The sequence below is a fragment of the Ictalurus furcatus genome, chromosome 19, assembly GCF_023375685.1.
Source record: "Ictalurus furcatus strain D&B chromosome 19, Billie_1.0, whole genome shotgun sequence".
NCBI classification, from domain to species: Eukaryota; Metazoa; Chordata; class Actinopteri; order Siluriformes; family Ictaluridae; genus Ictalurus; species Ictalurus furcatus.
The window spans coordinates 1,099,761-1,171,849 of record NC_071273.1 but is presented as its reverse complement, the minus strand read 5'-3'; the positions used below and the strand labels follow the sequence as shown (position 1 = coordinate 1,171,849).

Sequence of the window (72,089 nt, the reverse complement as noted above, 5' to 3'; positions counted from 1 at the left end):
AGGAATTACCCCCAACCTTTCCTCTGTGCTTGTGTTCCCCGTTTGGCACCTATGACGTCGGTAACCTATCAGCTCGCTGCAACCTCACCCTCCCCTCAGAGGATTTGCATGTCCCCATGCTTCAGTCGTATAACTCCACAACAGACAATTCTAGTTCGCTGCCAGCATACGTTGCTATCCCTGTACCGGACCTGGTGTTTGGCACCCGGGCGATAGCGGATGTGTTCTGGTATTGTGGGGGAAACCGGGTCCGTCAAACATTACCGACCGAATGGCAAGGATGTTGCGCCCCCGTCCGACTTGATGATAAGACGTGTGTCATTGTACTACCTGACCCCCCTGGACCTCCTCCTCCTTCGCGTCCTCGCCCACGCCGTGATACTGCGCTCTGGAGCCAATACCTTAAGGATGCAGACACTATGAATTACACGGACTGGGCAGCTGACACAGTGATCACCCTGAACTGAACTGGGCAGGTGCTCCGGTGAATGTCCCAGAGAAATACAAGGCCATGGGTTCGGTTGGAAGCAGGTTCGCCGCTACTCTTCTCCCGGGAGTGCAGGTCGTACGAAATACTGCTTGGATCAACTATCTGTGGTACAATCAACAGAGATTCATTAACTACACTCTGGGGGCTTTGGGCCTCATCCAGGATCAACTCCATGCCACATCTCTGATGGCGGCCCAGAATCACTTCGCCCTTGACCAAATGAGAGCCCCAGAGGAGGGAGTCTGCACGATGATTGGCCCTGAATGCTGTGCGGCTATTCCTCTTCATACGGGTGAACGGGGTGCCCTCTCCAAGGTGCTCGCCCGTCTTCAGGCCCTACACAAAGAGCATGTAGCCAACTCTGGTCATGGCGACGCGCTGCACCTGCCGTCCTGGCTTTCCTGGATGATGTTGGGCAGCTGGACTGCAACGATTGCTCGCCTTGGCACTGCGGTGCTGGCACTGTTTCTGCTGCTCGCCTTCATCACCTGTTGCATTATACCTTGCACTCACAGATTAGCCGTGTCGGCTGTCACCACGAATAACATTTCTGGCCAATACGTTGTTTTGGGTGAGGCGGTTCCGCCTCAACGGGGGGTGGTCGTGTGCAGACGACAAAGCCAGGGCGAGGAAGCGGAGGCTGTGTACGTCGACATGCACCCGGACGTCCGTGCAGCAGCCGTGAGTGCTGCGACTAATACAACTACTGATGCAGCAGACTCAGAATCCACCACTGGAAAAGACAACGAACTACTGGATGCGGAAGACGCTGTGAAGGAAGAAATACGAGAAAGTTGTGTAGGACGATTACAAGCATATTACGGACATTAAGACAGTGATCGCATACAGTTCCAGTTCCTGCAATACAAGGTAGAGGTCGGAAGAGACCTATCCGAGAAAAGCGGGTACTTCATATCCTGACTGTATTTTGGTATACCAGCCCAGGACAACCGGACTCTAGCGCATTACATTCGGTTTTGCAGTTACCCTGCACGTTTTACTTGCATAGCTCCGGTGGTACTGTGCGAGAACCCAAAGTCGTCCTGGATTTATTGAAAACTACCCCGGACCAAGCTATCGTACAGATTGAACCCACAGAGGAAGGATTGGGTGTGGATGAGGAGGACCAACACCTGTGGGGATACATAACAGTGACGGTACGACAATGGTCCGTACAGAGCCAAAGATTATGAATGGCTGTGTTTGTACATAAGTATCCAAAGAAATGAGTAATCAACTGTAGAGACCCGATTGAGATAAGGAACCACCGGTAGGACTGTCAGACCCTTCCATAAAGTACCAAGCACTACAAAAAGGGAAAAAGCGGCTTCGGAGAAGATCAGAAGAAGACGAGATGAGCCATGCCCTAGGTGTAAGTGCTAGCCTAACCTCTCCCTAAGGGCGGCCCTCAACGGTGCGTAAGGTACCTGGGTTGAAGACCATCAGTATGAAAAAGTACTAAACAACAGAGCATGAGGACGGTGACCAGTGTATTCAGGCACGCATCTGGACATAACTGCTGTCGAGCACTAAGAAAGGCTGGCAGGGTGGGAATTTTTCCTTGATTAGGTTTTTTCGCCCACCCCTGAATACACGGTAGCACAAGAAGAATATTGTATAGGACACTGCCTGAAGGATACAAGGCTGTAGGTCACAAGGACCTGGTCAAGAAAACTAGGGGAGCATGTTTCTCACATTGTATATGCATATAACCCCTGTAATGATAGTAGTTATTCTCCGCAACCTTATATAATCAGCATATGTTTTAGGTGTAGTGGGATAATCAGTATTTAATCAGTGATTACCGAGCATAATAAAACGAGGAAAAACACGGCGAATTATGTATACTTGATAACAGGGCAACGGCGGAGGGGCGTCTTATCACCAATTCTCCAGTTGCCCATTTACTATGAAGCCCCGCACCACATCACTCTAGAGAGTCTCCCTCAGGCACATCAAGACCTATTAAAAACCCATCCCGATAAGCGTAGTGTGGAAATCATAAACGCAAGAGACTCTGACTCTGATAGTGGGGATAGCGACTCAGGGGAGGAGGAGGTGTATGGACAAAGGCAGTATGGCTTTGTAAGACTGACCCTTAGGCAGCTAACCCATGATGGACGAAAGGTGCGCCAAAACCAATTCATACACAGATACCATTTAAATTAGAAGGTGAGGCTTCCCCAAAAGCCTCAGAGGAGGAAATGTTGTAAATAATGTGGTATACGGAATATGGAGAGCAAGAAAAATAACCACAGGACACAGAGGTTAAAGCAGACTACCACATTTATTGGGAATAAGAGGGGCTGGTAGGAGAGTAAGAGGGACTGGCAGGAGAATGAGAGGGAGAAAAAAACTGATGGTAAGGGGTATGCCCTGGAGAGGGAATTGGGCTCAACGGGTCATCAGAATACTCCGAACTGGGGGAATCCATGTTCTCCATTGCCTCGTAGTCATCAGCAAAGTACAGAGAAGGTGTGTGGGCGACAGGACCCGTTTGAGTGGAGGCATCAACCAGAGTAGCAGCTGGGCTGAGTCGATACCGCAAAGGAGGAGGAAAGGTAGACGTTGTAGATGGAGTGCGTAGGACGTCAACCAAAAGAGCAAGGTCTGCAAATAGGTGAGACAGCTATAGTCCCGCATTGTGAGCTGCATACCAAAGAACAGAGATAAGAGGGGCATGAAAAGTAGGCATTAACCCCTGGGATATGTGCACCTGGCTACTAGTAGCCAAAATAACACGCAGCATTAAGTAGTAAATGAGTCACCGAAAAAGGAAGGGAATGAGGCAGAAGCAGGGAGCTATCTATAGGTCTATGGATACACACACATAGAGAAGGTAAGGGAGAAAGATGAGAACAAGACCAGAAAAAGGGGTAATAACACGTGAAAGTTACAGATGTCACAGAGAAATGTCAATAATCTAGAACACTCACCCATATTTAATTCAGTGGGAAAATATCCAAAGACAAGCCAAAAAGCAACAGAGACCCTTTTTGTTCTATGACCGGAAGACAAGTGATGGGCAAAACGGGAAGTACAGTTTTAAAAAACCCAACCCGGGCTGGGTCGATCCTAAGGGGATTGAGAGAGGGCTAAAATAGGAACATAAGGGTTAGGGAAAATAGATAGAACACAATTATAAGGGTTGCTGGGATGGGGCAATGACGAAACATAAGGGTCGTTGAAACTGTACAAATACGGACATAAGGGGAACGGGGAGTAAAAATAGTCAAACCTATTGGTGTTGGGAAATAGAACAAGGGGGCAGAGGCTCATAAGAAAATTGTATAAAAGGGGAGCCCCGCTCCAGGTTAGGTAGATCACTCTTTGGGATATCTCAAACAGTTTTGGATCTCATGTATTGGGCTGAATAAAATTGGACCTTTGCTTTTCCTCACTCACTGATTCTGTGTGATATTTTTGAACCTGAAAAAGGAGACTTGGCTGAAAACAGGGTGAGTATACTTTACTAAAAATCTAACTCATGTTTTACCTGTACTGTGAAGTGGACGGTGAATCGTTCCACAGTTTCACTGGCATAATGTCTGACATCTAAATTTTGTATTAAAGATTTGAGACATCAGATTAAACTACATCTCTCTCGCTGTTTGATCTGTTTGCAGAACAATGTGCAAGGTTCGCCTGTGCGTCATGATGCCCTTCCGCCCCCACAGGTGCCCTTTGAAAGTCTGCAGATAGACTTCACACATATGCCTCGAGTTGGCCCCCACAGGATGTTGTTAGTCATCGTTGATCGTTTCTCTAAATGGGTCGAAGCGTTTCCATGTGCTACTGAGAAGGCAAAAACGGTTGTACGCGTCTTAGCAAAAGAAATCATTTTGCTGGTGAAACTGTCTACACGACCTGGTGTCTGACCTGCTGGCCCTGGATGTTCCTGTTACACCTTTACACATACACATCTAGTTCCTTTTGTATTAGCTCCTATCTACCACGGATCCACAACAATGTTATCTTCTTTTTATATTGTCCTGCATTTCACTAGGACAAAAGAGGGCAATGTGGGAAACTCTCTATTCCCCCAGATATGTATAAGTATGTTTAGGTTATAATTTGATCTCTGTCTCATGAACTTTCCAGACCTGTCTAATGTGTACGTGCCAGTAAACATGTCATCATAGGAACTTCCTATTTTCTGCTAGCAAACATATACCATATATGATCAAAACCTGTTATACTTTCTCATATGGCCTAAGATGTTTTTCATGTATGTGGCCAGACAGTTTAACTGCCACATTATTTCCACACAGCAGTAGGTATATAGTAGTATATAAACCTCTGTTATTCTACAATAAATCAGAAGTCTCTCTGAACTGCTCTGGTTGCCAGTGTGTTCATTTAGACTCTCTCCCGGCCCGTATATGCTCTGAGGCAAACCACATCCGCGCGGTAGCATAGAGAAGAGAAACACTACACTCTTAACAAAGAACAGCTGAAGGCTGACGGAGGAAAGGTGAAGATAAAGCTGTTATTTGCTTTATCCTAACAGGTTGTATATTTCTTATTCTGTAGCCCCCAAATTCAAAGAAGTGCAATTTAAAATTATAAATGAAATATATCCCACTAAAGAATCTCTAAGAGTTAAATTTAAAATGGAAATCTCGAATGTATGTTTATTCCGATATAGAAACAATGGAACATTTGTTTTTTTATTGCAACTCTGTTCAAGGGTTTTGGAGTGATGTGTACAACTGGTTGAAACAAAAGATTCCTATTATACACTCTTTTACTTGGGATGCTGTTAAATTTGGAATAATATTCAATGACAAAAAAAAAAAATCTCTTTTCTGATAAATAATGTAATAATTTTGTCAACATTTTAATTCCTAAATGTAGATGCCTAAAAACACCACCTCAACCAAACATTTTCAAAAAAGAACTCTATGTATGTGACCTGCTGAAAATAATGACTATTCCCCAAGCCAGAAACCTGTTTTCACTGTTAGACAAGATAAAACTCGTAACAAACTCCTACAAATGTTATTTTTTTTTATTTATTTTGTTTATTTTCTACTTTGTTTTGAATTATGCAAATTTGATTGTGTCCTCAGTCTGTTATGTAAAAGAGTTCATGAATAAGTTGCCAATTTTGTTGTAAACACTGAATCAAACGATAAATATAAACACATCTTAACACCATTCTTAATGAGACTAGATACAGTTTTTTTGAGGATGTGGCCACGACGTTTCTGGACCGTTAGCCAAGATTATATATAAAAATAAACGTTACCAAGACGTGGTAAAGTAACAACGATGTCATAAAGTAACATCACACTGACTAACTGGTGACGTCATCAGAACGCGCGGTGTTTGCTGGGAAGTTTTCTGCTTGTTGTATATAGTGTTGTAATTGTTACTTAATTATAAACAAGTTCTCAGAGTTTAAAAATGAAAAGAGAACTCTGACACACGACTAAACTTTACCTCTGAGCCAGTAGCAGCAGGAGACTGCGGAGATTTTCCTAAAGAGCGCCGTCTGGATTTCATTATAAGAGGTGTAAAGAATCAGGACACTGGAAGAAAAATACAGAGATTCATGACTCCAGAATCTCCACTAACCTGTTAACCGAGCAGCTCAGGTGGTAAGTTTAAGATGAACTCACTTTTAGTGATGTCACACAGAAGATCAGAGCTTCCAAGCCCGTGTAGAGAAGGAAGCTCCATGACCAAGCGTGTGTGAGTTTCCTGTAGTGATGTCATCGATGCTTTCAGTTGTGTTCGACTTCATGCGGCACTGCGCAGACCGATTATGGAAGGCCGAAAGGATAAAAATGTCTTTAGATGTTACGTGTAAATACGAGTTACCTTGTTTATACTCTCTTATTTATTTATTTCTTAATGAAATAACTGTAGGGGAATACAAAGTCATACAAAAACACTTGAATCTATAAAACAGTAAAATCTAAATTCTGCATCTCGTATAAAAAAAAAATCAATACATCTAATTACATCAAGTATCCATTTTAACAGCCGAGATGCCTTAACAGCTTTACGATTGTTCTGTATTGACATTAGAGAGTCGTAAAAAATCTTTGTCAGTGGAAAATAGTCTACCATTTGGTACAGTTAACATATACTTTGCTTTATATACTGTATATGATATTTCCCAAATAAAATAAGAATTTTAATTATATTGCTCATTTCCAATAAACCAGTATCACTCTCCATAAACAAACCCATTAGATCAGTTATAGTGAAAAACTTGTAAAACAACTAAACAAGAAACAATGAAATTTGGGACCAGAATAGTTTGGTATAGAAACAACTGAAAAATAAATGTAAGATTGTTTCTGATTCCTCTTTACAAAAACAGCATAATGGGGCAAACCCTTCTTTTAAACTTACTAATAAAATCATTACATGGATAATATCTATTTATTATTTTAAAGTGAGTTTCATTGACTTTATAAGGAATTACATATTTATTTATATCTGACCACAGATTCTGAAAAAAGAAAGGATAATCATGTTTCTACTTCACCATTGCTTATTTCTTTGGTTATGATTTTTCTAATAGAAAAGGTTATTAAATTTTTTATACCTGATTGAAAGGCCCCCAACAGCAAGATCTGGTAGAGAATCAATTACAGGATTATACATCTTTTCATTTTTAAGAAGGTGAAGTTTTTTGGGGAAATACAAGGAATGAGTTTTAAATATTCTTTTGAGGATACATTTATCCCAAAATTATTAACAAAATCAGTGTAATTATATAGGTCACCTGAATGATTTATTAAGTCTGTAACAAAAGTTAAACCTTTGTTAAACCAATTGCTCCAGAAAATTGTCTTGTTTTTGTACAAAATATATTGATTATTCCAAATAACACAGGAGTGGGGAGAAAAATTGTGTTTGTAGACTAATTTCCACGCATCCAAAGCTTGTTTGTGAAAGTTAGACAACGTAATTGGGAGTTTAGTGCATTTAAAATCACAGGTAAGTAAAAAATTAAGACCACCACATTTTTTAGATTGGGGATAAAGAACCATGGGATATTATTCTCATAAAGACAGTGCTTGGTCCAGTTAATTTTAAAGATATTATTAATAGTGTTAAAATTTAAATCATTTAATACTCCTTCTTACGGAAGCCCTAAACGGAAAATGCATTATTACTTTTTTCTGCTGTTTTCTCATGATCTTGACATAACAAAAGTTGTTTTCTCGTGATCTCGACTTAAATTAAGTTGTTTTCTCGTGATCTCGACTTAAATTAAGTTGTTTTCTCGTGATCTCAACATAACAAAAAGCTGTTTTCTAACAATGTCATTTTATCACGAGAACATCTGGGACACATGCACGTTGCTGTCTTCGCCATTGCCATCATAAAGTTTATATTTGCCCACTGCAGAGATGGACTTTATCTCCGCATTAAGAGAGAGGGGTGTCCCAGAAGAGAATCTCACAAAAATGGAGGAAGATAAGGTACGTAATGGCATGACTGTCCTCCTAAAGTATTTGATAATTGAGCACCATGAATTGTTTAAACAATTGTATCCACACAAAAACTTGCTGTCAAAACATCCTTTTGTGTTTATACTACCACATGTTGCTCAAGGCAAAGCATAAAGTTTTAAAGAATACACTCATTTTTAAGAATACAAGAATTTCAAAAGCATAACTAAATCTTTGGCAAAAAGTCATCAGATGTCAATAGGCTTTGGGAAACACCACCATTGAGACAAGTTGAGCTTGGGACAGTGAAAACATTTTGTTGGGATGATATTCACAATGGTGAAAAGTTGGCAGTAATGCTACAGAATCCCATACAGAAAAAACATACATTCCATGAACTGGGTTAAAATAGATGGGACAGAATATAAACATGACCTGATTATATGCAATGAAATTGAGAATGAAATTCCTGTTTTCACTCAGATTCGGAAAATATGTTTCATTTACAACACTCTATTTTATTGTGGACAAATCTTTCATAGAACATTTCTCAGAGCATCACCATGCATTTAAAGTACATAGATGTGACTTGGGTGAACTTGTAAAAGCCAGGAGTTTGAAGAAGTTCTACAGTCCTTTTGATCTACAGAGTCCATAGGTTATCACCCAGCTAATCCAGGCAGCTCGAGAAGGCGACGACAATCTGGCAGTTCTGTGACTCGACCTTGCCAATGCATAGGGGTCAATTCTGCACAAGCTGGTGGAAATCTCACTGATCCTTCCAGACAGGATCAGGGACCTCATTCTGAACTATTACAACTGTTTCAGTTTGAGACTCACCTCTGGATCAACAACATCTGCATTTCATAGGCTGGAGAAAGGAATAATCACTGGGTGTACTCTCTCAGTGATTTTGTTTACCTTAGCCATGAACATGCTAGTTTAGTTTTCAGATGTGGAATGCAGAGACCCACTTACCCGGTCAGGTGTGAGACAGCCCCCCATCAGAGCGTTCATGGATGATCTGACTGTGACCACAACATCCTCACCAGGCTGCATATGGATCCTCCAAGGCCTCGAACACCTCATCAGCTGGGCCCGAATGGGCCAAGTTCCAACCCCTTGTTTTGAGGAAGGGATATGTAACTGACAATTTCTGATTTTTCCTGGGAGGAGACCAAATTCCATCAATCACAGAGAAGCCAGTTAAGAGCCTGGGGAAAGTCTTCAATAGCACATTTTGGGATACAGCCACACTTCATCAAACCGGAAAATAATTGCATGCCTGGATTGCTGCAGTAGACAAGTCAGGGTTGCCAGGAAGTTTATAGCTTGGATTTACCAGCATGGCATCCTGACACAACTCCTCTGGCCACTGCTGGTTTACGACATCCCCCTAACCACCGTCGCGGCCTTTGAGAGGTAGATCAGCCACTCTTTGCGTAGGTGGTTGGACCTCCATTGCAACCTCAGCAGCATAGCCTTGTACGGGAGTAAGAACAAGCTACAACTCCCCTTCAGTAGCCTGTCGGAGGAATTCATGGTTTCCTGGGCAAGAGAGATGCTGCTGTACAGAGAGTCTACTGACATTAAAGTCTCCTCGGCTGGCATAGAGGTGAAGACGGGTACTAAGTGGTTGGCCCAGCAGGCATTCGACCAGGCTGAAGCGCACCTGTGGCATAGTGTGCTGGTTTGGACAGTGGCATCAGGACGTGCAGGGCTTGGCTGGATCCAACGACCTTGATACGACAAGGCCCAGGGAAAGGACAGGTGTTGACTGGTCCAAGAAGAAATCTGAGCAGGGGTGGAGGACAGACACATCAGCAGGATGGTGGGGATAGGACTTCAAGTGCCATGGACTCTATGGGAACAGGCAATGGACCAAAAGATCTCGTAGTCAGAGTTGTGAAGAGCGGACCCACACCGGATCCAGTTCCTTGTCCAATCAGTCTACGATGTCCTCCCCAGCCCAACCAACCTCTTTTCCTGGGGCCTGATAGACACCCCTGCATTCAATTCAATTTTATTTGTATAGTGCTTTTTACAATAGACATTGTTTCAAAGCAGCTTTACAGAAATATCAACATGGTATACAGATATTAAAGGTGTGAATTTATCCCAACTGAGCAAGCCACTGAGTGGCGACGGTGGTGAGGAAAAACTCCCTAAGATGTTTTAAGAGGAAGAAACCTTGAGAGGAACCCAACTCAGAAGGGAACCCATCCTCATCTGGGTAACAACAGATAGTGTGAAAAAGTTCATTATTATTATATTTATATGAAGTCTGTATGGCTTTAGGAGCAGCCGTAGTCCCAGCAGTCTGGAACTAGAGAAGATTCGAGCTCCATCCAGAGGCAGAAAGGATCTGGATCTCTAGTATCTCCATAAATTCGTGTGGGGCTCGGCGAAAGGAGAGAGGGAGAAAAAAGATTATTATGACTGCGAAGTAGTAGAACAGAATCTAGTCAGGGTAGGCTTGAGTAAACAAATACGTTTTAAGCCTAGACTTAAACACTGAGACTGTGTCTGAGTCCCGAACACTAATAGGAAGACTGTTCCATAACTGTGGGGCTCTATAAGCGAAAGCTCTCCCCCCTGCTGTAGCCTTCACTATTCGAGGTACCGTCAAATAGTCTGCATCTTTTGATCTAAGTAGGCGTGGCGGATCATATAAAACCAAAAGGTCGCTTAGATATTGTGGCGCGAGACCATTTAGTGCTTTATAGGTTAATAAAAGTATTTTATAGTTAATGCGAGATTTTACTGGGAGCCAATGCAGTACTGATAATATTGGTGTGATATGGTCGTATCTTCTAGTTCTAGTTAGGACTCTAGCAGCTGCATTCTGGACTAACTGGAGCTTATTTATATTCCTACTGGAACATCCAGACAGTAAGGCATTACAGTAATCTAATCTAGAGGTGACGAATGCATGAACTAGTATTTCCGCATCATGTAGTGACAATATGTTTCTTATCTTAGAAATATTTCTGAGATGAAAGAAAGCTATCCTAGTAATATTATCTACATGAGCATCAAATGATAGGCTGGAGTCAATAATCACTCCAAGGTCTTTAACTGCTGTACATGATGAAACAGAAAGACCATCCAGAGTAACCATGTGATCAGAAAGATTACTTCTAGCTACACGTGGGCCTAATAAATGTATTTCTGTTTTATCAGAATTAAGTAAAAGGAAGTTAGTTAACATCCAGCGTCTAATGTCCTTTACACAATCCTCAACTTTACTAAGCTTCTGTCTGTCCTCTGGCTTCACTGAAACATACAACTGTGTATCATCAGCATAACAGTGGAAGCTAATTCTATGTTTACGAATAATTTGTCCTAGGGGTAGCATATATAAAGTAAAGAGCAGTGGGCCTAAAACAGAACCCTGTGGAACTCCAAAAGTAACCTCAGTACGCATGGAGAAATCACCATTTACATCTACGAACTGATAACGATCGGTCAGATAAGACCTGAGCCAGGAGAGGACTGTTCCCTTAATGCCAACAACATTTTCTAATCTATCAAGGAGAATAGTGTGATCTATAGTATCAAAAGCTGCACTAAGGTCGAGTAACACAAGCAGCGAGACACAACCCTGATCGTAGGTCAGTAGAAGGTCATTTACTACTTTAACTAACACTGTCTCTGTGTATGATGAGGTCTAAATCCTGACTGATACATTTCATGAATGTTATTCCTATCTAAGTACGAGCATAACTGCTTTGCTACAAGCTTTTCTAAAATCTTAGAGATGAAGGGGAGATTTGATATTGGTCTATAGCTGGACAATTGAGACGGGTCAAGATCAGGTTTTTTAATCAAGGGTTTAATAACTGCTAATTTAAGTGATTTAGGTACATAGCCAGTGCTAAGGGAAGAATTGATTATATTTAAAAGTGGTTCAATTACTCCCGGACAAATCTGTTTAAACAAACATGTAGGTACGGGATCTAGTATGCAAGTTGATGAATTGGCTGAAGAGGTTAATGTAGCTAGTTCGGTCTCTCTAAGCGGAGCAAAAGACTCTAAACATTGATCTGATATTGCTACATTGTCATGTAATGGGTTTGTTACAGTACTGTCCGGTTTTAATTTAATGGCCTGTATTTCACGTCTAATATTTTCAACCTTATCAATGAAAAATTTCATGAAATCTTCACTGCTATGTAATGATTGAGTGTTTCTCTCTGTAGTGCATGCCCTCAGTAGTGCATGCCCTCAGTGCCAAAGAAGAGGATCACTGTAGCACATATGAAGTTGCTGCCCTAAAACCCTGGGAGAAGGATGTTATCGGTAGCACCACGACCAGGTGCTAAAGGTTATCGCAGAAGCCATCAGCACAGGGATCTCTCTCAGTAGGAACCTCAGCCAGCACAGTACTTGAATGCATTTGTTAGGGCTGGAGAGGAACCTACCAGGGGAACTTCAGCAACAGCCCGGGACTGGCAGCTAAAGGTCGGCCAGGGAAGGCAGCTCAAATTCCCAGAAACCATCGCCACAACCACGCTTAGGCCTGATAGGGTCCTCCTTTCAGAATCATCAAGGCAGGTGGTCCTATTGGAATTGATTGTGCCCAGGAAGGACTGAATGGAAGAGGCGTTTGAATGGAAGAGGGCCAAGTATTAGGGGTTGGCAGGTGAATGCCATAGCAGGGGATGGAAGACCCACTGCCTCCCTGTCGAGGTTGGCTGCTAAGGGTTTTCTGGCCAAATCACTCTGCAGGTCCCACAAGCTCCTGGGAATCAGGCGACTGCACAATAAGAAAGCCATCAGGAAGCCGCTGAGAAGGCATCTAGATGGGTATGGATCGAAAGGGGTGATCCGCGGACCACACGAGCTACCTAGACACAAGTTGGGGACTGATCAACCCTGGCTGGGTCGTCCAGTTGAGGGTGTATGATCCTGAAAGACCCAAAACACCCGCTGACCCCAGGTTACATCACTGATGATGTGTCTAGGTTGCACCTGCGAGTTGTATGTTAAATATGGGACAGATGATGGGGAATATATTGTACCTTTTTATGCTGGTTTGTTATATTGAAGACATTGTGTTGAAAATAAAAAGTTCAACCTGATACAGCAACTGGTGTGTTGGCTGTGTACACACATTTTAAAGGCATGGATTTTTAGGCATACAGAATGTAGATTACATTTACACTCAATACATTACACCAATCTGGATATGAACACTATTTACTATTTAAAATAACTCCCTTAGTGTTGAGCTATTGACACCTCTAGTGTAGATTCAACCATTGCTTAGTGTAAATGGAGCCAGTGAGGAGTTAAAAAAAAACAAAAAAAAAACAACACAGGTGTTAACAGCGAACACTTACGGTGCTTTTTTTAATTTATCACTATACAAGTATAGAAAAAAACTGTAACACTACTTAAAGTGTGAATGTAACTCTACTTAGTGTGGACCTATATAAACACTGGATAAGTTAATTTTCACACTGTGAGTGTGAATTTAACACTTTAAAATTCGCTGTGCATGTACATAAATTGTGTGGATTTTCACCATACAATGAATTTAACATTCTGCTTCTTTTCTCTCCATTCAAGAGAAAGAATAGTTTGTCATCTTTCTTTAACACAATTACAGCCCATTTTAAGAACAAAGTAAAAGATTTCTGGAAAACAGGTTTAACCAATAATGACTACACAGGAAAATAATATTTCACTCGATGCATATCAACAGAGTATTTGACTTAAATATTTTTAGTATATAAAGTAGTATAATAGTTTTCTATTTTCTGTTTTGTTATATCTAATATCTCGCAGCTTTTTTTTAGGTGTGAAAGGGAAAAACACTGAAAACTTTTGGCTGTGTTGGCCACGCCCCCTCAGCCGGTAGGCGAGGTGGAACAAGCTCAGTTCTCTATTAGGATTGGTTGCAGTGAGCAGCCCAGAACTCAGTTCAATTAAAGTTTAACCCCTTTACTGCTCAGTAGGGTTTCACAGTATACCAGTAATATGGTAGTATCACAAAACTAAAGCTTGAAAACACCACCGATACCACTGTATTTATAACAGTAGTATTGTCAATATGGTAGTACCATAAGTAATGTATGCGTGGCACTTAATACTATTTTCACTAAAACCACACCTCTCACTGGTTTAGCAGAATACACAAAGGTTAGTGACACTTCATTTAACCTAAATTCTTTATCTTAAAAAAAATTACTGTTTGATAGTAAGCAAGCTAATACTCAAATTAGGTGAAACGAGCTAAGTCATGCTAACCGCTGTGTGTAAATACTAAAATTAGCCTTATTTGCTAGTAAGCAGAGATGGAAACTGCCTCCCCTGACCGCATGTCACTGTACACACGCGACATATCTGAAGGCACGTGTTCATCACCCATTGCAAAAGTGATGTTACATAAATTAACCACAAACAATAACAATATAGCCAAATCTTACCTTGTGATAATCTTCGTGTCATTTAATTTGAAAAGCAATCAATTAATCTGAAGGGAAATTGTGGTGTTACACAGCTGTCAGGGTGTTGCTTACTGTCCATTTTCAAGAAGTACAAAGGTTTCCATGTCCTTTTCATGTCCCCCCCCCCCAAGTATTAGCTACCATATGCATATAATATCCATGTTTACCAGGTTAAATACACTCTATGCATGATTACTTCCGTGTTTTGTCTCGGCCAGCTCAGTTACATCCAGTGCTGCACTGGAAGCAGTTTTCACTATTGACACAGGGGTTTTGTTACAGTGGAAGTGTACTTTACCCATCATTGCTTGAGAACTACAGCAAACTACGGCAACTCAAATCGCTCAAAATACACAGCACACTGGCATTTTGCACTAAATGGCAAAAAAGTAATCTTTCCTGAAATTTCTATGAATGTTCTGTTTTCTTGTAATTATATGGTGAACTTTTGGATCAAATGTAATAATCTGAAAATAAGTTTTTTGATTAATGATTTAATTTTGAAATAATAATTTAAGTAAAACCTTGTGTGCTTTATTAGACAATTTTGAATAAATGAACAAGATATCCTGAAGAAGTAATCAGTTTTAATATTTCAAAATTGATTTAGCCTCATACACTGTTGCGAAAAATAGAACAAAGACTTGACTTGGACTCCACCTCAGAGACTTGACTTGGACCTCAGGGACTTGTGAACATGTCTGTTGCTAGTTAACTATCTACAGTCGGAACACAGAAACAAATATATCCAGGAGGAGACAAAGAAAGCTAAATCTAAATATGTTTGATAAGATCTTATTGCGAACAGAATATTTGAATCATTTGAATCAGTGTTATAAAGGTTATAAAGGTCTATTATTCAGCATTAGCAATAGAGATGACAGTAAGCCTAGTGCACACTACATGAATTTAAGCCCAATTTCCCAGTCACTGACTAATTTTGGGACTTGATGACTACACCCCCAAACTCTGTGACTACACCTTGATCTTGGCGGTTAATCTCACAAACATTAGGAAATCTAGCAGAATTTGTAACCTGTCACTAAAAAAGGCTTTCAGTTCAATAGTATGCACAACCCAACATTTTAAAAAGCTAATATGTGTATTCCATGAGTGGTATTGTAGGGTTTGGGGAACAGGAAAACAACATAAAATCATGAATTTTGCTAAAACCCAGAGAGTAAGCAATAAATCCCATGCAACAGAATACTACAGTCCATGACAAATAATATGATATTGTTTAATGCCTGAATGTCTCTTTATCTCCCCTTTAAAAAATGAAAATGAATAACAAATCTTAATTTGAGAAATTCACGTCAAAATCTGATGGATTTATGTTAGAGCACTTGTGTGTCCTTAATGAACTTGAATGTGTATAGCTCCGCCCACAATGTCCGCAGAGGTACAGCTTCTGTCCCGTATGACTCTGCTGGTGGCTGTGGAGGGTCCTCTGGTCACGAAAACTTTTCCCACACTGCGAGCAGTGATACGGCTTCTCTCCTGTGTGAATGCGCTCATGTCGTTGGAGATTACTCTGGCAAGTAAAACTCTTCCCACACTGTCCACAGTGATACGGCTTCTCTCCTGTGTGGATACGCTGGTGTCGTTGGAGACTACTCTGACAAGTAAAACTCTTCCCACACTGGGAGCAGTAATACGGCTTTTCCCCTGTGTGAATGCGCTCATGTCGTTGGAGATCCCTCTGAAATGTAAAACTCTTCCCACACTGTCCACAGTGATACGGCTTCTCTCCTGTGTGAATGCGCAAATGCTGTCGGAGAGTACGCTGGCAAGTAAAACTCTTCCCACACTGTCCACAGTGATAGGGCCTCTCTCCAGTGTGGATACGCTGGTGTTGTTCGAGACTACTCTGACAAGTAAAACTCTTCCCACACTGTGAGCAGTAATACGGCTTTTCCCCTGTGTGAATGCGCTCATGCTGTTGGAGCTGACTCTCACGAGTAAAACTCTTCCCACACTGTCCACAGTAATACGGCTTCTGTCCTGTGTGAATGCGCTCATGTCTTTGGAGATTACTCTGAAAAGTAAAGCTCTTCTCACACTGTCCACAGTAATACGGCTTCTCTCCTGTGTGAATGCGCTCATGTCGCTGGAGATTACATAGTTGGGTAAAACTTTTCCCACACTGAGAGCAGTAATACGGCTTCTGTCCTGTGTGAATGCGCTCATGCTGTTGGAGATTACTCTGAAAAGTAAAGCTCTTCTCACACTGTCCACAGTGATACGGCTTCTCTCCTGTGTGAATGCGCTCATGCTTTTGGAGATTACTCTGACAAGTAAAACTCTTCCCACACTGTCCACAGTAAAATGGCTTCTTCCCTGTGTGAATCCGCTTGTGATCTTTGAGATGATGACTTTTAGTAAAACTCTCCCCACAATCTGAGCAGTGGAACATCTGGAAAAACACAATAAAATTATTCAAGATGCGTATTTTACATTTTGTCCATGTGTTTATGGAATTGTTTTTGGAAACACCTCCTACAATACTGCAATACAGTAATAGATTTTGAGATTTGTAACATTGCGATATCTAACCACTTGTACATGTGTAATAAAACTGTCATTTTAGATTTGTAACATAATTCCATTGATTGCAGCCCAATTTTACTAATACAAAAACCACTGTGACTGATCGTTTTTAAGAGCCAAGATGAACAAATCAGTTGACCGTACACATCATTTCTCATCACTAATCACACAGAAATAGTTAATGTAAATATTTATATGTTTATAAAATTCAGAGATTAGACCTTACTCTGGGCGTCAATGTTTTCTCAAGGTGAAGCACTGCCTGTGTTTAGACTCTGGGAAATCAACATGGAACTTTGTGTTTCCAAATACAATGGTTTAAAGCATTAATATAATCAAAACACTTTCTCTGTTGAAAAAAAAATCTGACTATCAATCAGTTGTGAAGTTATAGCTCATGCCACATGCATGCTTCTTAAAACTCCAGTAATCCCTAGGGACTTGTATACCGATCCCCAGACTTGTTCGATATAATTAATCCGTACAGGAGTTCACAGAGTTTCTTGTAATTGTTATGGCCAAAAGTATTGGCTTTTTTAATCTGCTGGCTCACACATTATTCTTTTGTTTTTGTCTGTGGAAGTAAAACTGACTGGAATAAATGACACCCATTAAGCAGCATTCTTTTCTGGCTCATGAAGAGCTGAAAAAATGGATATTATCCAAAAGTGGCAGAAAGTTTACAGCACTCTGGCTCAGACCACAAACTAACATGAATTATTATTTAGAAACCTAAGTTTATAGCATTAGAATCATATCACACTGGTTTTATTGATGTTTCCGAAACAAAGACGGAAATCTTTTTAATGATTTTTAATGATATTTTTATGAATTGATACAAAACTATAAACATTAGTGTTGAACATGTGCATAAATCTTCTGTTCCACCCCAAACAAACAAAGTCTTCTGAATAAAACACTAATAAGACCCCATTTTTGCCCACATCTATTATGGAATATTTCAATCAATCAAAGTATAATTCACTCATGTATAACCAAAGTATAAGCTGTGAAAGAGTATCAACATGTTATAATCAATAAATTAGTTAATCCATTAAAACATATGCTTAAAGGGTATAACCACATATTAATCAGTATACTGGTACCTGTTTGTGCTGGGAATGTATTTAATCTTTTTGGAATACAATAATTTTTTTTTTTTTAAAAGAGAGCTGGATGTACCACACCACCATTAAAAACAATGTAAGGAGGGAGGCCCAAGTCTTAGAAATAATGGTGGTGCATGCCCGAGGTCTGAATAAATAAAATTTAAAAAAGAGAAAGAAAAAACCCCGCCTGATGAGATCAACATTTAGAATTGTATAAAAGCATGTATCGAGGATAAGCAAGGAAGTTGATCCGCAGACCTGCTCGACTTTGTTGTTTGAATAATAAAGTCTCTCTTTAGACATCGAGACCCTGAGACTCTTAGAGCACTTTTTGCTGAAGAAGATTCCATAAGTGGAGCAAGCATGAGTGTTACACATTGATGCTAATTGTTTCAGAATTTATAACAGAAATTAAATCAGTTCCTTTATTAATAATCTAAAGGCCGAACCCAGCTAACACAGTTACGCTGTGAAGACATAACTGGACCGAACCATATTTGTTGCAACGACGTACCAATTAACATTCCAGCCATGTAACCTTGTGATTCCCATATTCGTGACAATGTTATAGTTGTACGTTGTTGGAACGTGGCGAGCAAGTTCCAATGACCAAACTGGTACGTTGTAAAGTAACAGCACCAGACCATATTAGTCACAGCGACGTACCAAAGAACATTCCAACCACGTAACCTCATGATTCTCATATTCGTCGTGGTGATGTTTCAGCTAGTAACATCACCGTAGTGAGTACGTCCCAACGACCATGGTCGGGAGTCTGATCATTTAATACTTTCAATCTCAACTCACGAATATATGAGCGGCTGCTTACCTGTCTCCCATGACAATTATTCAGCCACTATTCCATCTTTGCTTCGAACATATCTCACTCCTTTGGTTGGGGTGGATATGTGATTCTCGAGCCATTCCTTTATGGACAGCAAGCGAATTTCTTTACTTTAAACCCATATAGGACTGACTTTCATTCCCTGACTTCAAATTCAAATGTTTTAATGTTTTGATGGAAGCAATTAAAACAATACAATTATAATGGTATTTTTTGTGGAATTTCTATGCGACCCATCGTCTAAAAATGTACTCATTAAGACACACCTGTGCCTCAAGTAACATCAAGCAACAATCAGCAACACATTTATTCATCTGATTTTTTCAATTTCCCCCCAAACATACTAAGCTAATACATAACCATTAAGCCAAATAATTATTTTGAAGTCTTACCAACAAATTCATATGCAGAACAAAAAAAAATTACTCTACAAACATAAACCTGTGGATTAATCTCCAGGTGAGATGGAGATCTGGCTAATGCCTGCCTCGTGGTTCTCCAAGCATAGCTCATTCTAATAATAATAATAATAATAATAATAATAATGTGTTTCCCATTAAAACAGACAAAAATATTTAATTGATAAGGACAGCATGCATCTTTTCATTTTAACATAAGAGGGACTCTTTTTGAAACAATTTGGCCTTTCAAGTAGGTGAAAATGATGAAGCTTAATTTACTAAAATAATTATGGACATCTGATTAACAGTAATAGTTAATTAAATAGAGGGGTTTTTTTTATGTAAAATCGTGCCACAAGAAACATTCTTATAAAAATATCTTATATACTACTATAATACTATTCAATAAATGTATTCATTAATTAGTTAATAATAAATGTAAACTTCATAAATATGTTACATCGAGTGGAGTAGAGTGTCTGTGAAAGAACTGCAGTGGACACAAACAGCAACAAATCAACATGTGAATGACTTGCTATACTTAAGTAGGTATTTACAGTTGATATTAATATTTTACCAATTCATATGTATTTGACATTTTAAATTAAATTGCAAAGATAAAATATCACATTTGACTCAATTGTGACGTTTTTGTTCAAGTTTTTCTCCAACTAATTTGTTATAAGACAAAACCACACTTATCCCTTACACATCTGTGAAAATCTATAGATATAATGTTTATTTTATAATTGCTGATCAGATTGGAAATCCACATAGTAAATCATGTTAACTTGATCGACTGCTTCATTTCCCCTTTAAACAAGAGCGTTGGCTTAAAGTCGGCATGCAACGGCTGCTGCGACTGACTCGTACTTCTGTATTGCGACGTATTTACAAAAACTGCAGGGCGGGACTTGCTTTTATCTATCGGTTGATGATTGGATCATAGAAAGTGGCTGGCTATGCTTACAAACACACGTTTTATGACAGGGTGCTGGTGGAGAGGGATCAAACCAGTCCTCGCACCAGCGTACACGTCATTGGAGAAGAGTCACTGCGAGGGGGTGGACATGTTAATGTTTTTATTTAAAGATTATGAAGTACCTTTTTAACATTTATGTGCATGAATAAATCATTTATAATAAACACTGCAACATTCCATAAAGAAATAAGACTTGTTGATTTTGGTGACTATAATCATGTTGCTTGCTTTAAAAAAAACGGGTGAATTACACCGTATAATCATCTTTAACATATTCAAGCCCGACACATGTGCATAAGCTCGTGTGAGCGTCATGGATCGAGTGCAAGAGGCAGTCACAATGTAAAATTAACACTCGACCAGTGCTAAAGTTTATAAATTGTAATAATAGTTTAGTTTATCAGATTAAGTGGCCAATTTAATACTAAATGGGAAGTAAAATCTATCTCAGATTTTACCCCAGGCTACCTCACAACTCTCTCGTTTGTGTGCAAATTAACAAAACAGGGCATTTAATTACAAAATTAAGTTAGACATAACAATACAACACATTCCACACCTAGAGTGACATTAAACATTACATGGGGCTAAATTTATGCATAAAGATAGATTTGTAGCGCTTACCTTTTCAGCGTGCGTCTGTCTGTTGAAAAATGGCGGTTACTGGCAAAATTAGGCGCATGTGCAGTACTCCAAAAATCTGATTCTGCACACTGTTCACAGTTTAAAATTCAAAGAGAAGTCTCGTGCCTTCATTAAAAAATCTCTTTCATTCACAAAAATATAATATCGTGAATAATCACCATTTACTAAGCAAAATGTTTGGTAGTTGTTGTAAATTGCCTTTTGGTGGCAGATATTTGCCATTGATGTGTGACAAATAACATCAAAAGATAATAAAATTCAGACATGGATTCATTTACTTACATACAATGTTTGATACAGTTAGTAAATTTCCAATATTGTATTCAAATGGAACATATCTCTACAAAGATAAAATGACAGTAAGTTATCTGGATACCAGGGTACCACATCTTCACAGGTTCCGGGCAAGATGGCAGACTGAACAGTCAACTTTTTGTGCACTCTTCTTTTGTTCGAGTTAATTCTGACAGTTTAATCTAAATCTCTACCTACTACAAGATCACGCGAGCATATCCAGCACTGAAGGAGCCTTCAAATAAATAAAAATTTGTGTTAGTGAAACGAATCTGACTGACAAAAAAATAAATAAATAAAAATATGGAGAAGCACTGCTACATGATGGAAATCTCTGGGGCCTCAAACAAAAGAAAACATCGTACTGAGTCTAATCCACCTACGCAGTGTAAATCACAAAGTGGAAAAAAGCAAAAAAAAAAAAACCTCCTGAGCTTGAGAGTAAATCCATCTTGACAATCCAAGTACTTGGTGCCAAAGCCGAAGAGCGACACAGTGCTTCTCCATATTTATGTATTTTTTGACAGGTTTTAAAAGAATTATGCGTTGTTTAAACTATAAACAAGTTTGTTTTTTTTTGGAAAATGGATCACAGGAAAGGATAATGATACCTATACACTGCACAGAACTATCTACATATGTGGACTCAGCTGAAAATAATAACTAGATTATTCCCCAAGCCAGAAACCTGTTTCATTATTAGACAAGATTAAACTCATAACAAACCCCTACAAACAATCTCTTAATTTAATTTATTTCTTTTCTACTTTTGTTTTGAATTATGCAAATGTGATTGTGTCCTCAGTCTGTTATATAAGAGTTCATGAATAAGTTGACAATTTTGTTGTAAACACTGAATACAATAAATTATTGTAAACAATAAATAAAAACACGTCTTCACATCGTTCTTAATGAGACTAGTTAGAGAGCTTTTGGAGGACGTGGCCACGACGTTTCTGGACCGTTAGCCAAGATTATATATAAAAATAAACGTTACCAAGACGTGGTAAAGTAACAACGCTGTCATAGAGTAATATCACACTGACGAACAGAGACTAACTGGTGACGTCATCAGAACGCGCGGTGTTTGCGGGGAAGTTTTCTGCTTGTTGTATATAGTGCTGTCATGGTTACTTAATTATAAACAAGTTATCGGAGTTTAAAAATGAAAAGTGAAATCAGACACATGACTAAACTTTACCTCTGAGCCAGTAGCAGCAGGAGTCTGTGGAGATTTTCTTAAAGAGCGCCGTCTGGACTCTGATTTCATTATAAGAGGTGTAAGTGATGCTACACAGAATATCAGAGCTTCCAAGCCCGTGTAGAGAAGGAAGCTCGGAGACCAAATGTGGGTGAGTTTCCTTCGTCTTCTTCTTCTATTGTTTTATGGCGGTTGGCAAACCAGCTTAAGGTGCATTACCGCCACCTACTGGGATGGAGTGTAACGTTCAGCTGGAGATATATATATATATATATATATGTTTTAAACCACCTTCATCATATTAATCAAACCTGTGTCCCGCAAGTATTTAAAGAGAATGCTATACAATCTTACCTTTCTCAATGTACATTGAAAAATGTATTTTCTAATGTTATTGTATCTATTCCGAGATCACTTAATTTTGCCACAAATTGAATTATTTCTATATTGTATGCCTCACACTGCAGTATCACATGCTCAACTGTTTTAGCCATTTCACAATTGATCTGAATCTGAAACAGCCAAGGAGGAATCACAGGTATAACCACCATAGCGCTCATTTTATACAGTCAATTCCTATTTTCTTTGTGCCTTTATCAGCATTCCTTCCAAAACTCCTACAATTTACATACTCATGTTCCCCACACTCCTTTAATAATTAATACATCTCTGCAAATTCCACCTGTATAGCTGAGACGGGAGATGTTCTAAACGCCCCACATCCTATTCTTAGGGCTTGAGACTATATGCCACTTATTTTCTTTAGAATAGATTATGGCTCTGAGCTATACACCATGCTACCATAATCTATTATTATTCTTATCATTGCACAATAAACTCTTTTAAATGACTGTCTAGTTGCACCCCAATCTACCCCTATCAGACATCTTCGTATATTTATTCCATTTTTCTACTACGTTCTTTATATAAGGCGCAAAGGTTAGTTTTGAATCTATCCATACTTCTAGAAACCACATTTCTGGAACTTGCTCCAATGTTTGACCATATTGTTTGAACATAATTTTTGGTGATTTCTTTTTCTTTGAAAAACACATCAATTTTGTTTTTTCTACTGACAATCTGAAGCTCAAATTACTGGCCAATTTTTCTACTTCTTTAACTGCTTTCTGCATACTACTTTCCACCTATGCTGTATTTCTTTCCCTTTTCCACAATGCACCATCGTCCGCATAAAGGGATTTCCCCATTCCTTGTCCAATTCCTGAAAAGATGTCATTTATCATAATGTCAAAAATAACTGGGCTACAAACACTTCCTTGTGGTGTACCACTGTCAATATTATATATCTTAGAATACCTTGTACCAACCCTTACTTTGAAGGTCTTGTCTATTAGAAAATCCATTATCCATTATATAGTTTACCTTTAATTCCCATTTTATCTAATTTGATTAGGAGTCCCTCTTTCTATAGCATACCATATGCTTTTTCCACATCAAAAAACACTCCTACTAAGATTTCTTTATTCACCATTGCAAAAATGCAATAAAATGTCTAACAATGCAGACAGAGTACAGGTAAAACAGGAAATGCTTTTATTTTAGTACATATAGGAAGAGGGAAGGTGAGGGCATGAGGTCGCTCCCCTCATTGGTTGTCAGCTGTGTGTGTTTCTGCCGCCCTGCCTCATAGCCACGTGCTTTTGTGCTTTCCAAAACACTCATGGTGCTGAAGCAGAGCTTACTTCCATCATTAAGACACACCAAATCATTACAATCTAACATTTGTTTTACAGCATTCCCATTTTGATCACTATATTCACTTCCCCACAATGTACTGTACGCTATTAAAGTCCACACTAATGTAAAGTTTCCTTCTCCTCCAATGTTTTTAATTAAGTCCTTATTTAATCTTTTACACAGATTATGAAAATCAATTACCCTTATACTCTGATTTCCAGCTCATACTTCAACCACTACCAATTCAAATTCCTCATTCACACCCACCTCCCAGTATGCTACTCATTGTTTAATAAAAGTTTCTACTCCCCTTCATTTCCTTTAATCCTATCTTTGCGCACTGCCGAATATCCTTGAACCACAAAGTTTAAATATGATTTTAACCAAGATTCTTGTACACATATTATATGAGGTTTAGTCTTGAAATTATCTATATATTTTAAATTCTTGCCCATTTGATATTAAGCTTCTTCTATTCCAGTGCAAGATTATCATCACCATTATGAGCCTCCATGTGCAGTCTGGGTATTAGTAACTTGCATTTTAAATTTTTTCAATTTTCTGATCAACTGTTATTCCATCTACCTTCAAATACTTATCTGCTGCTCGTATGATTATTTTTATTTTTTCTGTTCTACACACTTTAGGCCGAGCAGTTCACTTCCGCAATAAAAGTAATGAATGCCAACTTATCTGCCATAATATTATTTTCATTTGCCTTTTCTTGGTACAGACATTCGTTTCTCATCCTCGAGACTGCATCTATCTTCTCTACTTCTTTCTGTCACCTGAAATCTTTTGATTGCTTCAATTTAGGTTAATCCTTCTGTTATCTTAAGAATTTGTACCTTAGCAGCATTGTTCCTTACTTGACATCCTCCGTATCCCATGCTATATTCTCCCCCACAGTTACAGCATTTTGGCTTGGTACCTTCCTCACACTTTCCATATTCATGGTCCCCATCCCCCCACCTTGCACATCTTTGTTTTCTTCTACATTCTGTTGCCACATGACCATACTTCTGCTACTTGAAACATCTCAGTGGGGGTGGGATATATGGTCGAACTGTGTAACTCATAACTCCTAAAAATCTGGCATTTTTTGTTCATCAAAATGTAACATCACTGATAGGCTACCCATCTTCTCCTTGTTTCGAGTATATTTCAGTCTGTTTGCATCCATCACTTTTGCTCCTGACAAGCTTTTCTTAATTGTATCAACAGAAACATCAATAGGTATTCCTGTGATTACTCCTCTCATCCATTTCTATTCTTCCATAACATTACATGTTAATTTTGTCCTAATAATAGGATCATTTTACCATTTCGCAACATCTTAGCACTTCAATGTTTCCAGTGGTTTCTTTCAATGTTTTTGTCCATTTTAAAGGATGCACATTATTTACTCCTTCTGACATAAACTTCACTAAAACCTTAAAATACTCTTTCCTTCTTATAGACTGGATATCATCTTTCGCACTTTCTGTACCTGATGTTTGACTCCAATCTTTCCTTCTTTTGCAGTTTTCAACTAAAGTCCACTTGCTAGTTTAGTTTCCTCCATTTTCCCCGTCAGCTAAGTGTTCCTCTATATTTGAGTCACTTCTGGCCTCTGTGTCATTTCAGGCCATCATGGCTTCAGTCACAACCCAGTGATGCCAACCGCCATCGTGTTGGTTTCCTGTAATAATGTCATAAATTATGACGTGAAGCTTTCAGCTGTGTTCAATTTCCGCTCTGTCCCATATGACACTCTCTGCTCTTGTGGACCTCCTCTGAGTCCACAGTTTGGAGACGTCAGCTAATGCAGACCTATGGGGCATAAAAGGGGTGAGTCCAATCTCATAATTTATATAATAGTCTAACTAAAAGGAAGTAAAGGTTGAAATTGACCCAAGCAGAACAAAAAGGGAAACTTGAGTCATTTCATGCACATGAGTGTATCATTATATGATGTTTGTTCTTTTATATCAGTAAAGCCAACTACTTTTAACCTTTCTCTTGTCTCCTGTGAATGGTGACACACATCCCCATCTCCTTATCGAACTTCGACAATCTGGTCCACTGTGTAGCAGTTTATAACCTGCAGGACCTCAGCTGCACATTGCTGCAGCATTACTGGTTAGCAAACTATTCATCTGAAATCTCAAGCAGTGATACACACTATCACAACTGCAGTGCAGGAGAGAAAAGCACACAACCAGAGTTTTAAATCCCTGTCCAGTTATAATCACTATCAGTGTTATTTGTGCAGTATTAGATTTCACAATTCCTTGTAGGTCTGTTTAATGTTTTTTTCTATTAAATTTTTTTTCACCCTTTTTACTGTTTAGCACAGTAAAAAATAATCAAACTGAAAGTGACGTTTTTGACAGAAATATTCCAGTGGCATCCCTAAAATATACTAAACTGTTAGTATAAACGTATTTAATGATAGTTAAGTTGAACACATTGAGAGATTTTATTTCACATTCATAATGAACTAAATTAAAATCTCCATTTCCTGTGACAAAAAGTCAATCATTCACCTGTCGATCATTCACCGGTTGATCATTTACACGTCAATAATTCACCTGTCAGTCATTCTGGACTCACATGATTGGCTCATCATGTTTTTATTAGGTAAAATTCTCGGCCAACCTTGGCTGGAGCTTCACAACCCCCAGGTCTCTTGGACGGACAAGCAGGTTACCCAATGGTCCCCGTACTGTCTGAGCAACTGCCTAAATGGCCCCTGTGGCCACCACAACAGTGGAGAGGCCCATGTCTCATGTTCTAGTCCTGGTCCCTCCCAAATATCGTGACCACATCGAGGTGTTCAGCAAGGAAAGATCAAGCGGTTTACCACCACACCGACCCTACGACTATACATAGACCTCCTACCTGGAGCCAATCCACATCGGGGTCATGTGTACCCTCTCTCCCAAGCTGAACACCGAGCCATGGAAGAATACATTCAAGAGGCCCTCCAAACAAGGGTACATTCGACCCACCACGTCCCCTGGCATGAACCAATAACCCTGAACCCATTTAACTGAAGCGATCAACCGGCTGAATGAAAGTTTAATTCCATCACACCAGGTTATTAGTCAGAGCCCTATTCAGAGTCCAAATTACAACATAACACACACACACACCAGTGACAACATACAACATATTTTCTGAATTAAATCAATGTCTGTTAGAGTTACGAAATAACCTAAATGAACATGGTCATTTAGTACAATTAAACCCTAATGCAGTCAACCAGTTGAATGAGAATTTAAGATCATCAGACCAGAGCAATACTCAAAATGAAAATCCCAGCAGAAAATTCCAGTCAAACTGTATCAAGCACGCTGGTGACGTCGTACTACATATTTTTCGAATTAAATCAATGTCTGTTAGAGTTACAAAATAACTTAAATGAATAAAGACAATCTATGCAGATACATCTTTGTTTAATAGATGCAATGAATCAACTCAGTGAAAAATATGGCATTATCTCCCAATCACAATATCGTCTCAACTCCAGAAAATGCTCAGGAACCTAGACCGTTATCTTCTCATGATATGTTATACAAACTTAATCAAAGTCTTATGAGGATAAATGACAGTCTGGTCCACTTAATCGAACCCCCTGCCAATATTCCACAAAATTTGGGAAACGATAATGAGTGCAACCATCCAATTGAAAACATGGAATCGCCTGATATCCAAGATGAGCAAGATGGTGATGGGTTAGATCTTAATATCCAAGATGAGCAAGATGGGGATGGGTTAGATCCTAATATACAAGATGAGCAAGCTGGGCCGGCTGTGGCTCAGCTGCTAGAGTGAGTTGTCCTCTAATCGTAGGGTTGGCGGTTCGATTCCCAGCCTGCATGACTCCACATGCCGAGGTGTCCTTGGGCAAGACACTGAACCCCAAGTTGCTCCCGATGGCAAGTTAGTGCCTTGCATGGCAGTTCTGCTACCATGGGTGAATGAGACACAGTGACAGCTTTGCAGATTTTTATAATTATGTTTTAGAGATTTTAAACAGTGTGATTGAAATCACTAACAATTTAATTTCTGCTGAGGCTGTCATCACCGTTCATCAAAGGTTCATCAAATCGGAGGTGATACAATCAATGTTTCAATAGGAAAACATATATTCAAATCAGAAACCATACAGTAGAAAATGAAGCATCTATAAATTTTTCACAACAGAGGCAACATGTGTTTTGCCTTGTGCGTTACCCAACTTTTGAATCGTGAAAAAAAAACGATTTTGAAACTAAACAAATCGCTAGACAATTACAACACGATGTGGGATTATCTGTAAACACCGCAGTCAGCTTTGCTGAAGTATCAAGATTTGAGAGACATTTGAATTGTAAAATCGTAATCGTACACTGTTCTGCCAGCAAAGCCGGATACTCTTTTTTTCAAACTAGCAAGATTCCCCATGAAAAAACGATTTACTTTTAAACGTAAGGTACACGTGCGCACTGATTCCAAATGCATAATCTGTGGCCAAAAACTCGATGAGGATATTGAGCATAGGTGTTTTATATAGCCGACATGAAAGAACACGCCAATGAGAATGATGTGTTTTATGATTTCGAGACTAGATAGGACACAGGAACTCATGTAGCTAATTTCTTATGCTGTATTGATTTTGAGGGAAAGGAGTGGGTGGCTGAAGGGGATGATTGCGTCAGTGCATTCTTAAAGAAGTTTCGTTGTAATACATACAACGGTTATACATTTATCGTGCATAATACAAGAGGGTTCGATTCATACCTTTTGTTAAACCATTTAGTGAAAGAAGGAATCATGCCCGAAATCATAGTGCAAGGTGAAAATTTTGTGTTTCATTGATGCAGCGTTTTGCCAGTCCTACATTGATAGCCTATCGTTCTTACGCATTAAGTTGGGCAGAATCCCGAAAGCCATGGGGTTTTCGGAAAGCAAGAAAGGCTATTTTCCCCATTTCTGGAACACCGTTGAACATCAGGATTGCGTAGGACCGTATCCTGACCCTAAGTTTTACGGTGTAGATGGCATGATGCCTAAGGATAGAGAAGAATTCTTTAAGTAGTACAAAATGGTTTCTGAAAAGTCTTTGATTTCAAGATAGAGATGGCCGAATACTGTGTGAACGACATAGCCATTTTGAGAAAGGGCTGTTTAGCTTTCAGAGTTGAAATTCTGAAAAGTACAAAGGTCGATCCTTTCAAATGCATAACAATCACATCTGTATGCATGAAAATCTTTAGAACCAAGTTCCTGCGTAAAGACATACTGGCTCAAATTTAGCCTATTACCCGAAGACACTTAAAAATTTAACATAGAAGCCAATACTCACATATTCAAAACCAGTTGGAGATAGAAAAATCAGACACCAGCCGTGAGTGAGAAGAAGCAAGGTTCCAGGTTTATTGGTTCCACCACACACGAGATCCACACCGATGAGAATTCTCAGACGTGATCTGACACCCGGAGCTGAAGCTCCCTTATTTATACAGTTTTCTACACCCAAACCAAAAGAGCTTTCCCATAATACCAATATGTTTAGAACGAGCTTTACCATAACACCATTATGTTTAGAAAGAGCCGTCCCATAATACCATTATGTTTTAGAACAAGCCTTCCCATAATACCAATATGTACGCGACTCAACATTTCGGAGAGACCTTGGAATCACGGCGTCCGCTGTTCCCATAGACTGTTATCTCGCGGCCCTCGCTATTCCCATAGACGGTTATCACACAGGTGCAACATGGCTCAACTACCCTTATAAACGGCCTGTCTTGGTTCTCTCTTAAAAATTAAGGCCTTCATCTGTGTCACTCCTGACTTTTTCTCGTGAGAAAAGGATCCTCCACACCTTCAAGTACATTATGAATAAGTTTCTTTCTCATTTTTCTGTATTTCTGTTTTATAATGCTTTTTCCTTTCATATTTGCTCTACATTTCTGTTTTATATCTGGTTATACTGCTTGCAAGTATTTTACCCCCTTTTCTGTACTCCATACTTCATAATACCCTTATAATATCCTTATAATCCTTATATCATCCTTATAATATTCTAATACTCCTTTTATTATCTTTATAATGTTCTGCTTTCCTTCTGTATGTGTGTACGTGGCGGCCTAGGCCTCTGTGTGTGTGTGTGTTTCTCAGCCTGCACTCCTCAGCTCCTATATTTCCCTATGAATAAATCATAATGTTAATCTTAAAGTGTGAATCCAATTCATCAATATCCGCCTAATACCGTTTATTCGCTTCTGTGTGTCCGAGGTGCCAGTCACTTTTCCTTAGCTCCTTTACTGGAGGGGCTGGATTTGGATCTGAACACTCGCTGTCAGCTCGCGCATCTCACTGCTGACATCACTATGCTACTCGACGTTCTGCTCACTCCCTCTGGAAATGCGGGGTTCCCCTCACCTCTCAGATACAGAATCCACCCCGTGAATGTGTGCATTGATGCCTCTACGCAGACAGACCCTCTGCCTGACCCTCCCTCCAGCTATCAGACTGAGGATGATGTGACCTTCTCTGACCCGGGCTCTGACCATTCTCCCCTTTTATCAGCTGTACTCTCCTCAGTACACCTCGGCTGGCTATTCCACGTCCCCAGGACGCACCCCATTTTATCAACCGTTTTCTCCCTACCGTTCCCCCCAGGATTATGATCCCACCAGTCCTGTGAAACCTCAATAAACTTACATACTAATCATACTTGGTCTCCCTCATATTTATTTCATGTATTTTTTATTCCCCCCTGTGAGGCTATAAAGCCTCATAAACTATGTCAATTAAGCAGGTATCTGTGGAGAAACTGGTTCTGCCGCACCCCATGGCCGTCCCCCGCTAGCTGTCGGAGGATTACCCTAACAAAGCCATAATTCCTGCGATCATCTGCGTCATCAAATGGGTCCCTTACAGTAACCACTTCCACGCTACACTGATCAGGATAGGAGCTGAGGAGGGTTTGTAGACCCGGTGGGAGTCGCTCCAGTGTTGTGCACCCAGGGGCCTCAAAGTCGATTGGCAGCTGGAGAAAGGGCCTTAGGGCCCCCCTACGTCCACTTTGCGCCGGACCCATGTAGATGTACCTAGCCATAACCTTTCACTTCCTCTCGAGTAATGCGCAAATATATATATATATATATATATATATATAGTTTCGAATCTAACTACCTCGATTATGCGTTTGTTTAACTGATCAAACCCTATTTACTTATTACTACTACTGCCGCCGTTAGTCTAATTATGAGTAAGTATGAGTGGGCACTACGAGTAACTACTTGATTGGATCTACACGTCCCTATCTTTCTCAACTGGGCCTGTCAGCCCTCAGTTTTGTATTTGTGAGGACCTGCAGGGTGTTGCTTCCCCCAAAGAAAAAAACAACCTTCGCATTCAGGGGTGGGCGAAACAACCTCCTATGAGGAAAAATTCCCACCCTGCCAGCACTATGTGCTTGACCGCACCATTATACTTTTCCATGCCTGATTATGTCACACTTTGTTGCACATCACATGTCATATCACAAACATTTTATAACAACCCAAATTGACAGTCTCTGTTTCTAGTATTCAGTCCATCTTACACCCCTTGGCATTTCTCTCTGAGTGCTGGTTGTCTTCGGCCCAAGCACTACGTACTGTAGAGGACCACCGTTGGGGAGAGGTTAGGCTAGAACTTACACCCAGGGTATGGCTCATCACATCTTCTTCTCACTCCTAAGTGTTCAGTAGGTGACAGTAGAAGGTCACAGTATAACGTCCCTGGAGGGCAGACCCCCCGTTGTCCTGCAACACAGATGAACACATACAAAACACAAATACAGGTCCCGTTTTTCTCGGATAGGCCCAGTAGGTCACTACTTTGTACAAACAGGACCGCTCCCCTTGCTCCCCTCACAGGACTTCGCTGTCCTCGTCAAGGCTCATATCCTCGTAATTCCGTCCCTCGCTGCTCACTGTCTCCCATCTTATGGTCTCGCTTGCAGGCTCAGGCTCCCGGAACCGGTGGAACACCACCCCCCGTTGAGGCGGTAATGCCTCACCCATAACAATGTACTGGCCAGAAAAGGTATTAGAGGTGATGGAGGACACCACCATCCGTCGTGCGCAGGGGATCACACAGCAGACCACAAGACCCAAAAGGAGAAGGAGGGCGAGCAGGGACACACCCAAGCGGGTCAGGGCAGCAGTCCAATCACCAGAAAGAAACCAGGAGAGCTACGGCAGAAGGCGGATGCCAGACCCAAAACCGGAGTTAGCCGCTTGCTCCACTCGGAGGGCCTGCAGTCGACCCAGGACCTTGGAGAGAGCTCCCTCGGCACCAGTGTGCAAAGGGATCGCAGCACAGCACTCGTGACCAATCATTGCACAGACGCCCTCCTCAGGGGCACGCATCTGGTCCAGGGCAAAACGGTTCTGAGCGGCCATAAGCGAGGTGGCATGCAGCTGACCAAGGACCAGCCCGAAAGCACTCACCGAGTAGTTAATGAAGCGTTGCTCATTGTACCACATGTAATTAATCCAAGCTACATTGCGGTTGATCTGCACGGCCGGGAGCAAAATAGACGCCACACCGCTGCTGACGAGCGGGAACGCCAATGGGGGTGCCCCCAAAGTCAAGATGGATGGTCTCATCAGCGGCCCAGTCAGAATAGCTCGTCGCACCGGCGTCACAGACATACTGAGTCCACAGGGCCATGTTGCAGCATGAACGGGATTGGCCGGACGAAGGTTGGTCAGCCACCAGCAAAACACGGGTCTTACCGTCCAACCTAACCGGGGCGCAGCACCCCTGCCACTCTGCAGGCAAAGTCTGGCGTACACGCTGGCCCCCACAGAACCAGAACACATCAGCAAGGGGAACAGTACCAGCACTAAGATCAGGGAGGGGAATCGTCACACTCACAGAGCCGGCAGTGCATGGAGATGAATCACAGACAGAGAGGGTATCAATGTGCAGATCGTCAGCGAGCAGGGAGACATTACATCGGGCAGACAAGTTCCCCATGGGATACACGCCAAAAGAGGAACAGAGGCAAATGGGAAAGAACAAGGGCAGAGACGGTTGAACGAGGACAAAAGTCGACACTTGAGTGGAAACAGGGCGAAACAGGCATGAGGAGCTTACATTGTACATCCACAATGGGCCAAAGTCAGCAGAAAGGGCCCCAAAAAGGCATACAGTAGGACACAAAAAATCAACAGAATAGGGGACGGTGAGGCATTCCGTGAGGTTCCCCATGGGCAGCATAAAATGGGGAGTAGGGCTACAATCATGACAAACGAGACACATCCGTGCCAGATACATGTTACTCTGCTCCTCCGCAACAGAGGTTTTATCGGTGGAGACCGAATAGCGTTGCAATTTCATCAAACTATGTGCGACGGGGGTAGACACCAAAGGGGCAATAAGGAGGGGGCGGAGAGCACGGGATGCGAACGGTGAACCTGCACTATCATGGTAAGAACATGACATAGCCAAGCAGAGGAACTGTAGCCACAGGGGGCCAATTGTGGGCGGCTCAAAAGAGCACAAACTTGTCCGTGCCATACCAGTAATCCTAAGATGTCCCACGCGAATCTCCGCTGAGCGAGCTCGGGAGAAAGTGAATGAGGCCAAATGGGGGCTTCCGCCAATCAGAGACTCCTCATGGGTGAGTCTAAGGAAAGCTAACGCGCACATCGAGCTACGCGAACCCACATCTAAGCCAGGGGCAGACCAGGACTGAGCACGCCTAATATGGGAATAGGGGGCTGTGCGGGAAGTAGCAACCAAACGTGGGCAGAGCGTGCTGCAAGAATCCAGGGTATCACTGAATGTATGAATAGTCCTCCCGAACATCGGGTCGTAGAAAAAGAAAAAGAACGCTATTAGCCCTGTTGCAAAAATCCCAGCCCAGGCAGCTCCAATCACCCTACCCCCATACGTGCTACTACTCGGCGGAACCCGTGCCATCGGTCCCCTCCGGAACCGGTGAAGGGGGAGTGTGCAAGGATTCGTATGGAGACTGAAGCTCAGGAGGTAAGCTCAAATGTGCCTCAAGGTACTGTAGCGTATCAAAGTCAATTGTGCCCAGAGGCAAGGCGACGGGGTCGTCAGGGTCATGAAAGAGAGGGGCAAGTGTGGACAGAATATCCTCAGTTGGGGGTACACGTTCCTGCAAGCCGGCAGCTACATCACCCGTCACTTCTAATGGGGGCGAGAGTGCAGGGTCAATATCAGATTTAGGAGTGGAGTGAAGTGGAGAGCCGGTTGAGCTACTGACATCAGAGTGAGACAGTCTACCCAGTTTCTCAATGGCCCGCCGCTTAGTCTGGGCTCGAGTGCCGTGGGCAGGGCTCAGGGACGCATCTGAATCACTGTCACTATCGGTTGACACCACTGCCTCAGTAGGACCCGAGGGCTGCCTTGTACTGACTAGGCCAGAGGTCGAAGGTTGTTCATCGGTTGTGTCTCGCCGTAGCGGTCCCTTACCTGGTCCGGCGCAGCTGCAGTGGTTTAAGTGATACCAGTAATCCCTCCCCTCAACTTTCACAGCCGTGGGGGTTGCAGCGACCACGGTGAAGGGTCCTTCTCGGCGTCCCACAAGGGGGCCCTTCCTCTTGAAGATGCGGATATACACTTGGTCCCCGGGTGCCACTAGACGCACGTCCTCCCGTACCTCGTCCTCTCCATGGGCCGCCTCACGAACCTGTGAATACAAATGTCTATGGATTTGGGTGAGGGTTCGCACATACTTCTGCATTTCGTCCTCCAATTGTGTCAAAGACGGCCCTGAGTATGGACCTCGGTGAACGCCATGTGCATTGGGCGCCCAGTAAGAATTTCATGGGGAGTCAAGTTCATGATGCGACTAGTCTGCGAACGCATCTTCATTAATGCCAGTGGTAGGGCTTGGACCGAATTTAGGCGAGAGCTCTCGCATATTTTTGCCAGTTTACTTTGTAGGGTACCGTTCACACGCTCCACCATGCCCTGGAATTGAGGATGATACACACAACCGAGTGTATGATCTACCCCCAAGGCCAATGCAACATTGTCTATGACGTTATTCACAAAGTGGGTGCCATTGTCCGAACTCAGAAAATCTGGAATACCGAACCGGGGAATGACCTCGCGACATAAAAAATTTAGCAGCGGACCTAGTGTCCTCTTTGGAAGTCGCAGTTGCCTCCACCCACCTGCTAAAGCGATCTACTATTACCAGAATGTAGCGCTTCCCTTCTTTCCTGTTGTCTGCTCCCATGTCTACATAATCCATCATTATATGCCGGAAAGGTCCCGTGAGCGGGGGAATATGTCCTAAGGGGGCAATAAAGTTCTTTCTCACGTTGTTCCTGATGCACATATCACACCTGTTCAAAGCATGGTCCACCATACTGGCCAGGAATGGGGACCACTATTCCTGACAGATTTTTCGGATAGTTTCGGCCCTACGGGTGTGATCCAAGCCATGGGTTTCTTTGATCAAGAGTGGGAGATAGCTGGCTGGGGCTACACACAACCCTTCCACGCTGCGCCACAAACCAGTTTTAACCCCGTTTTATCCACGCAGTTATTTCGGCCACTCCTGCGGTGTTTTGCAACTCCACTAAATGAGCCACATTGTCTTCCTGTGGATGCCGCAGTTGACTCTCCCCGGGCTGAGTTAGGGCCATCATTTGAGCAGGCCCTACGGCAGCTTTCTTTGCTGCCTCATCTGCCAGTGCGTTTCCTTTAGTGATCAAGGAATCATCAGTCTTATGTGCCTTGCATTTCACTACAGCTAGTTTTGCGGGCAATGTCATAGCATATAGTAAATCTGAAATTGCTTCCCCGTGGGTCACGGCGGACCCATCTGCCCGCTGGTACCCCCTCTGAGCCCAAATTGGTCTAAACACGTGGCAGACTCCATGAGCGTAGGCCGAATCGGTATACACAGTGCAACTGTCATTGCTGCCCAATTTACATGCAGCTGCCAATGCCCGTATTTCAGCTAGCTGGGCTGAGCAGGGTTGGGGAAGGGGAACACTCATTACCACCTCAAACGTCACTGGGTGTCGTCGTGCTTCTACTACAGCGAACCCAACCTTATTGCCCATATCGGTACGATAACAGGACCCGTCCACAAAATATGTATGCTTAGCATTATCAATCAGGCAGTTCTCCAAATTGGAATGTGCTTTCAAGAATTTCTCTGATTCCGCAACACACTCATGGGGTACACCATCTATCGGGGTTACCAGCTTATCAGCCGGATTCACCGTGGCGCACCGTTCTATAGTGAGCTCCGGGGCTGACAGAATGGAGTCATACCGCGTGCGACGGGAGTTCGTTATCACAAATGTCTGGCTCGTCAGGAGCGCATGCAGTGCGTGGGTCGTATATAACCTAACCGGGTGCTCCATGGTGATAAAATACGCTTTCTGATATGCAAACGCGGCCGCTGCCAAAGAACGATAACAGGGTGGCATCTCCTTTTCCACGTTATCGAGGGCCGTGCTATAATAGGCGATGGCCTGTTTCCCCATGCCTTGTTGCTGTTGAGTTAAGACGGCCGACGCGTACCCCTTTCTTTCGGATACATAGAGGTGAAACGGCTTACTGTAGTCTGGGTTAGCCAATGCGGGAGCGGTCATTAAGGCCGTTTTAATGTCTGCGAGTGAGGCTAGAGCTTCAGGAGTCCAGACAAGGGGGGCATTTGGCTGTGACTGATCTGCTGCCTTAATCATGTCCCGTAACGGTTGAACCCTTAGTGCGAACTCGCATATCCATGGGCGACTGAACCCCGCCATTCCTAGAAACGCCAACATCTGACGCACGGTATTTGGCTGTGGGGCCTTGCGTATGGCCTCTACATGCTTTGGCGCTATTGTATGGCTTTCTCCCTCTAAAGGGCAATCACAAGGTGTTTCCAATCGTCACTGTGACAGTTGGCTCTTGTTCCGGGTGCAGTGTGGTGATGGACTGCATCAGCTCCCCCCCGGGCTTCTCTAGGTCTCCTCAACTCTGGCTGGGTCCCTGCTCCCCATAGGGACCATACATGGGGCCACCTGGGGGCACTGGGGGTAGCAGTTGCCACTGAGGTGGCATTCCATAGCTCTCGCGTGACAGGTACAGAGCTCTCAGTCCGAGCACCTGGCCTCTTCTTTCGGCCCTATCCACGCGGTCTCCCCAAGTTGGTTGTGGGACATGTGGGCAATTTCTCCTGAAGTGGCTAGGGTCGCCGCATCCCCACAATCCTTCAGCTGCCATATTTGGTCTTTGCCCTCATATGATATGTGTAATCCATTGGGGCGGGTTGCATCATAGCAGTCATGTGTGGTACTTGTGGTTGCGGTTGGGCCTGATATCCACTGGGCTGCAACAGAGGGTCAGCCGGTGCTGGGGTTGCCGTTTGTGGAGGGGGCACCATCAATGCTGCTTGTTTGTTGTGTTCTTTCCTCCGTTCCTTCTCGTCCTGTTTAGTCCTGGTCAGTTCTCCAAGTTGTGCCTTACAGAGTTGGGTCATTAGGGTTTCCGTGGCATCTTTGGCTTCTTTTTTCAGCTTTCTGTGTTGATCCACATAATGGGTCACGTGCCAGAAATGAATTCCATTCCATTGCGTTGAGCCCCACCACTTCCTCTAACTTCTGCTGCACCTCCCCAGGGAGAGCCTTCTTCAGCAGCAGTTTGAACAGTCCCACACTTGCCACTGAATCGTCCCATTTGGCACCCGTTTCATCCCTCCATTTGTCTTGAAACTCTTGTATTCAATTCAATTCAATTTTATTTGTATAGCGCTTTTTACAATAGACATTGTCTCAAAGCAGCTTTACAGAAATATCAACATGGTATACAGATATTAAAGGTGCGAATTTATCCCAACTGAGCAAGCCACTGAGTGGCGACGGTGGCAAGGAAAAACTCCCTAAGATGTTTTAAGAGGAAGAAACCTTGAGAGGAACCCGACTCAGAAGGGAACCCATCCTCATCTGGGTAACAACAGATAGTGTGAAAAAGTTCATTATGGATTTATATGAAGTCTGTATGGCCTTAGGAGCAGCCGTAGTCCCAGCAGTCTGGAATTAAAGAAGATTTGAGCTCCATCCAGAGGCAGAAAGGATCTGGATCTCTAGTATCTCCATAAATTCATGTGGGGCTCGGCGAAAGGAGAGAGGGAGAAAAAAGATTATTATGACTGCGAAGTAGTAGAACAGAATCTAGTCAGGGTAGGCTTGAGTAAACAAATACGTTTTAAGCCTAGACTTAAACACTGAGACTGTGTCTGAGTCCCGAACACTAATAGGAAGACTGTTCCATAACTGTGGGGCTCTATAAGAGAAAGCTCTTCCCCCTGCTGTAGCCTTCACTATTCGAGGTACCGTCAAATAGCCTGCATCTTTTGATCTAAGTAGGCGTGGCGGATTATATAAAACCAAAAGGTCGCTTAGATATTGTGGCGCAAGACCATTTAGTGCTTTATAGGTTAATAAAAGTATTTTATAGTTAATGCGAGATTTTACTGGGAGCCAATGCAGTATTGATAATATCGGTGTGATATGGTCGTACCTTCTAGTTCTAGTTAGGACTCTAGCAGCTGCATTCTGGACTAACTGGAGCTTATTTATATTCCTACTGGAACATCCAGACAGTAAGGCATTACAGTAATCTAATCTAGAGGTGACGAATGCATGAACTAGTATTTCCGCATCATGTAGTGACAATATGTTTCTTATTTTAGAAATATTTCTGAGATGAAAGAAGGCTATCCTAGTAATATTATCTACATGAGCATCAAATGATAGGCTGGAGTCAATAATCACTCCAAGGTCTTTAACTGCTGCACATGATGAAACAGAAAGACCATCCAGAGTAACCATGTGATCAGAAAGATTACTTCTAGCTACACGTGGGCCTAATAAAAGTATTTCTGTTTTATCCGAATTAAGTAGAAGGAAGTTAGTTAACATCCAATGTCTAATGTCCTTTACACAATCCTCAGCTTTACTAAGCTTCTGTCTGTCCTCTGGCTTCGCTGAAACATACAACTGTGTATCATCAGCATAACAGTGGAAGCTAATTCCATGTTTACGAATAAATGAATAAATTGTATGAAGGTTATCACGTTCTCTTCGTCTTTCAGCTTTATATTTTCGAGCTTCCCAGGGTCCATTTTTGCTGGAAACATGCTTCTCACTGCGTCCCATATTTCTTGTCGATATAGGCCAAACGGGATGGCATCAGCGTGGTCGTCTATCAAATCCCTGTGTTCCGCCATATCGAACATCTCTTCAGCCCGTCCGTTGCCCACTGCGTCCCATATTTCTTGTCGATATAGGCCAAACGGGATGGCATCAGCCTGGTCGTCTATCAAATCCCTGTGTTCCGCCATATCGAACATCTCTTCAGCCCGTCCGTTGCCCACTGTTTGGCAGAAAATGGTTTTGATATCACCAATCGCCAGGTGCTGTCCTGATGTTTTTTTCCTCAAACTGTGTAATCCATTTCTGCCCCCCTTCACACATGTTGGGTAGTCGTTGGATCAGGCCAGTTAGGTCCATGAAACTCCAGGGTGCATAATGCAGGGCTTTTCCTTTGACCATGAGAGGCATCTGACCTGGGGGTGACCCAACCTGATCAAGATTAGGCTCCGACTGGGAGCGGGAATGAGCCGCTGTGATACCAGGTTGGAATCTCACTGGGGGCCTCAGGCTCGCCCTGCTCTGTAGTGCTCTAGCTTCACTAGGCCCCTGGGTCCTCCTCCTCGCTGACATCCTGTTCAACTTCTCCTTCGTCTTCTGTTTCAGTCCCCCCTTGTTCGTCCAGATCCATGTCTGAACTCACTTGTTTCTTCTTCTGCTGGTGGTATATTAGGACCCTTGAGGCCTTACTCAGGCTTTTTACCTGTTTTCCTACTGACTGGTTCAGTGCTTTTCCCGACCTCTGTGACTTTGATTCTCCCAGACGGGGCTTGTGCGCATTCTTATTCTTCGCAGCCTTCGCCATTTGGAATGCTTGGCCTGCGAGATCTTTCAATTCATCCATTTTAACCACGCCGTATGATATCCCATTCTCCAGTCGTCGAATCCTGCCCTCCAATTCCTTAACCTCCTCTGTAGCATATGGGGTGTGCACCACATCCCCTTCTACGCGGACCACCCGTCTCTCATTGTCTCTCGGCTCCCTTTTTTCTCCTCCTCTAGTGCGTGGAGCCTCTTGTGCCGTTTTCACCCTCATGCCCTCTCTCACTCCTACAACCCTCTTGCTTCTCACTGGTACGGTGCTCCTCTTGGTCCTGTATTTCCTCCAGTTTCTTGTCTCTTTGCTTGCGCACCATCGGCTGCGACCCTGGCCTCAGGGTGCTAGTGGGAAACTCCCCGTGCTCCGGCCACCCCGGAGTGTTGGTCCAGTTTTTCATGTACTCCTGTAGTTCCCTATCCCTCTCTTTGTTGCCTACATGTGGGAGGTCCAGCCGCGGGCTTCGGCTCTCGACCGGGGTTTCATCCTTGTGTCCAGCAGTTCCATCTTCCATTCTGGTTGGTTCTCTGTCCTCCCGCATGGGATGCCTCATTCTTTGGTATCCGGTGAATGTTCTCTCAATGTCCACCTCGGTTTCCTTCCATTCATCTTCTCTGCCCTCCACCTCTTGCATCATGTACAGCCCGGCAGTCGGGGCACTTCTGACGGGTCTCACCGGTGGGCGGAACTGTGGGTTATATGGGGGCGGGGGCTTGGACTCCCCCTGCCTCTCCCGTGATGGTGCAGTTCCTACCCTGCCTGCCTCTTTCTCCGCCTTGGCCCGTTCTTTCTGAATAGCCTCCTTTATCTTTTTTTCACTTCCCATTGTTCTTTCTTCCTCTCCGCCGCCTCTGCTCATTCTCTCTGCCGTCTTTCCTTCTCCTTTTCTTCCGTCCCTGCGTTCACAAACCAGTCCACTATGTTCCCTTTCTTCCTACATTTCTCCCTTGCTCTCACGCCTTTTTTCTGTTCACTCCATATCGCTAATCTCTCCCTCATTATCTGGCATAGCTGTTCATCAAAAGTACCTTCCTCAGGCCATTTCCATTCAAAACTAGTCCTCACTCCATTTTTTACAGTAATGCCTAATGTCTTTCTCATCTGTGTGGTGTTTGCTAATCACCCTCTCTATTGGGCTCACCTCTATCTTACACTCGGCCATAGCTCTGCTGCAGGTCGTGTCTCACACCTCTCAGCCCTTAGGGTTCTTAAGGGTTATGTACGTGCCCCCCTCCTAGTGCCCTTTGCAGTTATCCCTCACAGCCAAACGTTTTTCTCCTACCTTGTCCCGCTCCTCCAGCCCGCTTAGTCTACCTCGTACCGTTTTATTCCTGTTTCCCCTTCCGTCCGTACTCAGTCCAGCTGCCCTAGGGACTCACACACACACAGTATACATATCAATGCCGACATGCATTTCATATGACAATTAGACTTGTTCTGAATAAGTAATTCACACAAGGGCAATCTGGCAGATGTCTTAAATGTGTACACTGTTCTTGGACACAGTATTAAAACATATATTCAATTTTACCCTATACATTCAATATATTAATGATACCAACACTTAACACACATGGGCAACGATGTTGATGCTTTCTACCTCATCACTCTCTTTGAGGTCAGTATTATTGAAATTTTCACTTGCCCGTACAGATGGGATATTAACATGTTTTTGTTTTTTTTTCTTCACAAATAGTCATACATCACAACTACATCAAAATACAGTCACCAATGGTCCCAGGCCAATGGACCCTTGTTTCTTCCATTCACCAAAAGAAATTCAGGAAGGGATATGAATCTTTGCCACTTGGGGTCTTTAACAGTTTAACTAAACATCAGAGTATAAAGCACCTTTATGGACAGGTGCCATTCTCTATTTTTTCTTTCTTTCACACAAATGCAGGCTTGCACAGAAAAGAACACACACTCACACTTATCTCCAAACCTAGTTTTTGGAGTTTATCAAACACACCAACTCCTTATCTATGAAGCTTATATTCGTATAGATTAAATGCAACATTCACATTCGTCTCCAAAACTATTTTTCAGAGCTTATCAAACACACATATCTCCTTATGTATGGAGCTCATGTTCAGAGCATTAATTAGTACAACATTCTTACTTGTCTCCAAAACTAAGTTTCAGAGTTTATCACACACGCCTGCAAGCTCTCACACCATATTATATTCACACACTGTTACACCTATTTATATTGTTACACACACACACACACACACACACACACTTGTTATGTCACAACCATACACCGGGCACGCTTCTCTTGACGGGTCCTCACGCTGAGTTGCGTGACCCAGACCTGGGCCCAGGATTTACACCCCTCTCTATCCAGCCCTGAAATCTTTCACCAGCGGTCTTAGGGGTCCCCCACCAAAGCAGCCGCCACCTCAAGTGGCCGGTATCTGGGGTTTGAGGCCTCACTTCCACCTGCCTCTAAGCAGCCCTGGAATCTTTCACCAGCAGTATTGCAGGACTTTCACTCACACAACACATATACAATTTCATTAATCAACCTTATACACCTTATACATAACCCTTATACAATCACAACCGGTTCACACTTCTTACCTTTTCTCACTCACTATCTCAATATCTAGAGAGTTAACACATTGTACACAGGTAAAGAGGTAAAGAATGCTTTTTATTTATTCTAGGGTACATTTTTTTTTAACAAAAAAAAATACAACAGCATTATCATTTCTATTTAAATCTTTGCTATACATAGACATATGGTTAAATGAATAACCTTTAGCTTTATGACACAGAAAAAACTGTTTTTTTTAGCAAACTGAAGTAAAGTTTTGAACTTGTACAGGGTTCAATTTTATTTTGCAACAGTTCTTGGTCAAAAAATAATTAATTGAGCGAGGAATGAGTTCGTAGTTTGGAGGGTTTCCATATGAGTCAAAAAATTCTCCAGTGGTTTTGTCATTAAGGCATAAAGCAAGCCAGTGCTCACTGTGGCATTTGGAGAAAAATAGGAAAACAACATAAAATCATCAATTTTCTAAAATCCAGAGAGTAAGCAATAAAGTCCCATGCAACAGAATACTACAGTCCATGACAAATAATATAATATGGTATAATGCCTGAATGTCTCTTTACCTCCCCTTTAAAAAAAATGTAAATTAAAAACACATATCTTAACTTGAGAAATTAATGTCTGATGGTTTTATGTTAGAGCACTTGTGTGTCCTTAATGAACTTGAAAGCGTATAACTCCGCCCACATTATCCGCAGAGGTACAGCTTCTATCCTGTATGTCTCTGCTGGTGGCTGAGGAGGGTCTTCTGGTCACGAAAACTTTTCTTACACTGCGTGCAGCGATACGGCTTCTGTCCTGTGTGAATGCGCAAATGCTGTTGGAGATTACTCCGAATAGTAAAACTCTTCCCACACAATCCACAGTGATACGGCTTCTCTCCTGTGTGACTGCGCAAATGCTGTTGGAGATTACTCTGGCAAGTAAAACTCTTCTCACACTGTCCACAGTAATATGGCTTCTGTCCTGTGTGCATGCGCTCATGTCGTTGGAGAGTCCATGGTTGGGTAAAACTCTTCCCACACTGTCCACAGTGATACGGCTTCTCTCCTGTGTGAATGCGCTCATGTTGTAGGAGAGTACTCTGAAAAGAAAAACTCTTCCCACACTGTGCACAGAGATACGGCTTCTCCCCTGTGTGAATGCGCAAATGCTGGTGGAGAGTATGCTGGCAAGTAAAACGCTTCCCACACTGTCCACAGTGATACGGCTTCTCTCCTGTGTGGATACGCTGGTGTCGTCGGAGATTACACTGTAAAGTAAAACTTTTCCCACACTGTGAGCAGTGATGAGGCTTTTCTCCTGTGTGAATGCGCTCATGTCGTTGGAGATTACTCTGAAAAGAAAAACTCTTCCCACACTGTGTACAGAGAAACGGCTTCTCCCCTGTGTGAATGCGCTCATGCTGTTGGAGATGACTCTGGCAAGTAAAACTCTTCCCACACTGTCTACAGTAAAATGGCTTCTTCCCTGTGTGGATCCGCTTGTGATCTTTGAGATGATGACTTTTAGTAAAACTCTCCCCACAATCTGAGCAGTGGAACATCTGGAAAACATAATAAAATTATTCAAGATGTGTATTTTAAATTTTGTCCCCATGTGTTTATGGAATTGTTTTTGGAAAAGCCTCCTACAATACTGTAATACGGCTTGATCACCCAATCACCCACCTTTAATGGCTGTAGACTAGCCCTACAAAGATGACATTGCTCTGGGCATCAAAGTTTTTTCAAGGTGAAGCACTGCCTGTGTTTAGACTCTGGGAAATCAACATGGAACTTTGTGTTTCCAAATACAATGGTTTAAAGCATTAATGTAATCAAAACACGTTCTCTGTTGAAAAAAGAATCTGACTATCAATCAGTTGTGAAGTTATAGCTCATGCCACATGCATGCTTCTTAAAACTCCAGTAATCCCTGGGGACTTGTATACCGATCCCCAGACTTGTTCGATATAATTAATCCGTACAGGAGTTCACAGAGTTTCTTTTAACTGTTATGGCCAAAAGTATTGGCTTTTTTCATCTGCTGGCTCACACATTATTCTTTTGTTTTTGTCTGTGGAAGTAGAATGGAGTGGAATAAATAGCACCCATTAAGCAGCATTTTTTTCTGGCTCATCTTTATGAAGAGAAAAGAGCTGAAAAAATGGATATTATCCAAAAGTGGCAGAAAGTTTACAGCACTCTGGCTCAGACCACAAACTCACATGGATTATTATTTAGAAACCTAAGTTTATAGCACTAGAATCATATCACACTGGTTTTATTGATGTATCTGAAACAAAGACGGAAATCTTTTTAATGATTTTTAATGATATTTTTATGAATTGCTACAAAGCTATAAACATTAGTTTTGAACTTGTGCATAAATCTTCTGTTCCACCCCAAACAAACAAAGTCTTCTGAATAAAACACTAATAAGACCCCATTTTTGCCCACATCTATTATGGAATATTTTAATCAATCAAAGTATAATTCACTCATATATAACCAAAGTATAAGCTGTGAAAGAGTATCAACATGTTATAATAAATAAATGAGTTAATCCATTAAAACATATGCTTAAAGAGTATAAGCAAATACTAATCAGTATACTGGTACCTGTTTGTGCTGGGAATGTATGTAATCTTTTTGGAATATAATATTTTCTTTTTTTTTATTAATTTTTTTTTTTTTTTTTTTTAAAGAGAGCTGGATGTACCACGCCACCATTAAAAATATGAGGGAGGCCCAAGTCTTAGAATTAATGGCGGTGCATGACCAAGGTCTGAATAAATAAAATAAAGAGAAAGAAACCCCCCCCCCCCCGATGAGATCAACATATAGAATTGTATAAAAGCATGTATCGAGGATAAGCAAGGGAGTTAATCTGCAGACCTGCTCGACTTTGTTGTTTGGATAATAAAGTCTCTCTTTAGACATCAAGACCCTGAGACTCAGAGCGCTTTTTGCTGAAGATTCCACAACACTATCTAACAAGTGGAGCAAGTGTTACACATTTATGCTAATTGTTTCAGAATTTCCAACAAACATAAATGAAATCAGTTCCTATATAAATAATCTAAAGGCCACATGAAGTGTGAGCCCTGACCTGAACCCAGCTAACACAGTTATGTTGTGAAGACATAACCATATTTGTTGCAATGACGTACCAATTAACATTCCAGCCATGTAACCTTGTGATTCCGATATTCGTTTCAATGTTATAGTTGTACGTTATTGGAATGTGGTGAGCATGTTCCAAAGACCAAACTGGTACGTTGTAAAGTAACAGCACCGGACCATATTAGTCACAGCGATGTACCAAATAACGTTCCAACCATGTAACCTCATGATTCCCATATTCGTCGTGGTGATGTTACAGCTTATAGTACGTTGCTGAAACGTAGGGAGTATGTCCCAACGACCATGGTCGGGAGTCTGATTATTTAATCCTTTCAATATCAACTCACGAATATATGAGCAGCTGCTTACCTGTCTCCCATGACTACTATTCAGCCTCAACTCCACCTTTGTTTCTAACACGTCACTCCTTTGGTCAGGGGTGGATATGTGATTCTCGAGCCATTCCTTTATGGTCAGCAAACGAATTTCTTTACTTTAAACCCATATAGGACTGACTTTCATTCCCTGACTTCAAATTCAAATGTTTTTAATGGAAATTGTATTGGTTTTGATGGAAGCAATTATAATGGTATTTTTTGTTTAATTTCTATTCGACCCATCATCTCAAAATGTACTCATTAAGACAAACCTGTGCCTCAAGTAACATCAAGCAACAATCAGCAACACATTTACAGCATTTATTCATCAGAATTTTGTCATTCCCCCCCCCAAAACATACTAAGCTAATACATAACCATTAAGCTAAATAATTATTTTTAAGTATTTACCAACAAATTCATATGCACACTGTAAAAAAATGTTTTTGAATTTAACAGTAAAATACTGTAGAAAGGCTACAGTAAAAAGGCTACAGTGTCTTATGTAGATAATATTACTAGGATAGCTTTCTTTCATCTCAGAAATATTTCTAAGATAAGAAACAATTGTCACTACATGATGCGGAAACACCAGTTCATGCATTCGTCACCTCTAGATTAGATTACTGTAATGCCTTACTGTCTGCATGTTCCAGTAGGAATATAAATAAGCTCCAGTTAGTCCAGAATGCAGCTGCTAGAGTCCTAACTAAAACTAGAAGATATGACCATATCACACCAATATTATCAATACTGCATTGGCTCCCAGTAAAATCTCGCATTAACTATAAAATACTTTTATTAACCTATAAAGCACTAAATGGTCTCGCGCCACAATATCTAAGCGACCTTTTGGTTTTATATGATCCGCCACGACTACTTAGATCAAAAGATGCAGGCTATTTGACGGTACCTTGAATAGTAAAGGCTACAGCAGGGGGAAGAGCTTTCTCTTATAGAGCCCCACAGTTATGGAACAGTCTTCCTATTAGTGTTCGGGACTCAGACACAGTCTCAGTGTTTAAGTCTAGGCTTAAAACGTATTTGTTTACTCAAGCCTACCCTGACTAGATTCTATTTTACTACTTCGCAGTCATAATAATCTTTTTCTCCCTCTCTCCTTTTGCCGAGCCACACACGAATTTATGGAGATACTAGAGATCCAGATCCTTTCTGCCTCTGGATGGAGCTCAAATCTTCTCTAATTCCAGACTGCTGGGACTACGGCTGCTCCTAAGGCCATACAGACTTCATATATTATATATATATATATATATATATATATATATATATATATATATATATATATATATATATATATATATATATATATATATATATATATATATATATATATATATTTGAGCTGTATGTTTGGTACTGGGGCCTGATCACACGGATGTGACTATTGTGAGTCATGGTCATAGCGCCACCTCCTGACAGCAGGAAGTGTGTCACAACAGGCTTTCAAAGAGTCTTCTCATATTCACCCGAATCGCTTCAATGTTGGTCAGAATAATGTCGCGACATGGCTGATGTCAAATTGCAAAATGATTCTCGGTATCTTACATAGTGTTGATGTAGTAATGCATCAAACTTTAATACTCTTTTCTTTGTATACTTGTGAACTGTACTATATAACACTCGCTTCACTATGCATTGATTTCATACACCCACAGGTGGTGATGGCACTGAAGTGCTTGGGCCTGTCATTGCTGCTTGCAGCTATATTATTTTCTTATTATTACACATACTTATTTGGTTTCCTGTGCAGTGTGCACTTAAAGGAATATTCCTGGTTCAATACACGTTTAGCACAATCAACAGCATTTGTTGTATAATGTTGATTACCACATAACGTTATATAAAAAATTATTTTAACACTTTAAAAAAGCAGAACAGTGAGGCACCTACAATGGAAGTGCATGGAGTCAATCTGTAAATGTTAAAATACTCATGTTTCTATAGCCACAGGATATTAACAAATGTATATTAACATGATTTCCGTGCCATAACATCAGCTAATGACCTTTTCTTGGTAGTTATAATAAATTTTACAGCTTTGTTGCCAAGAAGACACAGTGTCAACAAACCCTAAAACAACCTTAAAATCAATTTAAAGAACTTTACAGCTTAAATAGTACACATTTTAACTAAAAGATTAATGTAAATACTTTCATAAAATTATAAGCTTTTCTTCATTTCAGTGTTTAACAGAGTGGTGCAGTGCAGTGTGTGCTTGTTCACATAATTTAAAATGTTTTACCGTCATTTCTGTTGCCAGATATCACTAGAAAAGTCGACTCCAGTTTCCATGTTTTGATTTAATCCCACAAAATAACTCAATATTATCAGCAGACATGGCAACACTGTACTGGGAAACCCATCTAAAAGGAACAACTGATAAAAAAAATATATATATAAATAAAATGTAAAGACAGAAAATGTGCTTAGTAAGGATGCCACGAGAACCGATACTTCAGTACCAAGTTGATACCAACATTCTTAAACCATGACGGTACTTGTTTTTCTACAGTTGCTTAGGTATCGTTGGTTATGAAGGTAAAGAGGTTCCAATTCTTCCAGAAATGAAGGGGACAGCAAATACGCACAAGTGTTTTAGTCAGTCCACAAGTGGTAAGGAAGATGAAGAACGCCTACAAGCACACGGGAAAAACTACAGAAAATGGTGACAATTTTAGCTCTGCCGTGACTTGTTGAGAGGAAAGGTAGCATCACTTGCCGGTGTGCAACCAATGCTATCGTTCATTTCAAACAAAAAGAGGAAACCCCTGGAATTTGGCAAAGCACCTGAAAGACGGTCCTATATTATGTTTGTTTTAGGCAGCTGGCACTGTAGCCATGAAACTAGCTAACATTATGTAATGTCTGTGATAGCCAGTTTTTTGTTAATGACGCTAACGCATTGCAATGTTATAAACTACCTCCTAATGGGCCACCATGCATCGCCATTCAGCCCGTGTCCTGTCAGCTAAATGTAGCCTAATGTCACTAATAATTTTTCAAATGTTCATACTTTTAATAAATCTTTTTGGCCTGCCACCACATCAGTGAATTTAAACTAATGCTTACATTCAGAGTATAAGGTGCGTGTGTGCGCGCACACATTTATGAGTGCACGCACTTGTTATTAACACGGTTTAGTCACTGTCAGATAGTGTTTGATAACTAAAATGCCCCCCCCCCCTCTTTTTGCCAGTATTAGCCAGAGGAGGATGTCCTCCAGGAGTTTTATTTAAAAAAAAAAAAAAAATATTCTTTTTTAACCACACCGTGTTATCGACTTGGTATCGAGTATCATGTACTTTTGGTGGTATCGGTACTGACTACAAGATTTTTGGTATCGTGACATCCCTAGTGCTTAGTTATAAATAAATAATTTAATATAAAAAATAGACATTAAAATAACTTCATAAAGTATAATTAAAATGAGAAATTAAATGATGTTTAATTACTGTGGGTTACACTTAATATCAATTTGACATAAGCTTAGTTTGCCATCTCCTTAGAAAGCTATTAGCCTTTTTGCTAATATGGATCATGCCTGTGTCAATCTACTTTTAATTAGGACTCTATTGTTTAAAATATTTAAAAATAAATATTTTATGCTTGTTTATTTATCAATTAACCAACAGTATTTCTCATTGCTATTATTTTAATTCAATTAACAGTGACCATGAGCAGAGAGCTTACATTTAACTGTTTATGACAGACCTCCTGATTAAAGCTTAAACAGAAAAAAAGATTGGTATCTGGATCGGTTTCGGTCGTAAAAATCCTGATCGGTGCATCCCTAATGAACACCATTAAACTAAAGTGCTTTTCATCTGACGGGTAAATGAACTCACGCAATCACATCCTATATGAGATTATTCATATATATATATATATATATATATATATATATATATATATATATATATATATACATACACACACACACACACAATATACACAGAGTGGTTCGAGAACTGGCTCCAGCCCAGAACCATGACAGTGGAAAATGTCTAATAGTGTAGCTTTAAATATATTTAAGAGGAGCAGACTTCAAATACTGAACATTAAGGTTTTTTGTATTTGTTTACAAGGCGGAACAAGTTAACGGTTGTTGGGTTTTTTTTTTGCATACAGCCTGTAAAATTAACTGAAAATATTACATTTAGTTTATCAGAAGTTCTCTCATGCCTACTTATATTTACTTATATTGTGGCACATTACCATTACCATTATCTCTAAAAAAAAAATAAAATAAAGAAAAATAAAGAAAAATGTAAAAAAAAAAAAAAAACAAACGAACAAACAAAAAAAACCTAACTTCAACTGTGCTCCTAAATTTTTGTAATTAGGAGCACAAGTGCTCCTAAAAGAAATTGTTTTGCGTCTCTCCTCCTGTAAACACTTAAAGATTTGTACATTAGCAGGAATATAGCACAACAACATGGAGGTGAAGGCAGCGGTCTGTTTATTTAAATGTGAAAGCACAGTTAAAGATATGTTGTCCCTAAAATCAATGAATAATTGTGATAAATAATCGAGATCTCAATATTGATCAAAATAATCGGGATTATCATTTTGGCCATAATTGTGCAGCCCTATTCTTGGGTTTGCGTGCTGCAACCACCTTCTTCGAATCCCACCAGAGACTTTCTATGGGGTTCAAGTCAGGTGACTATGATGGCCCCTGCAGAATCTTCCAGGACTTCTTCTGCAACCAAGCCATGGTGGAATTTGATGTATGCTTGAGATCATTGTCCTGGTGGAAGGTCCAATGACACCCAAGCTTCAGCTTCCTCACAGACAGCATGACATTTTCTCCTAGGATTTCCTAATAATTCAATGAATCCATCTTGCCTTCCACACGCTGTAGGTTTCCATTGCCAGAGGATGCAAAGCAGCCCCAAAGCATCACCGAACCACCACCATGCTTGACTGTGGACAGAGTGTTCTTTCTTCATTCTGCTTCCTCCAGCCATACCGCTGATCCATCGTGCCGAAAAGTTCCAGTTTTGTTTCATCGCTCCACAGAACAGAATCCCAAAACTTCTGTGGCTTATTTATATGATTTTGAGCTGATTTTTCTTGTGCTTTTGGATCAGTAGTCGTGAACGTCTTGGAGTTATGGCATGGAAACCTTCTGCGTTTAGTATGCGCCTTACTGTGCTCACAGAAACCTCAGTGTCTGTTACACCAAGTCTTGCTCCTCGTCTTTTGCAGTCACTTGAGGGTTTTTCACAACCCGTCTTCTCAGAAATCTGTTTGCAGCCATTGATAGCTAGCTTTTTCTGCCCCGTCCAGGTATTTCATATATTTTCTGCCCCTACCCAGTTCAGGTATTTCATGTGTTCCAAGTCAAGCACACCTGGTGCAAATAAGTTGCAAAAGTAGGTGAACCTTTGCTTTCATTATCTGGTGTGACCCCCCTTGTGCATCAATAACTGCAACTAAACGTTTGCGGTAACTATTGATCAGTCCTGCACATTGGCTTGGAGGAATTCTGCCCATTCCTTAGTACAGAACAGCTTCAACTCTGGAATGTTGGTGGGTTTCCTCACATGAACTGCTTGCTTCAGGTCCTTCCACAACATTTCTCTTGGATTAAGGTCAGGACTTTGACTTGGCCAATCCAAAACATTAACTTTATTGTTCTGTAATCATTGTTTGGTCAAACAACTTGTGTGCATAGGGTCGTTGACTTGCTGAATGACCCACTTTCTCTTGAGATTCAGTTCACTGACAGATGCCCTGATATTTTCCTTTAGAATTCACTGGTATAATTCAGAATTCATTGCTCCATCAATGATGGCAAGCCATCCTGGCCCACATGCAGCACAACGGCCCAAACCATGATACTACCACCACATTGTTTGACAAACTGCAGAAGGGCAGCAATGTTATTTTTGAAGAGCAGTGGCTTTTTCCTTGTAACCCTGCCATGCATATTATTGCTGTTCAGTGTTCTCCTGATGGTGGACTTATGAACATTAACTTTAGCCAATTAGAAAGAGGCCTTTAGTTGCTTAGAAGTTACCCTGGGCTCCTTTGCGACCTTGGGGACTATGACATGTCTTGCTCTTGGCATGATTTTTGTTGGTGGACCATTCCTGGGGAGGGAATTAATGGTCATAGATTTCCTCCATGTGTACACAATCTGTCTGGCTGTGGATTGGTGGAGTCCAAACTGTTTAGAGATCTTTTTGTAACCTTTTGCAGCCCGATGAGCTCCAACAACTCTTTTCCTGAAGTCCTCAGAATCTCTGTTGTTCGTGCCATGATACACTTCCACAAACATGTGTTGTGAAGATCAGACTTTGATAGATCCCTGTTCATTAAATAAAACAAGGTGCTCACCTGATTATCATTAATTGAAAACACCTGACTCTAATTTCACTTTCAAATTAATTGCTAATCCTAGAGGTTCACATACTTTTGCCACTCACAGATATGTGATATTGGATCATTTTCCTCAATAAAGAAATGACCACGTGTAATATTTTTGTCTCATTTGTTAATTGGGTTCTCTTTATATACTTTTAGCATTTGTGTGAAAAGCTGATGTTTTAGGTCATATTTATGCAAACGTATAGAAAAATCTAATGAGTTCACAAACCTTCAAACACCACTCTATCTTTCCATCTCTATATCTGTGGTCTGTCAGTCTATCCATCTGTCTGTCTGTATGTCTGTCTGTTTATGTATATATCTGTATATATACACACATTTGTATATAACTACATGTGTATATATTACATTGAAATTTAGTTTTATCCACAGGACCCTCCTGCTATGCTGGTGATCGATTCATGCTGAGTGTGGACTGCAAGATTGTGAATGATGACATTCCCACATTCATCTCTGCTGTCTGTCTGATGTTTGGTAGTTATTACTGTTTCAACATTCACTACCCTTCAGAACTGGCCTCAGTGCTTGAGTTCCTGCAAAGTTATGCAAAGTTGTTTTTATTTGGGTGGAGGAGGGGTTCATTTACTACGTAGGTTCATTTACAGAGTTTTCACAATCATTCATTCTTTTCCAATGTGTTTTTTCATCATAAATCCTGAGAAGGGCACAAAAGTCGAGGAGAAGAAGAACAAAAAGCGACTTCCAGTGAACCCAAGAGTCTTCACCTTAATCTCAGACCTTTCGGATCATGAGTGGCGAGAGACATTGTAAAGCTGAACTAGTTTTTTTGTTATAGTGAATTAACAAGGAATGTGTTATTGACATGTGTTGTAACCACAAGATAGCAAGTTTGCGGGTCATTAAAACAGCTGAATCAAATTTTGTGATTTGTTCTGTTTTTTTTTTTTTTTTTTTACATGATGTGCTGATTTAAATGATTTACTGAGGTTATGTTATAGTAGATTACGGAGTCTTTAATCACTGTTTTTCTGTGAAGGATTTTCCTCATGGGATGTTAAGTAGAACAATGTCTTTAAACATCCACTTTTCTCTTTGCTCTTCCAGTGAACCTTTAATTTATCAGGTTTATTTAACCTTTACTTAACTTTAAATAAGATCTGTTGGAAGTGCCTGTAGAGTAGTAAGAGTGACGTTTTAACTTCTACAGTCAGGACTAACTGGAGCATTTGTGTTTTGTTTAAACCACTGCCTACTTCTGTTCAAAAACAGAAAAATCCTTCATTTCTTGCCGGTCTTAATTAAAAATACTTGGGACCACATTGAAGTTTTATACATTTGCTAATTAGTGTAACAGTACTCTTAATAATTTTAACCTTGAATTCCTCTCGCTGTTTAAAGCATTATTAAAATTACAATTTAAAAGTAAAAAACATTTTTGTCAGCTGCACAATATGTAGCTTATATTTCATAAAGTCTGAGCTTCCAGCTAGTGTGATAGTATGATGCTTTCATAGAAATTTCCGAATGAAATTAGTGGTTATTTGTAATTTTTACAGTGAAACGTGTGAATGGTTCACAATATCCAACATATTTAATGTAATTTTTCCTACAATTAAACACTGGTTTCCTGTGCCCTTTGGGGAAACAATTTTATAATTACAGTTTTTGTCTGTAATTAGTACAACACACCTTTAAATTAGACAGTAATGAGCTGTTATAAGTACGTTTCATAAACCTTTAATTTACAGTTTTGAACTGTAAAAAATATAGTAGACAAAGTGCAATCCCGTACAACTTAAAACGTTGATACCTTATTTTTTACAGTAAAGTTCTGGCAACCACAGCTGCCGGTTTTTTACCATAATTTTTTTTTTTTTACAGTGCAGGACAAAAAAAATTTACTCTACAAACATAAACCTGTGGATTAATCTCCAGGTGAGATGGAGATCAAAAAAAGCAAAAGGTGCATATGTAAGATCCAGAGCTAAATGAATGGAAAAGGGAGAAAAGAACAGTTCATATTTCATCAAGCTGGAAAAAAGGAGACAAGAAAGAAAATGATTTGTAGCTTAATAGTACATCAGGAAGAAAACTCTGATCATAGAGTAATTACTAAAGAGTCGTTTCAGTTCTAGTCTAATTTATATTCTTCTTTGCAAGTGACTGAAGATTATTATGATTTTTTTCAAAGAAGTGAAGAAGGATATTCCAACAATTGACAGTATTTTTAAAGATATATGTGAAGCGGATATTACATTAGTAGTAATAACATGAACTTTGTTAAACTGTTTGATTTATGACCCTTCCATGTTCCCCTGACTGACAGTTCTGTAGGGGCGTGTGATTTACGACCTTTGGATCTCAACGTATGTGCGCGCTACTGGCCATTGTCTGTGCGTGTGTGATGTAATGGAGATTCACGGTTTTGTTGACCAGAAAATGCTTAGCATGTGTCTGCTAATGAATGTGGTGTGAACCCTACTTTTTACCATTTTAATCCACACACAATGAGGTGAATATGGATGATGTAAGAAAAGTGTATCGAATGGTTAGCCATGATGCGTGTGTATTAATACGGTTGATCCGTTTTGTGTAACTATGCTGTTAGAAAATACATGATGATTGAATGTGGTAGATGTATTAGAATCGTGGACATAAATGAAGAGAATGTTATTCGTGAAATAATTGAAAGATTTGTTGATTATATTGTTGAGAAAACACTGATGTGTATAAAATTTCTACAGTCCCTCAATGTTATGATACCGTTGTTCTCTTTTACTGAAATAAAACCAAGAACACTTAAACCATCTGCGTTATTCTTTGTGGAGACTATGTCCATGTCCAAAGAAATAAAAAATATTTATTATACCTTCTAAATAGGAGGTAAAGACATTTTAAAAAGATGTTTTAAAAGAATTATGCGTTGTTTAAACTATAAACAAGTTTTTTTGGAAAATGGATAACAGGCGAGGATAATGATACTTATACACTGCACAGAACTATCTACATATGTGGACTCAACTGAAAATAATAACTAGATTTTTCCCCAAGCCAGAAACCTGTTTCATTATTAGACAAGATTAAACTCATAACAAACCCCTACAAATTATCTCTTATTTTAATTTATTTATTTTGTACTTTTGTTTTGAATTATGCAAATGTGATTGTGTCCTCTGTTATATAAAAAAGCTCATGAATAAGTTGACAATTTTGTTGTAAACGCTGAATACAATCAATTATTGCAAACAATAAATAAAAACACATCTTCACATCGTTCTTAATGAGACTAGTTAGAGAGTTTTTGGAGGACGTGGCCACGACGTTTCTGGACCGTTAGCCAAGATTATATATAAAAATAAACGTTACCAAGACGTGGTAAAGTAACAACGCTATCATAGAGTAATATCACACTGACGAACAGAGACTAACTGGTGACGTCATCAGAACGCGCGGTGTTTGCGGGGAAGTTTTCTGCTTGTTGTATATAGTGTTGTAATCGTTACTTAATTATAAACAAGTTCTCGGAGTTTAAAAATGAAAAGAGAAATCAGACACATGACTAAACGTTACCTTTGAGCCAGTAGCAGCAGGAGTCTGTGGAGATTTTCTTAAAGAGCGCCGTCTGGTTTTCATTATAAGAGGTGTAAAGAATCAGGACACTGGAAGAAAAATACAGAGATTCATGACTCCAGAATCTCCACTAACCTGTTAACCGAGTAGCTCAGGTGGTCAGTTTCAGATGAACTCACCTTTAGTGAAATCACACAGAATATCAGAGCTTCTAAGCCCGTGTAGAGAAAGAAGTTCCGCGAACAAGCGTGAGAGAGGTTCTTTCGTCGTCTTCTATTGTTTTATGGCGGTTGGCAAACCAGCTTAAGGTGCATTACCGCCACCTACTGGGATGGAGTGTAACGTTCAGTGGGAGAAAAAAAAATAAACCACCTACATCCTATTAATCAAACCTGTGTCCCGCAAGTGTTTAAAAATAATGCAGTATACTCTTACCTCTCTCAATGTACATTGAAATATATTTTCTAATGTTATTGTATATATTCCGAGATCACTTAATTTTCCCACAAATTGAATTATTTTTATATTGTATGCCTCACACTGCAGTATCACATGCTCAACTGTTTTAGCCATTTCACAATGTATACATCGATCTGACTCACTTTTTCCTATAGTGTTTTATTAATTGAATATGTAAAATTAAAATGTAATAATAATTTAAGAGAGTATGTCCTATACGGAGCCTGGATATTACAGTATCTTCCCTTCTGTTCCATACTTGGTTCTTTCAATCCATAGTAGTAGTTTTGCTTCAGATATTGTGTCACTATTTCATCTTTAGGCAAAATTCTTTCCTTATCATTTATTTTACTGTGCAACTGGAAATCAACCACTGGCATCTGAAACAGCCAAGGAGGAATCACAGGTATAACCACCGTAGGGCTCATTCTATACAGTCAGTTCCTATTTTCTTTGTGTCTTTATCAGCATTTCTTCCAAACTCCTACAATTGACATACTCATGTTCCCAACACTCCTTTAATAGTTAATACATCTCTGTAATTTCCACCTGTATAGCTGAGATGGGAGATGTTCTAAACGCCCCACATCCTATACTTAGGGATTGAGAGTGTATGCCACTTATTTTCTTTAGCATAGATTCTGGCATACACCATACTACCTGGCTATACACCATGCTACCATAATCTATTATTGGTCTTATCATTGCACAATAAACTCTTTTCAATGACTGTCTAGTTGCACCCCAGTCTACCCCTGTCAGACATCTTCGTATATTTATTCCCTTTTACATGTATCTACTACTTTCTTTATATAAGACGCAAAGGTTAGTTTTGAATCCATCCATACTCCTAGAAACCTCATTTCTGGAACTTGCTCCAATGTTTGACCATATTGTTTGAACATAATTTTTGGTAATTTCTTTTTCTTTGAAAAACACATCAATTTTGTTTTTTTCTACTGACAATCTGAAGCTCCAATTATTCGCCAATTTTTCTACTTCTTTAACTGCTTTCTGCATACTACTTTCCATGTATGCTGCATTTCTTCCCCTTTTCCACAATGCACCATCGTCCGCATAAAGGGATTTCCCCATTCCTTGTCCAATTCCGGAAAAGATGTCATTTATCATAATGTCAAAAATAACTGGGCTACAAACACTTCGTTGTGGTGTACCATTGTCAATATTATATATTGTAGATTACCTTGTACCAACCCTTACTTGGAAGGTCTTGTCTATTAGAAAATCCATTATCCATTATATAGTTTACCTTTGATTCCCAATTATCTAATTTGATTAGGAGTCCCTCTTTCTATAGCATATCATATGCTTTTTCCACATCAAAAAACACTCCTATTAAAGATTTCTTTATTCACCATTGCCTTTCTAACTTCTGATTCTAGGCTTATGATTGAATCCATGGTATTACGTCCTTTTTTAAAACTACTGTGGTGAGAGTACGGTAAGGGCCTCATACTGTAAAATTAAGTTGCTGTAAGGGCCTCATACTGTAAAATTATATTGCGGTAAGGGCCTCATACTGTAAAATACATTTACAGGTAAGCTCCTGTAAAGGGGCAGTTGCAGTAAATTACTGGCAATAGTGCTGCCAGTAAGTTACAGCAAAAATGCAATACAATGTCTAACAGTGCAGACAGAGTACAGGTAAACAGGAAATGCTTTTATTTTAGTAAGAATAGGAAGGGGGAAGGTGAGGGCGTGAGGTCGTTCTCCTCATTGGTTGCCAGCTGTGTGTGGGTTTCTGCCGCCCCACCTCATAGCCACGTGCTTCTCTGCTTTCCAAAACACTCGTGTTGCTGAAGCAGAACTTACTTCCATCATTAAGACACACCAGATCGTTACAATCTAACATTTGTTTTACAGCATTCCCATTTTGATCACTTTATTCACTTCCCCACAATGTACTGTACGCATTAAAGTCCACACTAATGTAAAGTTTCCTTCTCCTCCAATGTTTTTAATTAAGTCCTTATTTAATCTTTTATACAGATTCTAAAAAAATGTATTACCCTTATACTCTGATTTCCAGCTCATACTTCAACCACTACCAATTCAAATTCCTCATTCACATCCACCTCCCAGTATGCTACTCATTGTTTAATAAAAGTTACTACTCCCCTTCATTTCCTTTAATCCTATCTTTGTGCACTGCCGAATATCCTTGAACCACAAAGTTTAAATATGATTTTAACCAAGATTCTTGTACACATATTACATGAGGTTTAGTCTTGAAATTATCTATATATTTTAAATTCTTGCCCATTTAATATTAAGCTTCTTCTACTCCAGTGCAAGATTATCATCACCATTATGAGCCTCCACATGCAGTCTGGGTATTAATAACTTGCATTTTTAGTTTTTCATTTATCTGATCAACTGTTATTCCATCTACCTTCAAATACTTATCTGCTGCTCGTATGATTATTTTTATTTTTTCTGTTCTACACACTTTAGGCCAAGCAGTTCACTTCCGCAATAAAAGTAATGAATGCCAACTTATCTGCCATAATATTATTTTCATTTGCCTTTTCTTGGTTCAGACATTCGTTACTCATCCTCGAGACTGCATCTATCTTCTCTACTTCTTTCTGTCACCTGAAATCCTTTGATTGCTTCAGCATATGTTAATCCTTCTGTTATCTTAACAATTTGTACCTTAGCAGCATTTTTCCTTACTTGACATCCTCCGTGTCCCATGCTATATTCTCCCCCACAGTTGCAGCATTTTGGCTTGGTACCTTCCTCACACTTTCCATATTCATGGTCCCCATCCCCCCACCTTGCACATCTTTGTTTTCCTCTACATTCTGTTGCCACATGACCATACTTCTGGCACTTGAAACATCTCAGTGGGGGTGGGATATATGGTCGAACTGGGTGACTTGTAACTCCTAAAAATCTGGCATTTTTTGTTCATCAAAATGTAACATCACTGATAGGCTACCCATCTTCTCCTTGTTTCGAGTATATTTCAGTCTGTTTGCATCCATCACTTTTGCTCCTGACAAACTTTTCTTAATTATATCAACAGAAAAATTAATAGGTATTCCTGTGATTACTCCTCTCATCCATTTCTTTTCTTCCATAACATTACATGTTAATTTTGTCCTAATAATAGGATCATTTTACCATTTCGCAACATCTTAGCACTTCAGTGTTTCCAGTGGTTTCTTTCAATGTTTTTGTCCATTTTAAAGGATGCACATTATTTACTCCTTCTGACATAAACTTTGCTAAAACCTTAAAATACTCTTTCCTTCTTATAGACTGGATATCATCTTTCTCACTTTCTGTACCTGATGTTTGACTCCAATCTTTCCTTCTTTTGCACTTTTCAACTAAAGTCCACTTGCTAGTTTAGTTTCTTCCATTTTCCCCGTCAGATAAGTGTTCCTCTATATTTGAGTCATTCTGGCCTCTGTGCCATTTCAGACCATCATGACTTCAGTCACAACCCAGTGATGCCAACCGCCATCGTGTTGGTTTCCTGTAATAATGTCATCAATTATGACGTGAAGCTTTCAGCTGTGTTCAATTTCTGCTCTGTCCCATATGACACTCTCTGCACTTGTGGACCTCCTCTGAGTACACAGTTTGGTGACATCAGCTAATGCAGACCTATGGGGCACAAAAGGTTGAGTCCAATTTCATAATTTATATAATAGTCTGACTAAAAGAAAGTAAAGGTTGAAATTGGCCTGAGCAGAACAAAAAGGGAAACTTAAGCCATTTCATGCACATGATTGTATAATTATATGATGTTTGTTCTTTTATATCAGTAAAGCCAATTACTTTTAACCTTTCTCTTGTCTCCTGTGAATGCTGACACACATCCCCACCTCCTTATCGAACCTGGACCATCTGGTCCACTGTGTAGCAGTTTATAATCTGCAGGTCCTCAGCTAAATATTGCTGCAGCATTACTGGTTAGCAAACTATTAATCTGAAATTTCAAGCAGCGCTACACACTCTCACAACTCTCACAATTATCCAATTGAAATTGATATTGATATAACCCTAACCCTAAACTTTCTGGGTACAACAATCATTATCCTTATCCGGTCATTATGTAATTTGGTATGGGACTATATCTAAAATTTAATCTTCAATACACTTATATTATAGAGCAAGACCAAACTAAGCTCATCTGATTCTAGTGTCTAGGATAACATATCAAACAAATGTGAGCCTACTAGGTAATTAAAATGTGTCTCTTAGATCTGTGTAGTGAGCTAAAAGGTAACTGTTAAGTTACTAAAAGTATATTTTATTTGCTTTACTGTTTTTAGACAACAGCGTTGTGATTATTTCTGATGACGAGTTTCCTGAGACAACCGTGCAAGGTCTTTTAAATCTGAGCTCTACTCGTAAGTCATAACATAAATTTATGAATGTTTCATGCTGTAAAGTCTTTCATAAGCATTTATATTTTTGTTTATGTCATATTCAGAAGTTGAGGACATCGTGACTATCAGTGGTGATGATGGTGATAATTCAGGTGAGTTGACATATATTTTACCTTCTATTTGTCCCAGTGCAAAAAGCTCTCTTACATGTTCTGTGACTTATAGATACGAGTGATTTCGAAAATGGTGGTACTACAGAAGAACAAGAGGAATTCAACTCAGAATCCGACATTCAACTCAAGATTGAATTACAGGACATCTGCACAGTGTGGCATGAATTCTCATGAATTCTTTTCCAGTAAAGACTGCTTTACTGGAAAACTTTGGACAGCTTGATTATAAATTTGAATCTGATCGAGGTACAGAATTTGTCCCTTTACTGTACAACATACTTGAAAATTTGAATAGATGCCTCCCAGTGAACATAAAGTTGATTAGAAAATTTTATGATAGATATGGTGCAGAAACGACCAAAATGCAGTTCAGATACAGAGCCTAAAAAAATGGGAACCGAAAATTCTCCATTACCCTATGATTTCTATTATGATGGAAACCAGAATTCTTCAAATGGTCTGTTACATCATGCTCCATACACAATCCTGAACTCATGTTTATCTGATGTGATCTACTGGCTGAATGAAAGTTTAATTCCCTCACACCAGGTTGTTAGTCAGAGCCCTATTCAGAGTCCAAATTACAACGTATCAAACACACCAGTGACACCATACAACATATTTTCTGAATTAAATCAATGTCTGTTGGAGTTACAAAATAACCTAAATGAACATGGTCATTTAGTACAATTAAACCCTGATGCCACATTCTACCAAGAGAAGATTCTTAGTTCTCCCAACACCCGCATTCTTTTCAAAACCTTTTCCTCTCTACTCTGTCCCCCTCCTCCCCCTTCCCCTACTTCTCTCACTGCAGATGACTTTGCGACTTTCTTTACCAACAAGGTTACATCAATCAGAAACCTGTTCTCAGCCCCAGACATGCATAGACTGACTCCTCCTCCGGGTAACTCCCAACTGACTTCCTTCTCTCTCCTCTCAGAGACTGATGTCTCTAATCTCCTCCTCTCTAGCCGTCCCACAACCTGTCCTCTTGACCCTATCCCTTCTCACCTTCTTCAGTCCATCTCTCACACACTATTACCTGCACTCACACACATCTTTAACACATCTCTACTGGCACATACCCTACCTCATTTAAGCAAGCCCGGGTAACCCCACTGCTTAAAAAACCATCACTCAACCCTGCTATAGTTGACAACTACAGACCTGTTTCCCTACTCCCTTTTCTTTCAAAAACTCTTGAAAGAGCCGTTTTTAATCAACTCTCAAATTTTCTCACACAGAACAACCTCCTGGACACCAAGCAGTCTGGCTTCAAGAGCAACCACTCCACGGAGACTGCTCTGCTTTCCGTCACTGAAGCCTTACGACTAGCAAGAGCAACCTCTAGATCATCTGTCCTCATCCTACTTGACCTCTCTGCTGCTTTCGACACTGTGAACCATCAGATCCTCCTGTCAACTCTCTCCAGCCTGGGCATCACTGGAACGGTTCTGCGCTGGGTGGAATCTTATCTCTCTGACAGATCCTTCAAGGTATCATGGAGGGGAGGTATTTCTGAAACTCAGCAACTCACAACTGGCGTTCCACAGGGGTCAGTTCTGGGTCCACTCCTCTTTTCTATCTACACCACATCTCTAGGGCAGGTGATTGAGTCTCATGGCTTCTCATATCATTGCTATGCTGATGACACCCAGCTCCATTTGTCCTTCCAGCCTGACGATCCATCCGTCTCTGCACGCATCTCTACTTGCCTTTCGGACATCTCGGTCTGGATGAAGGAAAACCATCTTAAACTTAACCTGGCAAAATCTGAGCTTCTCGTTATCCCAGCCTGTCCCTCAATCAACCACAACCTCACTGTACAGCTCGGCTCACTCACACTCATGCCAACCAGGATGGCCAGGAACCTTGGGGTGATTCTTGATAATGGCTTGACCTTTGCAGACCATATCTCAGCAACTGCAAGGTCCTGTAGGTTCATCCTTTACAACATCAAGAAAATCCGACCCTACATCACCAAACAGGCTACACAGATTCTAGTCCAGGCTCTTGTTATCTCTAAACTGGACTACTGCAACTCACTGCTTTCAGGCCTCCCAGCCAGCTCCATCAAACCCCTTCAGATGATTCAGAATGCTGCAGCGCGCCTCATCTTCAACCAGTCCAAGAGAACCCATGTCACACCCCTCTTCATCTCCCTCCACTGGCTTTCTGTAGCTGCCCGCATCAAGTTCAAGGCCTTGATGCTCACCTACAAGACCTTGTCAGGAACAGCACCCTCCTACCTCAACTCTCTCCTGAAGGCCTACGTTCCCTCTCGCAATCTGCGATCGATTAGTGACCGACGTTTAGCAGTTCCAACTCAGTGTGGCGCAAGGTCCCTTTCCAAAACCTTCACACTAACTGTTCCTCAGTGGTGGAATGCACTTCCAATATCAATCCGGACCGCAGAATCTCTCACCATCTTCAAAAAACAACTAAAGACCCACCTCTTCAATGAACACCTAACAAACTCATAAAAAAAATTAAAAAAATCCACTTACACCTCTACTCTGCACTTTGCTTCTTCTGGAATTCAATTAATAGATCTCGTATGGTAGCACTTATTGTATTGTTCTCTGCTTGATATCGCTTTGCTTGTATCTTTCTCATTGTAAGTTGCTTTGGATAAAAGCGTCTGCTAAGTGAATAAATGTAAATGTAAATGATGCAGTCACCAGTTGAATGATAATTTAAGATGGTCAGACCAGAGCAATACTCAAAATGAAAATCCTAGCCGAAATTCCAGTCAAACTGTATAAAGCACGCCGGTGACGTCGTACGACATATTTTTCGAATTAAATCAATGTCTGTTAGTTACAAAATAACCTAAATGAACAAAGACAATCTATGCAGATAAATCCTTGTTTAATAGATGCAGTGAATCAACTCAATGAAAACATGGCATTATCTCCCCATCACAATATCGTCTCAACTCCAGAAATCCCTCACTAACCTAGACCGTTATCTTCTCATGATATGTTATACAAACTTAATCAAAGTCTTACGAGGATAAATGACAGTCTGGTTAACTGAATCGAATCCCCTGCCAGTATTTCACAAAATCCAGGAAATGATAATGAGTACAACCGTCCAATGGAAAACATGGAATCGCCTGATATCAAATCGCTAATAATTTAATTTCTGCTGAGGATGTCGTCACCGTTGAAATCAGGGGTGATACGATCAATGTTTCATCACACGTTCAATTAGTCAACAGTGTCATCGATTTACATTCTTTTCTGACCATGCTCGAAAATGCAATTCAGAGTAAACGCAAATTTTTTTTACAGATAATACGCTTGAAATAGGGGCGCACAGTGGCTTAATGGTTAGCACGTTGGCCTCACACCTCCAGGGTCAGGGGTTCGATTCCCACCGTGGCCCCGGTGCTGCGGGGGTTTCCTCTGGGTACTCCGGTTTCCTCCCCCAGTCCACAGACATGCATGTAGGCTGATTGGCATGTCCAATGTGTCCGTAGTGTATGAATGGGTGTGTGAATGTGTATGTAATTGTGCCCTGTCCAGGGTGTACCCTGCCTTGTGCCCGATGCTCCCTGGGATAGGCTCCAGGTTTCCCCGTGACCCTGAAAAGGATTAAGCGGTATAGAAGACGGATAGACCCTTGAAATAGTTGTCCAAATCGTCCAACAACCTCGGGGTGGTGCAATTAGAAGGAAAATAGGCCATATATTCAAATCAGAAACCATGCAGAAGAAAATGAAGCATCCATACATTTTTCACAACCGAGACATGTGTTTTGCCATGTGCGTTACCCAACATTTGAATCGTAAAAAAAGATTTTGAAATTAAACAAATCGCTAGACAATTACAACATGATGTGGGATTATCTGTAAACACCGCAGTCTGGTTTGCCGATGTACTGAGATTTGAGAGACATTTGAATTGTAAAATCGTAATCGTACACTGTTCTGCCAGCAAAGCCGGATACTCTTTTTTCCAAACTAGCAAAACTCCCCATGAAAAACCGATTTAATTGTTTTTGCATGACAACCACTAATATGGGGTTAATATGGGGACTTTTAGGAACAAGTCATGTTTGTCACTCGGGGTTTGACGTTTTATGGAAACATAAATGCGATTATATCTGCAACGTTTGTCATGATGCCGATTGTCACAATCACCCTAAGAATGTAACTAAATGTCCAGCGTGTCGGAGATTATGTAGATCATAATACTGTTTTGACCGGCAAAAAGCAAAGATTCATTCGAGCAAAGGCGAATATTCTATGTGTGAAACGGGATTCTACTGTGATAAATGTAAATGTGTGATATGGGATTAACCTTTTAAACGTAAGGTACACGTGCGTACCGATTCCAAATGCATACTCTGTGGCCAAAACCTCGACGAGGATATCGAGCATAGATGTTTTATACAACCAACTAGGAAAGAATGTGACAATCAGAATTATGTGTTTTATGATTTCGAGACTAGACAGGAAGCTAATGTCTATAGTCTGTAGTCATGTAGCTAATTTCTTATGCTGAATTGATTTTGAGGGAGAGGAGTGGGTAGCTGAAGGGTATTATTGCGTCAGTGCATTTGTTTCATGGTGTACAGATAAGTGAGGAGTGTTGGGAACATGCTATAGGGAGGGTATAGTTTACTATTTTTTATGCTCGTCTTGGACTTTTCCAGTTTAAAGTTTTATATACAGTGAGGGAAAAAAGTATTTGATCCCCTGCTGATTTTGTACGTTTGCCCACTGACATAGAAATGATCAGTCTATAATTTTAATGGTAGATTTATTTGAACAGTGAGAGACAGAATAACAACAAAAAAATCCAGAAAAACGCATGTCAAAAATGTTATAAATTGATTTGCATTTTAATGAGGGAAATATGTATTTGACCCCTCTGCAAAACATGACTTAGTACTTGGTGGCAAAACCCTTGTTGGCAATCACAGAGGTCAGACGTTTCTTGTAGTTGGCCACCAGGTTTGCACACATCTCAGGAGGGATTTTTTCCCACTCCTCTTTGCAGATCTTCTCCAAGTCATTAAGGTTTCGAGGCTGACGTTTGGCAACTCAAACCTTCAGCTCCCTCCACAAATTTTCTATGGGATTAAGGTCTGGAGACTGGCTAGGCCACTCCAGGACCTTAATGTGCTTCTTCTTGAGCCACTCCTTTGTTGCCTTGGCCGTGTGTTTTGGGTCATTGTCATGCTGGAATACCCATCCACGACCCATTTTCAATGCCCTGGCTGAGGGAAGAAGGTTCTCACCCAAGATTTGACGGTACATGGCCCTGTCCATCGTCCCTTTGATGCGGTGAAGTTGTCCTGTCCCCTTAGCAGAAAAACACCCCCAAAGCATAATGTTTCCACCTCCATGTTTGACGGTGGGGATGGTGTTCTTGGGGTCATAGACAGCATTCCTCCTCCTCCAAACACGGCGAGTTGGGTTGATGCCAAAGAGCTCCATTTTGGTCTCATCTGACCACAACACTTTCACCCAGTTGTCCTGTGAATCATTCAGATGTTCATTGGCAAACTTCAGACGGGCATGTATATGTGCTTTCTTGAGCAGGGGGACCTTGCGGGCGCTGCAGGATTTCAGTCCTTCACGGCGTAGAGTGTTACCAATTGTTTTCTTGGTGACTATGGTTCCAGCTGCCTTGAGATCATTGACAAGATCCTCCCGTGTAGTTCTGGGCTGATTCCTCACTGTTCTCATGATCATTGCAACTCCACGAGGTGAGATCTTGCATGGAGCCCCAGGCCGAGGGACATTGACAGTTCTTTTGTGTTTCTTCCATTTGCGAATAATCGCACCAACTGTTGTCACCTTCTCACCAAGCTGCTTGGCAATGGTCTTGTAGCCCATTCCAGACTTGTGTAGGTCTACAATCTTGTCCCTGACATCCTTGGAGAGCTCGTTGGTCTTGGCCATGGTGGAGAGTTTGGAATCTGATTGATTGATTGCTTCTGTGGACAGGTGTCTTTTATACAGGTAACAAGCTGAGATTAGGAGCACTCCCTTTAAGAGTGTGCTCCTAATCTCAGCTCGTTACCTGTATAAAAGACACCTGGGAGCCAGAAATCTTTCTGATTGAGAGGGGGTCAAATACTTATTTCCCTCAGTAAAATGCAAATCAATTTATAACATTTTTGACATGCGTTTTTCTGGATTTTTTTGCTGTTATTCTGTCTCTCACTGTTCAAATAAACGTACCATTAAAATTATAGACTGATCATTTCTTTGTCAGTGGGCAAACGTACAAAATCAGCAGGGGATCAAATACTTTTTTCCTTCACTGTAGAGTCCATTTGTTTAAGTTGAGATTTTTTGTAATATATTTGAATGTAGAGGACAAGTGTGATAAATACCATGTTTTTTTTTGTTATTTTGGCTATATGTTTTTCTTCTGCCTTGATCTCCATGGTTTTTGGTCTGGTTTTTTTACCATCATGTCCACTATTCTCAGGGTAGATTTAAAGCCTTGTCCATTGATTGTTGTATTTGGGATTCTTGATGTTTTAGTTTTATTGAGTTTGATATAAAATGATGTTATTGTTTTTATATTTTTACGGGCTATTGTGTGCAGATTCCACTATCACAGTGACTGTGTTGACATTTTACGCCGTGCAAGAGAGCTCCAGAGTTTTCTCTTATAGAGCCCCACAGTTATGGAACAGCCTTCCAATTAGTGTTCGGGACTCAGACACAGTCTCAGTGTTTAAGTCTAGGCTTAAAACATATTTGTTTACTCAAGCCTTGACTTTCTGTTACGCTAGGCACAGTCTGTACAATCTCTTCTCTCCCTCTTTCCTTCTGTCAAGACACACACGATTTTATGGAGATACTAGAGATCCTGATCCTTTCTGCTCTCTGGACCTGCCTGATCCGTTCCGATGCCCTACCTCGGGATGGAGGTACCTCTGGTCATCTACTCCAATTCCAGATTGCTGGGACTATGGTTGCTTCTAAGGCCAAACAGACTTCATTTTACACTATCTGTTGTTACCCAGATGAGGATGGGTTCCCTTCTGAGTCTGGTTCCTCTCAAGGTTTCTTCCTCTTAACTTCTTAGGGAGTTTTTCCTTGCCAGCGTTGCCACCGGCTTGCTCAATTGGGATAAATTCACACAAATTTAAATCTGTATACCATGTTTATATGTTTCTGCAAAGCTGCTTTGAGACAATGTCCATTGTAAAAAGCGCTGTACAAATAAAATTTAATTGAATTGAATGGTTACTGTGAAGATGGACAAAAAGGTAAGGCTTTTGAGTTTCTTGGATGTTTTTATCATGGCTGTGAAAAATGTTTTCCTCAATGACCCCGGATCCTCTTATCTCATCCAAAGCTACCTTTGGAGATGTCTGTCAAAAATCGATGGAGAAAATTAAGAATTTGCAAGACACTCACAATTTGAAAGTCACGCTGATGTGGGAACACGAGTGGAATGAAATAAAGAAAAACGACAACCGCGTGTTAAACTTTCTAAAAGACTTTGACTTTCCTGAGCATTTAAACCCGTGAGATGCTCTTTTCGGCGGTCAAACAAATGCATTACATTTGCATTATATAACTCAGCCTGGTGAGAGAATTGATTATTTAGATTTTACCTCTCATTACCCAATTTTAAATAAGACAAAGACGTACCCGATCGATTACCCTACCATCATTTATCATGACATTAAACCAACAAAATATTATTTCGGTATCGTCAGAGCAAAAGTATTACCACGTTGGGGTCTGTGGGCACATGCCCAGCAAACAATTCAACGTAGAATTGTCGGCGAAAAGTCGCAAAGATTACCGTCGATATGACATATAATCAATCCGCTTTCAAGCCGTAAAATGGGGACACTTTTATATGCATTTTATCGTCGAAACCAAGCCTCTAAATGTAACGCTCTAAGCGGATATTATACGGCGAAACAAAGCCTCTAAATGTAATGGCTCTAAGCGGATTTCCCTTATAAGGAACGTGAAAACCATTGAAATCAACGAGGAAAAAATTCAGCGGTGATCAGTCTGGAGCTCCCGAGAGTATGCCTGGGATGACCCTCTCTCCCCAGCAAAGCCTGCGACCTTCGCCCGCTGCCCGGAGCTCCATCCATGAACTGTTTTTAAAAAAAGGAAAAAAGAGGAAATTTCGGCTGTGTGGTCTTACCATGAGTGATGCTACTGTACTGGTGGACACTTCAAAGTATTAAGACAAGGGGAATTCAGTTCAAACATTTTATTGACATAACCAAATAATCAAATTTTTTATGAAATATTCACATACACACACACACACACACACCGGGCCATTAGCCGAAAACACCCGGCCTATGTAGCACGTATGCCCGTGGCGGACTCGAGCGCAAACCGGGCAGAGTGCGACCGACAGCTCCATCATGTAAAACCTGTCCGATGTCACCTTGCTGTGGCACACAGTTTTGGTCATGAGGGTGCGCTGTTCATTGGTCAGATTGGGTTCGCACTGTGAAGAGAGGAGACATTTATTTATCACTTTAACGTTTAACACGTTAAACGCTAAACATTTGGAATGAATTTGGTAAAAAAAAAAAAAATTAACCATGCTTACGTAGGTCACTAGAGCCATGCGGATGTCTGACACGGTGATGACCCACCCCACGAGCGGCCGCAGGGCAAGCTTGAGTTGCATGGAAATCCTGGCCCGTGTGCCCGTTCCAGAAAAGAAGAACCACTCCACGGAAGTCGCATATCCCGGCATATGCTTCCTGAGGTGGTAGAATGCTTTCAGCCACTTCAGCTCCGGCTTGGTGACGGCCAGCTTGGCGTGTCCGAAGGCAGAAGCGGATTTGTGCTGCTTCACCTGGGAGAAAAGGACAATGATTGAATAAATGAAAAAATATTAAACAGCTGCAATGTACAACACAGCAGCCCCTGGAAATAAAAGTGAAATACACAGAAGTTACATACATTGATCAGAAAGCGACCGCCATCAGCCTTCTCGAGGCTCTCAAACTCCTCGGCTGTGAGGTTCTGCAGGACGCTGGTCCTGTGTCCACTGACCAAAAAGAAGTAAGCACACAGCAGCCCGATGCAACGGTTGACCCGGTCCAGGTCTGTTGGACACACCTTCAGTCCGGCCAGCGAAGCAGGGACAGTGTCCGACAGCTTGCATGCAGCAGCTGTAGGTTTGCCCTAGAGAGCACCTGCTTGCTCTTCTCCGCCTGCACGCCTTGCCTTTGGAGCATGACTTTGCCGGCCCGATGTCTGCACTCCTGCTGAATCAGACACAGGAGACTTGAGAGCCTCGTGGAGCTAACGCGGACCTCCGGCAGCCTCTCCTCGGAGAGGTAACGGAGGAATTTTGCAACATGCGTCAGAAACAACGTGGCCGTAGTTACCTTGTACCACTGGCATAACAATTTCATACATTTGAGGATTCTCGGGACGTCGTCGGTATACTTCAGGTGGGCTGCCGGGGGACGGCCTGCGTTGGCCCACATGAACTGAAGGAAGTGCTCCATGTGTCTCCTCTCCTGCTTGGCATTGTCAGGGGCTTTGGGGGCATCTTTGAGGCCTGTCAGCCAAGCCGTGTAGACTTGTAACATTGGTTCTGGAAAAGAGAAAAAAATGGAAAAAAAACCAGTGAAAGAAAAACAAAAACTTCATCCTGGGACGTCCACCCTGGGCGGCCGCCTGGAGCTCGCCGCTTTTACCCGAGAATAATGCACTAACGCCCGGGGACACATACAATAAAAATACGCCTAGACAGTTTAGGTATTCACCCACAGAGCTGCTACTCTTCCTGGGCAAGCGTTGAGGCGTTGGTGCAGCGGAACGAGCCAGAGAAGAAACTGAGCGTGGCCGCTTCAAAGATGGAGGGCTGTCGGGCGAGCGGGTGGGGCGCCGCGGCAAAGCGGGCATGCCGGTGCGAGAGCAGGCGCTGGTGAAGAGGCCAGGCTGTCGGACGAGTGGGTGGGGCACAGCGACAAAGAGGCCAGGCTGTCAGAAGAGCGGGTGGGGCGCGGTGGTGGACATGCCAGGCCACTAGCACTCGGAGCCGCTCGACTTCTGTGGAAAGTTTTGCTACTATTTTGCCAAGTTCCATACAATTGCAACTTTTAGCCTTCAGCACATTTTTCAGTTCTCGTCGAGCAGCTTTCTTTTTTTACGCTGAGCAGTAGCTTCCTGACCGTCCCCGTGGACAGCTGGTGAAGGTCCAACCGGTGGCGGTCTAGCCGGCGGAAACCTTTTTTGCCGCATCCAGACACCGGGCAGTCCTGAAGACCCGCATATCGCCCGCTCGCTGCAGCCAGGTGACGCTGCCATTCCTCTGGACCCTGCTGATGAACCTGGGTGAGATGAGACTGTGCGTTTGCGTAGAAACGCCGACAAACTGGACACATTCTTCTCCGTGCCATCTTGCAGCAAGAGCAGCACCTTTAGAGCGGGCGCTTTTATAGGCAGCCAAGCAGGACGGCATCCAATCAGGAGGGCGACCCATTAGACAAAACACAAACAAAAACCAGACAAAACAAAAACACAGTGCAGAAAAAAAAACGCGGCCTATTAGGGACGTTTAAACGCTTAAAAATGTGCTCTAAAAAGCTACTAGGGTTTACATATTTAAAATTAGCAATGTTTCAGTTGTATGCTCTTGCTATTTAGGGACATTCCGTTAATTTCGCACTCTAGTAAGCGTGCTCCGAAAAACTGCCACGTGTCATAAATGCCATATTAAAATTCCACAGAATGTTTCAGCTAAGTGCACTTGCTATAAGGGATGTTCCGATAATTTCGCACGCTAGCAAGTATGCTCCAAAAAACTGCCACGGTGTCATAAATACCATATTAATATATGGCATAATGTTTCAGCTGTGTGTTCTTGCTATAATATATGATATATGATATATAAGATAGTTTGTATATTATGTAAGCCACTAAAAATCACTAATTGGATGTGACAGGTCTAGGTCAAAGGTCATAATCATCATAATTAAATATAATGATGATGACAGGTCAAAGGGTGATCATAATCAAGTATAATTATGTTAAATCCAGTTCTGATGTATTCCAG

At 41.1% G+C, this 72,089-nt stretch overlaps 2 protein-coding genes across 4 annotated transcripts; both read right to left on the bottom strand.

Annotated features, from left to right (window-relative positions):
• Positions 1–14,932: 14,932 nt before the first annotated feature.
• On the bottom strand, positions 14,933–22,514 carry LOC128623046 (zinc finger protein 239-like). 3 transcript variants are annotated; one of them, XM_053649906.1, is made up of 3 exons: positions 20,871–22,241; positions 20,243–20,318; positions 14,933–16,776 (listed from the first exon to the last, which is right to left on the bottom strand). In XM_053649906.1, exon 3 carries the CDS (start codon positions 16,774–16,776, stop codon positions 15,658–15,660), a length of 1,119 nt encoding a protein of 372 aa, XP_053505881.1. In that variant the 5' UTR covers positions 20,243–20,318; positions 20,871–22,241; the 3' UTR covers positions 14,933–15,657. The 3 variants fall into 3 exon arrangements, with proteins under 3 accessions (XP_053505881.1, XP_053505880.1, XP_053505882.1); XM_053649905.1 differs by lacking the exons at positions 20,243–20,318; positions 20,871–22,241 and adding an exon at positions 22,387–22,514; XM_053649907.1 differs by lacking the exon at positions 20,243–20,318 and having other exon boundaries at positions 20,871–22,294.
• Positions 22,515–42,708: 20,194 nt separating this feature from the next.
• LOC128623050 (zinc finger protein 239) lies at positions 42,709–56,326 on the bottom strand. The gene is made up of 3 exons (XM_053649910.1): positions 56,237–56,326; positions 56,058–56,146; positions 42,709–44,168 (listed from the first exon to the last, which is right to left on the bottom strand). The coding sequence occupies exons 2-3, from the start codon at positions 56,118–56,120 to the stop codon at positions 43,332–43,334; spliced, it is 900 nt and encodes a 299-aa protein (XP_053505885.1). The 5' UTR covers positions 56,121–56,146; positions 56,237–56,326; the 3' UTR covers positions 42,709–43,331.
• Between the last annotated feature and the right edge of the window lie 15,763 nt (positions 56,327–72,089).

Coding starts and splice junctions, on each gene's coding strand:
- LOC128623046 (XM_053649905.1), bottom strand. CDS start 22,455: ATGAAATCAGAGTCCAGACGGCGCTCTTTAAGAAAATCTCCACAGACT. Junction 16,777..22,386: donor CTGCTGCTACTGGCTCAGAG/GTAAAGTTTAGT, acceptor GTGTTTTTCCAG/ATGTTCCACTGCTCAGATTG.
- LOC128623050 (XM_053649910.1), bottom strand. CDS start 56,120: ATGAAAACCAGACGGCGCTCTTTAAGAAAATCTCCACAGACTCCTGCT. Junction 44,169..56,057: donor CTGCTGCTACTGGCTCAAAG/GTAACGTTTAGT, acceptor TATGTTTTCCAG/ATGTTCCACTGCTCAGATTG.